This window comes from Hylobates moloch, unplaced genomic scaffold, assembly GCF_009828535.3.
Source record: "Hylobates moloch isolate HMO894 unplaced genomic scaffold, HMol_V3 SCAFFOLD_21, whole genome shotgun sequence".
NCBI classification, from domain to species: domain Eukaryota; kingdom Metazoa; phylum Chordata; class Mammalia; order Primates; family Hylobatidae; genus Hylobates; species Hylobates moloch.
Window position 1 is genome coordinate 29,457,458 of NW_026652296.1, and position 72,089 is coordinate 29,529,546.

Here is a 72,089-nt window from a genome sequence, read left to right on the forward strand (position 1 = left end):
TGGTCGTGAATGTGTGATAGTTTATCCTTTTCTTTAGGGACACAGCAAATATGTTTTTCCCCACATTTTTCTTTCTTCCTCTCAATTTCTTTGCATGATTTCCTGCATCTGCCAGTTCCATAATAGCACCTTCTGATACATCCATCTATCAAAATAAGCAAAGACATGAATATATAAATACATTTAAAAAGTAAACACAATTAAACGAAGGATGTTGGTAATAGTAATGGTTAGAGTGAAACATTGATTTTGACACTTAATGGCATTCATGGGAATGTTACAAATTTGTGCATGTTTAATGACTAGGAGTAGTTATCTTCCTTCCTCTAATCAGCTCTAATTGAATTTTATTCCTATGCTTATGATACTTTCATCTCTGTCATTTTTCACAGTCTCACTAAATCTGGTTCTACTTCCTCTCTAAATCTAGATGCTTGCCAGGAAGTGGGACTAAGCCTTCAATTATCTTTTTTTTTTTTCTCTCTCCATTCATTATTCATCTAACCACAATTTGTTGAGCATCTACTATGTGCCAGGCATTGTTTGTTCTAGGGGTGCTTGCCCCAGGGGTTGTTTAAAGCAAGACCCTGAACAATGGATGATCAATTTACATTTCTGAGCTGCAGGCTGAAGTTGTGTTTGTGTGTGTGTGTGTTGGGGGACGGGTGCAGGGAGGGTTTAACACTGTGCCCTTCTCTGACTTATTTTCTGTGACTCTAAGTCAACGCAGACTGCAAACCCAGCTTTCCCAGCACATTGGATTCAGTTGAGGGATCATTATATCTTAATCTAAACTACAGATTCTTTCTACTTGTCTTTTCCCCAAACTCTTCTTCTGGGAGATAATTCCTAATTCTCTGTCTTTTACCAGAATGTTCAGATTGAAAAAAATCAGTCACATTGACTCTCACTTTTCTTTTCCAGTATTTCATAAGTCAATATGTAGATTCTTTCTCCAAAATGTCTCTTGCATCTGCAACTCCCTCTATTCTACTTGCCTTCATGGAATATAAGGCATGCTCAAACCAACTCAAGGTTAGTCCAGAATCACCTTCTTTTGCTTCTAGAACAACTGAGTGACTGGCAAAGGCTTTCAGCTTGAATAGCTGCTCCAAGAGAGGATGTGACTTCCAACAGCAATGACCCAAAGGAAATCACAGCATTAAAAATCATCAACTTTAGAGCCCCTGGGAAGCCTAAGGGGAAAACATTTCCATTAGAAAGTTATTCACCACCTGGCCATGATGCCTGTTTATACTGTTCGAGAGCTTTGAGCATGTTCAACTTGAAAGCCAAAATCTTCTGCTCTAACCCCAGCTCCATACTGTGAGCCTGTTTTTATAAACCTGTAGATATCCAGCATCAACTTACAACTTTTTCACCATATATTCCAAGACAAGAGCAAGTTGCCTCTTCTGCCTGCTTTAAAGGAGCACTCAAAGCCCAACAACAGTGAAGTGAAGTAATGAGACTGATTATTACAAGAGGTAGTATCAACTGAAAGTGGGGTTGAAGTGAGAGACTCACAGGATGAGACTGTTGACATATGGGCCAGAGGCATTCAGGATACTAGAGATGTTGGGGTTGCTTCTGCATATGGAAGGGACTTCATATAAAACACCTTGGCCTCTGCAGATATTCTCCAGGTTCCCTAATGAGAAGCACCACCATGGTCAGGGCTGACAGGCTGCCCTTCTTATGGGAGCATATTCATTATAAGCCTTTCATCAGATCTCAGCCATCCCTGTGGGCTCTCCTCGCTTCCACGCATGTTCAATTTTCCGGTGATTCTGTGGTTAGGACCCCATCCTTACTCCCTTTTCCCTCCTCTCCATGGTTCTGTTTACCTGGGGCAGTCTGAGCCAGGACCACAAGGACAACTAAGGCCAGGACAGAGAGTTTAGTGTCTCCTGAGAGGGGTGACAAATGATCTGGCAGCATTCTGAATGTGCTGGGGAAGCTGGGTGTGCACTCAGCATTTTATTGACCTAGGTAAGGCTGAGTCACAGACAAAAAATTAGAGAAGGGCAGAATGTTACACCACCCAGAACATCAGCCTGCCACTCAGCAGTATAAACTGATTATCCAGTGTTCAGGGTCCTGCTCCAGATATCCTTGGGGATGGTGAAAGGCACTAACAGACGAGGTACAAGTCCTCTACAAGGCTGTTGCACTGGGCAGAGAACAGATCCCTTCTCCAAGAAGCCTTTCCTGTCCCTCTCCTTCATAATTTATCCCCCTCCCCTACATTCTCACAGCTGCTGTTTTCTTTTCCTCTGTGTGTTTATCATGACACACTGGAACTAAGTGTTTTTCTAGTTCCTCCTCCCTTTCAGAATGATACCCTAAGGGAAACTTTTAATAGACAGTGAGACCCCTGAGGTTAGGAACAGGCTGTCATTTTGGTACACCCAGAGCATGCAGTGAACATGTGTTGAAAAGCACCGAGTGAGTGAACGCACATATGGCATATAATTGTATCCCGGTAGCTCTTAGAATTGGCATTTCCCAGCTAAGAAAATGCAGGCTGAGAGTGGAAAAGAATTGTCTAGGGTCCTACCATGAGCAAGAAAGAAACAGACTGGGGTGGAAGCCCTCATAACCCAGCTCGTTGTCCAGCTCTTAACTCTGAATTTTTGTCCTGTTTTCCTACTCCAAATCCTTCATATCAACCATTTCTGGGTCTTTCTTGGACTCCAGCCTCAAACAACAAAGCAAAAAATATTTCTTGCAGTTTTTCCAACAAAAAGAAGAGGGCACTGCCCAGGCTCCATTAGGAGGGCTGCCTGTGGGCCCACTGGATCTTCCTTTTTGGGTTCCTGGTCCTTTTCCGCCTTTGGGTGAGTCCAGTGTGCCTCAGTTCTACTCTCCTCTTTCTACATGCAGGCAGCAGACCTGATGGGGTTCAGGAAATTTGTTTTGCTTTTAGGATTTGGATAGAACTTTCTTCAGGAAAGCAGTGAACATCAATGTCATCCACTGAACTTTCACTGTCATGCAGCAACTATGCTAAGCACTTTATATATATGACCCCCTGGAATCTTCACGGGAGCCCTGATAGGCAGGTGTGATGTGCTCAGGGTTACACAGTGACTATGAGTGAGGTCTGGATTCAGATCTGGGTTACCTGTCCCCAGATAACATATTCTTTCTGTCATCCCAGAGGATTATGCCTGAGCAATGATGGAAGGAGAGGTCTGTTTAACTTGAAAAGCAGTAAACAGCTGGAGAGAGTCATAACTGCCGTCTTCAAGTATCTGAAAGGCATGTTCTGTATAGGCCAACAGGGCAGAACTAATAGGCCTGAGTGGAAACTGCAAGGGCACAAGTTGAAACTCGTCAGAAAGACCTCTGAAGATGGGAACCATCTGGAAAATGGTTAGACTGCCTGGAGGAGCTGGTGGCTCCTCCTGTTCTAAAGCTGCAAACTGAGATGATATGACCACTCCCCTCAGATTCTGCAGGGAGGATGGCTGAATTGGCTGCGTGTGGGTCTGTGCACTGGCACAATTCTAGGCACTGAGCTTAAGAGAAGAAAGCAAAGTCCGGCCATTCTAATTAGGGAGAGGGACAACAAACATATAGTGTCAGTTGGTGATAAGTGCTATAAAGAAAAATAGGGAAAGGAGAATAGAGAATAATATACTTGTGTGTGTGTGTGTGTATGAGAATATGTGTGTGTGAGTGTGTGTAAGGCACACAGGATTGAGTGTAGAGTAAGGGGAATAGAGAATATTGATATACGTGTGTATGTGTGAGTGTGTGTGTAAGGCACATAGGATTGAGTGCAGTGTAAGGGGAATAGAAAATAATATGATATATGTGGGTGTGACACACAGGATTGAGTGCGGAGTAAGGGGAATAGAGAATAATACACATGTGTATGTGTGAGTGTAAGTGTGTGTGTGTGTGTGTGTAAGGCACACAGGATTGAGTGCACAGTAAGGGGAATAGAGAATAATATACATATGTATGTGTGAGTGTAAGTGTGTGTGTGTGTGTGTGTGGCACACAGGATTGAGTGCACAGTAAGGGGAATAGAGAATAATATGATATGTGTGTGTGTGTGTCAGGCACACAGGATTGAGTGCACAGTAAGGGGAATAGAGAATAATATGATATATGTGTATGTGTGAGTGTGTGTGTGTGACACACAGGATTGAGTGCACAGTAAGGGGAATAGAGAATAATATGATATATGTGTATGTGTGAGTGTGTGTGTGACACACAGGCTTGAGTGCAGAGTAAGGGGAATAGAGAATAATATACATATGTATGTGTGAGTGTAAGTGTGTGTGTGTGTGTGTGTGTGTTAGGCACACAGGATTGAGTGCACAGTAAGGGGAATAGAGAATAATATGATATATGTGTGTGTGGCTATTTTGAGCAGGAGCGTCAAGTAAGGACTCACTGAGGAAGTGGCATAGAGCAGAACCTGAATGTACTAGGAATTGAACCACACAGATATCTAGAATCTTCCAGGCAGAGAGAACAGCAAGAGCAAAGCCTCTGAGGCAAAAAAGTGTTCGGTATGCTAGGAAGAACAAGAGGTCAAGTGTGGTTGGAGTAGTGGGAGCCAGAGAACGGATAAAAGAAACAGAAATCATAGAGGCAGGCACAGCTACATCCTATCAGATCCAATAGGCCCTCGTTAAGGACTTTGGAATTTATTTAAAATGTGATGAGAAATTGTGGTTTACATTTAAAGTGATCTTTCAAATCTGAAAGTTTATTTCTGTCTATGAGACATCATGTTCTCTATCTACAAAGTAAAGTATTTGGACTAAACTAATGTTTCCTGAAATATGTGGTCCATACCATTGATAGTATGTGTGATCATTTAGGCAGCACAAAAAAGTATATGTTTTTAATAGTTATTTACTTTAATGCTCATTTGAGAAAAGTTCACTAGTCCTTGATGTCGTGGTTTTATATATAACATCACTCAGGATTTGGGCTTGGTATGGATTTGAGTAAATGGACTGTGTTGATCTCTATAAGGAATATATATATATACTATATACTATATATATTCCATATATATAATATATATTTTTATGAGACAGAGTCTTGCTCTGTTGCCCAGGCTGGAGTGTAGTGGGGCAATCTCGACTCACTGCAACCTCCGCCTCCCGGGTTCAAGCAATTCTCCTGCCTCAGCCTCCCATGTAGCTGGATTATAGTCATGTGCCACCACACCTGGCTAATTTTTCTATTTTTAGTAGAGATGGGGTTTCACCATGTTGGCTAGGCTGGTCTTGAACTCCTGACCTCATGTGATCCTCCCGTCTTGGCCTCCCAAAGTGCTATGATTACAGGCGTGAGTCATTGTGCCTGGCTTCTATAAGAAATATTAAGTACACAATATAACAGGCTATAGAGAATATGGCAAAAAATGTTTATAAGGCAGTATACAAATAGCTAATGTTTGTAGCTAGAAAATTGATAAGGACCATTCTATGAAATAGAAAACTGAAGCTCAGAAAGGTTAACTGACTTTCTTAAGGGCACACAGCTCGTAAGGCATGGGGAGCAGAAACTGGTCTTCGTTCATCTGACTCCAAATCTATTGCTCCTTGCATCAGGGAACACTGTCTCACCAAACACATAAGCCTCTGACTTTATGTCTTTCTTTGATTATTTATTAACTTTTCATTTTGAAATATAAATTAACAAGAAATTGCAGAGATAGTAAAGAAATCCTGTGTGCCTTTTACCCGGTTTCCCCAAAATGTTACATTTATGTATGTATCTCATGTGAATGAGATCATATGGTATTCATCTTTAGGGTCTGGCTTATTTCACTTAACATAATGTCCTCCAAGTTCATCCATGTTGCCACAAATGACGGGATTTCATTCATTTTTATGGCTGAATAGTATTTCATTATGTATATATACTAAATTTTCTCTATCCAGGCATCTGTTGATGGGCACTTTGGTTGATTCTATATCTTGGCTACTGAGAATACTGCTGCAATAAACATAGGAGTGCCGACATCTCCTTGACATACTGATTTCCTTTCCTTTGGATATATACCCAGTAACAGGGTTGCTGAATAATATGGTAGTTTTATTTTTAATTTTTTGAGAAACCTCCATACTGTTTTCCATAATGGCTGTACTAATTTAAATCTCCATCAACAGTGTGTAAAGGTTGTTTTTTCTCCACATTCTTGCCAGCATTTTTATCTTTTGTCTCTTTGACAGTAGCCATTCTAACTGGAATAAGGAAATATCTCATTTTGGTTTTGACTTGCTGTTCCCTGATTATTAGTGCTGCTGAGCATTTCTTCATATAACTGTTGGCTATTTGTCTTATTTTGAGGAGTGTCTCTTCAGATCATTTGCCAATTTTTAAATCAGGTTATTTGGTGGTCTTTTTATTTTTTCTCTTGAGTTGTTTCAGTTTCTTATATATTCTGGATATTAACCACTTGTCATATATATAGTTTGCAAGTATTTCTCCCATTCTGTAGGTGTCTGTTCACTCTGAATGTTTCCTTTGCTGTAGAGTTTTTAGTTTGATTTAATCCCATTTGTCTATTTTTACTTTTGTTGCCTATGCTTGTAGAGTCATAGCCAAAAAATCTTTCCTTGACGCCCATCCTCTTGTGAAAATACTACTTTCTTTTTAAAAATAAAAAAAGTAACAAAAAATCTTTGCCCCAGTCTAATGTCATGAAGTATTTCTCCAATGTTTTTCTCCCACTAGTTCCATAGTTTCAAGTCTCTTTCAATCATTTTTAGTTGATTTTTGAATATGGTGAAAGATAAGGGTCTAGTTTCCTTTTTGTGCATGTGGCTATCCAGTTCCCTAGTACCATTTATCGAAGAGACTGTCCTTTTCCCAATGTGTGTCCTTGGAAACTTTTTTTGAAAATCAGTTGGCTATAGATGTGCAGATTTGTTTCTGGGCTTTCTATTCTGTTCCATCGGTCTATGTTTCTGATTTTATGCCAATATCAACCTATTTTGGTCACTAGATCTTTGTAGTATATTTTAAAGTCAGGTAGTGTGAGACCTTTAGATTTGTTGTTTTTGCTCTAGATTGTTTTGGTTATTAAAGGTCTTTTGCGGTTCAATAGAAAAAACAATCCTTGTGAAGAATGTCATTAATATGTTGATGACATTCATGGTCCAGGACACAAAGCCCTCCTGTGCGAATGACTCATAATCTTCCTGAGCCCAGCTATCACCAGATCCTTGCGTTAGCTTACTGCAACTTTGGGGTTATGAGTACTGCTCGCAGAACTCTGCAGCCCAGGAACCATTCTCTTAAAATCTCCAGCAAGCTTTTGTTTCCTTTCAGTCAGCTCCTCTCTTGCTGATTCTGTTCATTGCTTCTTTGCGCCATATTTTCATACTTTCTCTAATAAATCTACCTTTCTTTACCTACACCTGTCGTAGTAAATTATTTTACCCCTGTGCCACTGGCCCAGATAGTTGTCACTCATCTGCAACGGTTTCCCAAAAACTTAACTACTAATAGCCTTGTGAAAGTTGTCAAAATCAAAATGGGTTTAGAAAATCCGGAGAAATAGAGCCAGGGAAGGTCATGAAGACAGGGTTCTCATATTTGTGTGCCTGATAACAAAAATGATCACAAAAGACTGCAAAAGCTACAACCTTACACAAAGGCCACTGCAACCTTATGCAAAAAAATACTTCTAAAAGGACATCTGCCTAGCAACTACCTGTCCGACCTCAGACTGGCATCACCCTTATTATTGATCTTTGTAATCAAGGATAATTATTTCAAAATAATTATGTCATCCTCTTCATTTCTTCCTTTAAAAGCCTTTGTCTTCCTTGACTTCCCTGAATATGCACATAGTTTACTGTGGCATGTGTATTTCCATTGTAATGCTTTATTCCCAAATATATATATATTTTAGAGAGCCTCTCTCTGTTATTTAAATTGACAGCCTACTATTGACTGGAAGCCTTATAAATACATAAACAGTCAATTAACACATATTTTATATCTTAAATGTATTACATACAGTATTCTTACAATGAAGTAAGCTAGACAAAATAAAATGTTATTAAGAAAATTATAAGGAAGAGAAGATATATATTTACCATTCATTAAATGGAAGTGGATCGTCATAAAGGCCTTCATCCTCATTGTCTTCACATTGACTAGGCTGAGGAGGAGAAAAAGGAGGGGTTAGTCTTCCTGTGGCAGGGTGGCAGAGGCAAAAGAAAATCCACATATAAGTGGAATTGTGCAGTTCAAACCCATGCTGTTCAAGAGTCAACGTATTTGAAAAGCAGCCATGTCTTCTGATCAGCAAAAATGCTCATGTATTTAACTTTAGACTTCTTGCCTATCATATGCATGCTGTAGAAATCGTTAGCAGAGAAATAACTTGAGATGATGGAGAGTTTTGTTCAATGTCTTACAGAAGTTTTATAAACAGTTCAAACATGATTGTCAAAAACAAGTAAATTAGGCATAAGTGTTTACAAATAAACTCCTCATAGTTTCAAAAATGTTTTTGGTAATTTGAAATCTTAAAGTTGAATTATGTAATATATGACAATTAAATGTCTTGGTCATTGCCAAATAAGTTAAAATACTAAAACATTAATTATTAAGCACAAGCTTAAAGTTTGTATACTTTGGCATTTTGTTTTTATATGATGTAGACTAAATATATTTGAATCTCTGTTAGTAAATTAAAAAAAACTTGTTTGAGGAACAAAAAACTTGTTTTTTCAAGAACAATTTTTTTCACAATGTCTAAAAGTTGTGAAATATATAGTCATAAAATGTTGGTATATCACAAGTAGCTCAGATAACCTCCTAGTTATTCACAAAAATTAAGATCATTGAGAATTTTAAAATTCTAATTAATATATGTAATCAAAACTATCAGAAAAAGAAAAAAATTCTATATGCAAAGTGTACAAGAAAAGTAAGATGTGTTTGTGGTGAGAAAAATTATAAGAAGACATGAGGATACATTTTGCATTAAGAAGAGCAATTTTATCTAATTTAAAGGTATTTAAAAGTCATTTTAAAATATGGATTTAGGAAGGAAATAGAAATGAGGCAGGAAGAAACCAGGAAGTAAGAAAGATGCAAAAAAAAAAAAAAAAGGTATGAGGGTGTATTTTGGGTAAAGAAAGTTAAAAGGAAAGAGGAGTTTTTTTCTTTTGCATAAGAGAGAACTTTGGTCAAAATGATAAGGAGAAAAAAAAGTAAATTTTTGTCCTAAGATAAAATGCCAGTATAAAAAAAAGAAAGTGTAGGACAAAACTGAAGTTTTAAATAGGCTGTAGAAGGTTTATAAAAGATAAATCTTGTGAAAGAAATTTTACGTGTGAGCAAGTTGGCTAAAATTAGAAGGGAATTGTTTATAAGTTTTTCTAAAAATAGAGCATTAATATCAAAAATATACTGATGCAAGGCTGGAGTTTGGGTCCCCATGTTGGAATAATAGGGTTTTCCCAAAGCACTGATCTTTTCTTTTGAGACCGAGTCTCGCTCTGTCGCCAGGCTGGAGTGCAGTGGTGCGATCTTGGCTCACTGCAACCTCCACCTCCTGGGTTCAAGTGATTCTCCTGCCTCAGCCTCCCAAGTAGCTGGGACTACAGGCACGGGCCACCATGCCCAGCTAATTTCTGTATTTTTAGTAGAGACGGGGTTTCACCATGTTGGCCAGGATGGTTTCGATCTCTTGACCTTGTGATCTGCCTGCCTAGGCTTCCCAAAGTGCTGGGATTACAGGTGTAAGCCACCGCGCTCAGCCTGATCTATTCTTAATAGAAAATTGTGAGAGTATTTCTTTACCTTTTTGGTAACTAGCTTAGGAAATAGAGGATCCATGGTTCAACAAGATAATTGCAGGTGCTTTTGTTCGGGATGGAAAGTATCCACATTATCTGTGACGAATCCGTACGGGTCTATAGCAACCTCAGTTCTTGCCGCCTCAGAAGAAAGAATACGACTGAGGGGCGGAAGGCAGAGAAAGAGACCAAGGCAAGTTTCAGAGCAGGAGTGAAAGCTTATTAAAAAGCTTTAGAGCAGTAATGAAAGGAAGGTACACTTGGAAGAGACCCAAGCGGGCGACTTGAAGGACAAGGATGGCATTTAACCTTGATCCTAGGACTTTATATGCTGGCCCACTTCCAGCTTCTTGCACCCCTTTCCCCTCATTCTTCCCCAATGGTGAATATGTAGTGCCCTCCTTACTCTTGGGAAGTGGGCATGTGCGCTATGTGTAGTGCACATTCCAACAAAACAGTGTTGGAACACAGGACAATGCCGCTGTGGGGCAATTCTTCGAGGTCAGTAGAAACTAAAAGTCTAGATTGAGCCTGGAGTGGCTGGGGAGGGGATAGGCAGAAAATCCCTGGAAATGAGCTTTACAGTTCAGATCTGAAGCGGAAATTTTAAGTATCCTCTACATGTGTAGTGGATACACATATAGGGAGCAAGCAATTTTAAGTATCCACTACATGTGTAGTGCCCTCCTTACTCTTGGGAAGTGGGCATGTGCAGTATGTTTAAGAAGCTGTAGGCATGCCCATCTAAGACTTTCTTTCCTTTTGTGGTAGAATGTCCCCGGGAGGTCATAATCCGCCACTTAGTCTCTGAGTGTGCATGCCTGAGCTCACTTGCCCAATTCCTGAGATTTTATTGGAAGCCTATTACCAATCTCAAGTGTTTTCATCTATTTGGAAAACTGCCTCTCTCTGGTGCCTGCGATCAATTAACACTTTAGTGGGGCAGCTGTAGACCATAAGGTAATTGTCTCTTCCTGGCGCTGGCTGCCAAATTATCATTTTTAGAGAGGTAGTGCGACAACTGCTGAACCATCATCTGATGGTCACCTGACACTCCTGGTTGGGGTAGGGGAGTTCTCTCCTGCCCTGCTCATGCCTGACTACCTGTCACACTTTGTGCCTTTGAAATGTTTCGTCACTTGATTTTATTTCATAGTGACCTATGATCCTATTTAATTTATTTTATTTTATTTACTTATTTATTTTTGAGACAGAGTCTCGCTCTGTCACCCAGGCTGCAGTACGGTGACATATCTCGGCCCATGGCAACCTCCGCCTCCTGGATTCAAGTGATCCTTCTGCCTCAGCCTCCCAAGTAGCTGGGATTGCAGGTGTGCGCCACCACACCCAGCTAATTTTTGTATTTTTAGTAGAGACAGGGTTTCCCCATGTTGGCCAGGCTGGTCTCGAACTCCTGACTTTAAGTGATTCACCCGCCTCGGCCTCCCAAAATGCTGGGATTACAGGTGTGAGCCACTGCACCCAACTTATGATCCTATTTAGATCAAATGTTTTAAACCCTTAATAATTGAAAAGCTTCTCAAAAATAAAAGTATTTTTGACCTCAAACTAACTTTGGGATGTTCCAGAGATCCATGGAACTTCTCAAATGATCTGAAAAAGTGAGATATTGGATTAATTAGGCTTATCTTATATATTAAGTTATACGAGAAGCATTGTCAAAATAAGATATGCTTAACCTTCTTTGAATTATGTTTATATGAATGTTATTAATGTGTGTTCCGAAATTATATAGGTTCCTAGGAATCTGGTATGTCCTGGTATAAATGCTATCAGTCACAATTTTGGTAATTTTAAATTGTTGTGTGATTCCTTGCCAATTGCATACTTCTCGTCAGATCTTTAACCATGGCCAGTTTAAGTCTTGTTATTCAGTTAATTGTTTCTCTCTTAATACTTTTTCTTCTGTTTCTCTCTAATACTGTTTCTTGTTATTCACAGTTGTTTCTAATACTTTTTCTTGTAATTGTTTCTAATACTGTTTCTTGTTATTCACAATTAATTGTTTCTAATACTTTTTCTGAAAGCTCATTGCAAGCAATTATAATCCTAAAGTGCTGTGTCTTCAAAAAGGTATATGGGAAGAATAAAAATAACTCTGAGAAGTACAAGTTTCTAATAGCTTTGAGTTCATATCTTGGACTGAACTTCCAGAACTCTCATGAAGAAACTGACGGGTTTGTGAAACTGCTAACCAAGATAAACAGAGAAAGAATTAATTACATGACAATGAATGAATTGATAAGGAAGAATTATGGGTTTTTAAGGCTTATTTGAAATGTTGCTGGTTCTTTACTGTTTTATTTTTCAGATTTAAGGAAAGTTTTTTCTTTTAAGCTCTTTATAGTTTATAGCAATTTGGTGAAATATACTTTTGTAAACAAAAATTGAGATATTTGATTTTTCTCCATGTATAATCCCTCCAGAATTTGGAAACTATTTGTGAGTACTCTTATTCTTGTGGCCTTATGGCTATTTGAATAAGTTCAGTAAGACTCAGTTCTCTTTATAACAGGATACAACTGAAAACACAAATTGTATTTCCAAGGCTTTGACTGGAATGTCATATTTACAAATGTGCATAGACTTCTTGGCTTCAAGGGTTCCCAACCTTATAATGAATGAGTAACAGTTTTCGCTTCCGGGTAGACCCAGGAACCTCAAGATATTAGATACAGGAGGTAAAATTCAATGACTGACTTGGTTTGGCTTCCTAGCATTGAGAGGTTTTTAAAAATCTAATCTGAGATTCCTTGTAAAAATTTCCAGCAAAACAACTTTAAAAGAAGGCTATGTAGTTATTCTTGCTTCATTATGTTAATAATCAGGCCAAGTTTGAGAATAAACGTACTTTGCAAACAAATTGGTCTTACCATGGTGGTTATTTTTGGTAGAAATGGAGAAGACTGTAGAAAGAAAAATTACATTTCAAAAGAAAACTATATTATACCTATTATTAGATTGTAGCCCTGTTCATTATTTTGAGTTGTGATTATTTACGTGTAGACTGGACTGGATTCTGATTTCTTCCAATTTTCTATAATACTTGGCCAGAATTCTGCAACAAAGAATGAGAACTGCTCAGTACCTGAAGCCTTATAGGCTAAAGCTGGACAATTCGATATAAATTTCAAGTAACACCTCTCATGCCTGATGCATGGGTCACAGATAATTCACCAGAATGCTGATGCTACAACCAGAGACATTCAAACTGCAAACCATGATTTGAAGTTGCCAACTTCATGGTGTGGACAGCTTTTCCCAAGACCATTGGAACAAAGCTGTCTACCATAATAAAGTGCTTACCTATCTTCATTTTTTCTTACTTATGCCTAGCTCTTTCACTTGGCAGGATAATGGTGTAGTTAAAATTTTACAATAAGTTTCTGTGGGTAACCTGCACTCCCTGATTTCATTTAATCCAATCATGGGATGTTAGATTACTTACTAACTCAATAGGGAGGAATCTGCAGTTGATGACATTTCTTGTTGCACATAGATAAATACATCAGATTTTGTAGAGCAGACACCTTGATTAAAATGAGTAGACTCCTAGTTTGTGTATTTGATGTTGGTTGGTTTAGGTCATGGGGACTCTGGCTAAGAAGCATACTCCAAACTCTTGTTACCCTCTTTTATTTATTATTATTATTATTATTATTATTATTATTATTATTATTGATATGGAGTCTCGCCCTATTGCCCAGGCTGGAGTGCAGTGGCATGATCTTGGCCCACTGTAGCCTCCATCTCCCGGGTTCAAGCGATTCTCCTGCCTCAGTCTCCAAAGTAGCTGGAACTACAGGTGCTGGCCACCACGCCCAGGTAAATTTTGTACTTTAAGTAGAGACGGGGTTTCACCATGTTGGCTGGGATGTCTCGATCTCCTGACCTCGAGATCCGCCCGCCTCAGCCCCCCAAAGTGCTGGGATTACAGGCGTGAGCCACGGCGCCCAGCCCAGTGTTATCCTCTTAATAGTCATAATATTTGTTCCCTGGTGCGTTTTATCCTCTTAAAGTTTTAAATTTTCCGTACAGCCATCTGTCAAATCTCAGATGATCTCTCTGTAGCTGGAACAACCAAATCTCAAAGAAAGGCATAATAAGGAGGACACTGATGGATGCAGGCGACAGATAAGGGAGAAGGTCCCCAGAGAATCTCCAACCGGAAGGTGCACTGGGAGGGCGGGGTGGCGCCTCGGAAGTTCACGCCATTTGCAGAGGGAAGGAGCCTGGCCTCTCCTGTTCCTGCGTGGTAACCTGGGATTCAGTAGGTGAGGTGGAGAGCCTGTTAGCAGGATTCTATCTCACTTTGCTGAGATGTTTTTCCTTTTTCCTTTTCACCCATTAAATTCTGTTCCCCGTCACCCTTTAAAGTGTCTGTGAGCATAATCTTTCCTGGTCATGTGACAAGAACCTGGATTTTCCTAGAACACCATAACCTATGGACACTGTAATCTATAAATGGCATGCTGAGGCTGGAAACCCAAAATAATGGTAACAGTATTGTGGATGCCCTAGATTTTGGTCACACTCTCACTTAGGTGAACATGACCAAAATGGGGCAATTGTTAAATAAAAATTATAAGAGGCTATTGTTTTATACCAAGTTTCTGTACTAGGCCCCAAGAGACCAGACTAAAAATCAAAATGGAGTCACCCATGCTAAAGTATCATGTCACCAAACCCAAACTAATCTGTTATTAGACCTTCCAAGAAATCAGAAGAAAGATGTAACAGCCAATTTCCCAAACACGCCAATTTAAATCTACAATCGGCATGATAATGAAGTTCCCTCTGCTTTATTTGTTATACAACAAAAGGTAGTCTGAAGTAACCTGATGTTAATTAATCAGTTATTCTTCTACAGTTCTGTCTGCCTGTCTGCATCCTACGAGAAATATAGCTTCGGAGCAACTCTGTTCTTTTCTTCTGTATTTTTTTTTTTTTTTTTTTTTTTGAGACGGAGTCTCGCTCTTGTTGCCCTGTCTGGAGTGCAATGGCCATGAACCTGGCTCACTGCAACCTCCACCTCCCGGGTTCAAGCAATTCTTCTGCCTCAGCCTCCTGAGTAGCTGGGATTACAGACATGCACCACCATGCCCTGCTAATTTTAGTATTTTTCGTAGAGACGGGGTTTCTCCATGTTGGCCAGGCTGGTCTCAAACTCCTAACCTCGGGTGATTTCGCCCGCCTCGGCCTCCCAAAGGGCTGGGATTACAGGCTTGAGCCACCATGCCTGGCCTTTGCTTCTGCTTTCTTCAGTCCTTCTCTCTCTATAAAGCCAACCATTTCTGTTCGGTTCATCAGAACACTTATTCTATTTCATGAAATGAAGTGTTATTTGATGCTAGAATTGCAATAAAGCCAATTTAGATCAGAAAATTTATTGAAATTTTGTCCCTTGACATTATTTTTGACCATTTTGACTTTTAATCTTCATACTAGTGTTATGTATGATTTACCCACCACTATTGCAGTATTGGAGTATTCTGGATTCGACTATGTATTTACCTCTACCAACCAGTGAGTTTTATACTTTCACATGTATTTATGATAGTCATTATTGTCCTTTTGTTTCCAGTTAAAGAACTCTCTTAAGTACTTCTTGTAAGACAGATCTAATGGTAATTGATTCCTTCAGCTTTTGCCTGTATAATGAAAGACTTTATTTATTTTTCATTTCTGAAGGCAGCTTTACTGGGTAGTATTCTTGGAGTGAAGTGGTGCCTTACCCCCAGGGACCCAGAGCTCAAGGAGCTAGCCCTAAGGTGAGGGTGCACCAGCGACTTGGATGTGGGGGATAAGTAGCTAACTGATAGCTTGGCCCTAGGGAGTAGGTCATAGCAGCAGCTCTTCTCGAGAATGGCACACTACCACGTGGGCATGGTGCAGTGGCGGCTGAACCTCAGGGATGGCGGGATGCAAATGCTACTCACTCCCACAGTAGGAAACACTCTAGCAGTGGTTCTAGTTTCAAGATGGCACAAGGAGGTAGCAGCACAAACCAGGAGTGAGTTGGGTGGAGCAGTGTGGGCTCCTTCTCTGGGGGTAGCTCAGCATATGGAGTCTAGGGACTTCCCTCAGTGGAACTCAGAGCCTTTGAGGACTGCAGAAGTGTTTGTAATAGTGATGAGGGTTGCTGGGGTCCCCTTGCTTAGCTTTTCCATCACAGCTCAGAGCTGATCCCAACTGGGGGAAGGGTGTGGTGGAGGCAAGGTGTTTCCTTACCTTTTGTTTGTGGCCCTCCTGGGTTGCTGTGGTCTACGGGATTTCTGCTGCTTCTTTGCTGTTCTCCTGTGCTCTACTTTAGTTAGCTAGCAGCTCCTGGTTGGCCATCTTGCTGATATTCTGAAAATCCTTAACGAGATTCTGGACGTCTCATATTTTGTTACTTATATCATTGTCAGATCTCTGTTTGTGTGAGGCAATGAGAGCTGAGACTCCCTATTCCACCATCTTGCTGATATCACTATATCAAATAAGTCACTTTCTGATTGTTAAATTTTGGAGTTCACCTGTCTATTTTAATTATTTGCTAAATCAAAAATAAAATTTGTTGGGTAGGTAACTGGGGCAAAAGTAGTGTTTGGAGCATTAGGCAGCTTGCATGAAAATATTTTAACTCTGAAAACTTTCTCACCAACACTAACAGCCATATTTTCTTAGTATGGCAGATTTTTTGAGAAGTTCCTGTGTATTTCAGAGGCTCCAGATTGATATCACCTGCCAAAATTCTGCAGCTGACTTAAATCAGCCCTAATGTCATTGATCACCTGATAACAAGCTCTTCTATTTGCCACATTTCTAAACTGTTGTTTTCAGTTTAGGACGTGGTAAGAACATGCAGTTTCTCTCTTGACCCCTAGTGCGATGTCACACAAAGCTTGGAATCTACCTGCAGGTATTAGCATAATCAGAGCTTGATGTTCCAAGAAAGGGATAATTAATTTGGCCCTGCAGGGTGTGCCACGTTCCTTGGACAACTCATTGTACAATTTGAGATTTACTGAGGCATGAATGGGCTCTTGGTATTTCCATTTATTTGCTCCTTATTACATTGTATTGTGTCAGAATGACAGTTTAGGTGAAGCAATATGTCCATGTAAAACCACTTTTCCAAACCTTGCAAATCCACAGTGGTGAAATGTGATGCAGTTATGGTCAATGATATTAAGCATAATATTTTTGGTGGGGCATCTGGTAAGAACCTTAAAAGAGAGGAAAAAAGTAGTTAAGAGGCATTATCCATTAGCCTTTGCCTTTCTGCTTTCTTCTGCATGAAGCATGGTCGTAATGTTGGAGTCAGTGCAGCCATCTTGCAAACACTGAGCAAAAGCACAGTCTAGGAATGTATTAAAAGAAGACTAGAAATTGCCTCATACTTGATATCATTGTGAAGCTATTATAGCATTCCTTGATTTTATGTTATATGAGAATAAACCCCTAATTTATAAAAGACAACATTTTTCATGTTTTATGTTATAGCCTGTTGTACTTGCTAATAGATTATGTGTTATAGATCAAATGTGATTTAGAAATATAGCCCTTTCTCCAATCTTATCATTGATGGGCATTTAGGTTGATTCTGTCTTTGCTATTGGGAATAGTGCTGCAATGAACATACGCGTGCATAGAGGATCAGGAAAAATAAACAATGTGTACTAGGCTTAATACCTGGGTGATAAGATAATCTGAACAAACCCCCATGACACAAGTTTAGCTATGTAACAAACCTGTACATGTACCCCTGAACTTAAAAGTTAAAAAAAGAAATATGGTATTTTCTTTAAGTTATAAAAGTGTTGTTTTCTTTCTTCGTTTTCATTTTCTTTAGTGTCTTCAGTTAAATATAAGGGGCTATCAATTATTTTAGGGCACCTTTATGTGAAAGGTTATGATATATTATTAAGTGAAGAAATGTAACTTAATAACTTTAGAAAGAGTATCATTTCAATTTTGAAAACAGACTAAAACCAAGAATTAGATATCCAGAGTCTATTCTGTGCATATTTCTTGAGGTAACAGATCTGATGTTTTATTTTCTTGTGTGTTAAACTTCATCAACTATTTCTGTTTTTATAACTACTTTGTCTCTAGCTCCTTGAACAGAATAGGTAGAAGTAGGTACTCAATAAATACTTGTTGAAAGAATAAAAACATGAATGCATCATTATTATCTACACACACACACACATACACACACACAATATATTAGGGTGTAAACAATACTTTGGGGGAAGTTACTCAATTTCTTTTAGCTTGCCTGTCTTTTCAGATTTTTTAAAATTGAATGACGTTTATTTCTGTCAGAATAAAATTAATAAAAGAAACTTCATCGTTAAAGTAATGATAAATTAGAAGAAACTGGAAAAATTAGGTGATTCTTTATTCCATGTATTATTGATCCTATAAGAGAAGACTATAATAGTCACCCACTTTCAGTTTCAGCACTTTAATTTCCTTCATCCTTTTACCAAAATTAATTTTAGATTGATTAAGAGTTAAATGTAAATAATAAAGCAGTTGAAGATCTAAAAGATAAATGAGAAGATTTTAGAATAAAATGATTTTGTAAGATTTCTGGGTGTAACATTAATATAAAAATTAAACACTTTCTTTAATAAAAATCTAGAAAAGGTGGCGGGTAATAGTGGACTGTACATGCACTGAAGTCTTATCTTTCACTCGAGTATTCTAGAAATGACAATGAAAACATAACAGGCTGGGCATAGTGGCTTATGCCTGTAATCCTAGCACTTTTGTTGGCCAAGGCAGGAGGGTTGCTTGAGGCCAAGAGTTCAAGATCCACCTGGCCAACATAGCAAGAACCTGTCTCTTTTTATAAAAAACAAACAGAAAAAACCATAAATACAAGTAAATTAATATAAAACCATGCTTAAACATATTTGATAGGAATATATCATTGAAGCAGAGAATGTTTTTGAAAACATAACATTGATGAGATCAGATTGAAAAGATATTCTGAAACCTAGGAGGATTATGACAGAGTGCAACTGTAGGAAGTGGAGAAGGTGCTCTATCCACAGAGATGACACATGTTTGGAGGAGGAGATGCTGTGGGACCGACAACAGGAAATTAAATGGAATACTGCAGTAGAATGCTGCAGTTTGAAATGAGCATATAAAGCCCTCTCCATGAGACACTGCAACAGAGAAAGGGAAAGTAGCGTCTGTCTCCAAAAAGAAGCAGTGGTGGAGCTTGGATGGCTGACATGCCCAGAACAGGTCCCAAGTAACATCACTAAGCAGCCTTTATCTCTAACTTCCTCTTACTAAAAATAGTGCAGAATATAAGAGAACAATAGCTCCCACTCTCTCCCTCATTAATTAAGCATGTAATTAATATATTCAAAAGAATAAGAGGATAGTACATCCATGAAATAAACCAGGTGCTCGTGAAAAGGACCAATATTGAGATATTAGTGATTAAAAACATAACTGTTAGAGTATAAACTTTAATATGTATGTTAATTTTGTAATAAAGCCAGCTAGAGAATAACTTATTAGTTAGGAAAAGCTGGATGGAAAAAATGCAGATAAAAAGGAGGAAATAGGGCCGGGCGCGGTGGCTCAAGCCTGTAATCCCAGCACTTTGGGAGGCCGAGGCGGGCGGATCACGAGGTCAGGAGATCGAGACCATCCTGGCTAACACGGTGAAACCCCGTCTCTACTAAAAATACAAAAAACTTTAGCCGGGCATGTTGGCGGGCGCCTGTAGTCCCAGCTACTCGGGAGGCTGAGGCAGGAGAATGGCGTTAACCCGGGAGGCGGAGCTTGCAGTGAGCCGAGATGCGCCACTGCACTCCAGCCTGGGGGACAGAGCAAGACTCCGTCTCAAAAAAAAAAAAAAAAAAAAAAAAAAAAAAAAGGAGGAAATAGAATAGAAAGTATGAAAAAATGTTAAGAAGTATGAGGAACAGATCAAGAACTTTCTAAATCAAATAGGAGAGTAAAGAGGAGAAAATGATAGAATGGAGTGGAAGAAATACTTAAACAAGAAAGAAAAATTTACAGAAATAAAAAAAAAAATGAGTTCTCAAATTGAACGTGTCCACTAAGGGTGTGATAGGAAAAAGAAAAACAAAAAGCAAATAAAATTGACTTCCAGATCCACTAAGATGAAATAAGGCATTTTTCCTAAGTCCTCCCTTTTACCTCTCAAAAATCCCGAACATAATACAATAAACAAGCATAGGAATACTCTGAAAGGTGGAAAGAATACAGTGGACTACTTATAGTCCTCAAGACTAAAGGAACTCCGTGGGTCTCAGTTCTCTGGGTTTCCTTATTGTCTTGCATATATCCAGGACAGGTGCTACAAATATTCCAATGCAGAACAGAAAAGAAGCATCCTTCTGTGTCTGTTACCCCATGCAACAATATCAAAAGTTGAAATTATCCCAGTCCAGGGGGAGGGGGTAGAGAGGGTTGGGCATAAAAAGCATTTGTAAAGAATGTCAGCTGAAGTAGTCCCAAATGTGGCAAAAGACAAAAACCTACAGATTCAAGAAGATGAGCAAATCCAAATAGGAAAATCCAAAGAAATGTATGCCAAGACACAGCCTAATAACTACTGAAACCTAAAGACAAAGAAAAAAATTTTAAAGCAAGCAGAGGGAAACAACACATTACTTATAGGGGGATGCCAATTTAAATGACAGTGGATTGCCTCTGAAACCATATAGACCAAAACTATTGTGGCATAACATTTATCAAGTTATTAGAGATATGACAAGCCCACAGCCAACATCATACTGAATGGGCAAAAGCTGAAGCATTCCCCTTGAAAACCAGCACAAGAAAAGGATACCCTCATTCACCACTTTTATTCAACATAGTATTGGAAGTTCTGGCCAGGGCAATCAGGCAAGAGAAAGAAATAAAACGCATCCAAATGAGAAGAGAGGAAGTCAAACTATCCCTGTTTGCAGATCACATGATCCTATATCTAGAAAGCCCCATAGTCTCAGTCCAAAAGCTTCTTAAGCTGATAAACAACTTCAGCAAAGTCTCAGGATACAAAATCAATGTGTGAAAATCACTAGCATTCCTATATACCAACAGTCAAGCCAAGAGCCAAATCAGGAATTCTCATTCACAAATGCCACAAAAAGAATAAAATACCTAGGCATACAGCTAACTAGGGAGGTGAAAGATCTCTACAGGGAGAACTACAAACCACTGCTCAAAAAAATCAGAGATGACAAAGACCAATGGAAAAACATTCCATGCTCATGAATTCTTTCTAGAATGGATTGATTCTTCCTAGAATCAATGTCATTAAAATGGCCATACTGCCCAAAGCAATTTATAGATTCAGTGCTATTCCTATTAAACTACCATTGACATTCTTCACAGAACTAGAAAAAAACTATTTTAAAATTCATATGGAACCAAAAAAGAGCCCAAATAGCCAAGGCAATCCTAAGCAGAAAGAACAAAGCTGGAGGCACTATGCTACCCAACTTCAAAGTATACTATAGAGCTACAGTAACCAAAACAGTATGGTAATGGTACAAAAACAGATGCATAGACCAGTGGAACAGAATAGAGAACCCAGAAATAAGACCACACACTTACAACTATCTAATCTTCAACGAAGGTGACAAAAAAGAAGCAATGGAGAAAAGATTCCCTATTCAATAAATGGTGCTGGGATAACTGGCCAGCCATATGCAGTATATTGAAACTGGATCCCTTCCTTACACCATATACAAATATTAACTCAAGATGGATTAAAGACTTAAATGTAAAACCCAAAAATATAAAAACCCTGGAAGACAACCTAGGCAATAGCATTGAGTACATAGGCATGGGCAAATAATTCATGATGAAAACACCAAAAGCAATTGCAACAAAAGCAAAAATGGACAAATGGGATCTAATTAAACTGAAAAGCTAAATTAAACTAATTAAGCTAAAGTAAAAAGCTTCTGCACAGCAAAGGAAACTATCAACAGAGTAAACTGACAACCTATAGAATGGGAGTAAACTTTTGCAAACTATGCACCCAACAAAGGTCTAATATTCAGCATCTATAAGGAACTTAAACTAATTTACAGGAAAAAACAAACCCCATAAAAAAGTGGGCAAAATACATGTTCACACACTTTTCAAAAAAAGACATACACGTGACCAACAATCATATGAAAAAACCTCAACATCACTGATCATTAGAGAAATGAAAATCAAAACCACAATGAGATACCACCTAACACCAATCAGAATGGTTATTATTAGTTGGTGGGAGTGTAAATTCCTTCAACCATTGTGGAAGACAGTGTGGTGATTCCTCAAAGACCTAAATACAGAAATACCATTTGACTCAGCAATCCTATCACTGGGTATATAACCAAAGGAATATAAATCATTCTATTGTAAAGATACATGCATGCATATGTTCATTGCAGCATTATTCACAATATCAAAGACATGGAATCAATCTAAATGCCCAACAATCATAGACTGGATAAAGAAAATGTGTTACATATACACCATGGAAAGCTATGCAGCCATTAAAAAGAACAAGATCATGTCCTTTGCAGGGACATGGATGGAGCTGGAAGCCATTATTCTTACCAAGCCAACACAGGAACAGAAAATCAAATACTGCATGTTCTCATAAGTGGCAGCTAAGTGATGAGAAAACTTGGACACATAGCAGGAAACAACAAACACTGGGGCCTTTCGGAGGGTGGAAGGTGGGAAAAGGGAGAGAAACAGGAAAAATAACTCATGGGTACTAGGCTTAGTACCTGAATGATGAAATAATCTGTACAACAAACCCCCATGACACAAGTTTACCTATGTAAGAAGCCTGCACTTGTACCACTGAACTTAAAATAAAAGTTTTTTTTTAAAAAAGGAAAGCTTAACTGTAAATTCTATATCTGATGACAGAATCTTTCAGGAATGAAGGAAAAATAAAGACATTCTTATACAAAGTAAAATGAAGAATTTGTTGCCAACAAATCTATCATTAAAGAATGGGTAAATAAAGTTCTCTAATAAGACAGGTAATAATAAAGACAAAGGTGTCTACACCTTCAGACAGAAGACCAGTATAGGGAAAAATAAAGTTACTACAATATACTATACTTCCTATGAGTTTCTTACATAACATTTGATGGTTGAGGCAAAAATTATAATACCAAGTAATGAGGTGTTCAGTGTGTGTACAGGAAATATTTAAAATAAATGTACCTTAAAGGTGGAGAGGTAAGAGACATAATTGTAGAAAAGTTTCTGCAGTTCACTTGAAGTGCTGAAATGTCTATGTCAGTAGATGATGGTAAGTACCAATACCTAGAGCTAACACTAAAAAAAAACTATACAAAGTGATATACCCAAAATCAATGGAAATAAATCTAGCCTAAGTCTAGACAAATAATAAATTGGCAGGTGGCCGGGCGCGGTGGCTCAAGCCTGTAATCCCAGCACTTTGGGAGGCCGAGTCGGGTGGATCACGAGGTCAGGAGATGGAGACCATCCTGGCTAACACGGTGAAACCCCGTCTCTACTAAAAACACACACAAAAAAAGCCGGGCATGTTGGCGGGTGCCTGTAGTTCCAGCTACTCGGGAGGCTGAGGCAGGAGAATGGCGTGAACCCGGGAGGCGGAGCTTGCAGTGAGCCGAGATCGCGCCACTGCACTCCAGCCTGGGGGACAGAGCAAGACTCCGTCTCAAAATAAAATAAAATAAAATAAATAAATAAATAAATAAATAGGCAGATTTAAGCCCTGAAAAAACAATAATTACCTCAGATGTGTATGACCAAAATTCACCAATTTTAAGATACTGAAATAAATGAAAAATACAAGCATGGTACAAAAACATATTATCTACAAAAACTCATTTCAAATACAATGAGTTAGGTAAATTAAAAGGATAAAAAAACATAAATAACAGGATGAAAAAAGATACATGTAAACTTTATACAAAAATCAGGAGTGGCTATAATAATACAAGATAAATAAATTTTGAAGCAAAGAACACGATTAGAGGCACAGAAGGACTCACATAATGATTTTAAAAAGTTAATCCACCAGGAAGACATAATAATCATAAATGAGTATTACCAAAAATTATATCCACAAAAAACACAGAAGAAAAATGTCCAGAAGTGAGTGGGAATGGTGGCTCATGCTTATAATCCCAGCACTTTGGGAAGCCGAGGCAGGTGGATCACCGGAGGTCAGGAGTTCGAGACCAGCCTGGCCAACATGGTAAAACCCCGTCTCAGCTAAAAATGCAAAAAAAGTAGCCAGGCGTGGTAGCATGTGCCTGTAGTCCCAGCTAACTCGGGAGGCTGAAGCAGGAGAATTGCTCGAACCCATGGGGCAGAGGTTGCAGTGAGCTGAGATCGGGCCACTGCACTACAACCTGAGTTACAAAGTGAGACTCCATCTCAAAACAAAAATCACAAGACAAAATTGTCCAGAATTGAAAGTAGAAATAGAAAAAATCCACAATTATACTTAGGATTTTAACATCCAACTCTCAACAGTTGATAGAAGTAGTACACAGCAAGAATACAGAAAAACTGAACAACACTATAAACAGGAATTGTCCAAACTCTTGGGAAATCATAAAACACACTTCTGTATAATCCATGGGACAAACAGGAGGTCTCAAAGAAAGTAAAAATACATTTGAACCAAATAAAAAATAAAATAGACTCTACCAAAGTATGTGGGCTACAGCTAAAGAGGTAATTAGAAGAAAATTTATAGCACTAAACACTTATAATAAAAAAGAAATATTCCAATAATCTAAGATCCTATCTCAAAACTAGAAAAAAGAGCAAAAATAACCCAAAGCAAGCAGAAGAAATAATAAAGATAAGAGCAGAAACAAATGAACAAGAAAACAAGAAAAACATAAAACAAAAAGCTGGTTCTTTAGAAATCAATGATATTGAAAAATTCTCATATCACCAATATCGGCAATGAAACTGTGGCTATCACTACAGACCCTGGAACCATGGTAACTCTACACATTCTCTGCTCCTATCCTCAGTTCCCTGGCTTCATTACAAACACTTGCACCTCACATATCATTACCAATGCAGCAGTCAGAATGCCAGCACCCCAGGCATCAGTGCTATTACTGCTCTGGAATCCAGAGCCTTATCCCTTCCATGTGTGTCCATGCTTCAAGCCTCAGCTCTGAAGTTACTCCACAAGCACCACTTATTAGACAATGATGTCACTGCTACCATGAGCTAGACCAATGCCATGAGAGAACCCCTCAGTGACAATTTCCTGGTGGGAGAGAAAGAGATCAGGAGCAGCCATTACCACTGAAGACTCAAACAGCCCTCGTTGCCACCACAGATATACACAGTATTGACTGCTGAGGGCACTTGCAATTATCATCAACACTGAACTCAGCTGACATAGTTGCACCATCACTGTTGTCAGAATCGTAGCACCTCACCCAGCAAGTAACCTCACACCCACAAAGGAAGGACTTTCCAAAGCAAATCCAGCCTATAAAATCTGCAAGGGGTGACTATTTCATTAAATGCTCAAATATCACATAAGGAAACAAGAAACATAAAAAAACAAGGAGACATATCACCATCAAAAGATTACAATAATTTACCAGTAGCTGACCACAAAGAAATGGAGATATATCAATGGCATGACAAAGAAACTGAGTGACTTCAAGAAAATACAAACAATGCAATAAAAATCAGGAAAATAATAATGAAATAAAATTAGAAATTCAACAGAGACATTGAAGTCATAAAAAGAAGAAATATTTGAGCTGAAGGGTACAATGAATGAAATGGAAAATGCAATACAGAGTATCAACAACAGACTTATTCAAACAGAAGAAAGAAACTGTGAACTTACAGTTTAATTAAAAATATACAGAGGGGAAAAATGAAAAGGAATGAAGAAAGCTTATGGAATTTGTGGGACAGCATCAAAAGAGCAAATACTCAAATTATAAGATTCAAGAAAGAGAAGACAGATAAAGGAGAAGAAAACTTATTTTAAAAAATAATAGCAGAAAACTTTCCAAATCTGGGGAAAGATATAAATATTCAGGTACAATAAGGTCCAAGGTCTCCATTCAGATTCAATCAAACTACGCTGACATAATCGAACTGTCAAAAATGAAAGGGGGAAGAGAAATCAAAGACAAAAGTTTCCTGAAACCAGCAAGAGGAAAGAAGCATATCAAATATCAAATATAAGGGGATTTAAATAAGGTTATTACTAGATTTCTCAGCAGAAACCTTGCAGACCAAGAAAAAGTAGCATTTTTTTTTAATTCAAAGTGCAGAAAGAAAAAAAAAACCTACCAATCAAGAATACATTGCCAGGCAAAGCTATACTTCAGAAATGAAGGAGAATAAGGATTTTCTCAGACAAAAAAAAAAGCAGAGGAAGTTCATCACCACTAGACCTGCCTTACAAGAAATGGTAAGCTGAAAAAATAGGATGCTAATTATTAACATGAAAACATATGAAAGTATAAAGCTCATTGGTAAGAGTAAGTACATAGCCAAATTCAAAATATTCTAATACTGAAATGGTGGTATGCAAATCACATATACTTAGTATGAAGGCTAAAAAATAAAACTATTAAAAATAATTATAGTTACAATAATTTGTTAAGGAATACACAATATAAACATGCAAATTGTGACATCAGAAACATAAAAAATGGGGGTGGAATAAGAGTATAGAGTCTTTAATGTGGTCAGAATTAAGTTGCTATCAGTTTAAAATAGCCTGTTATAAGTGTATTTTATAAAGCCTCATAGTAACCACAAGCAAAATCTATATTAAATACAGAAAAGATCTTTTTAAAAAAGGTTTTAGGCCAGCCATGGTGGCTCATGCCTGAAATCCCAGCACTTTGGGAGGCCAAGGCAGGTGGATCACCTGAGGTCAGGAGTTCAAGACCAGTCTGGCCAACATGGTGAAACCCCGTCTCTACCAAAAAATACAAAAATTAGCTGGGCACAGTGGCAGGTGCCTGTAATCCCAGCTATTCGAGAGGCTGAGGCAGGAGAATCACTTGAACCCAGGAGGTGGAGGTTGCAGTGAGCTGAGATCACGCCATTACACTCCAGCCTGGGTGACAAGAGTGAAACTGTATCTCAAAAAAAAAAAAAAAAGGCTTTAAATTATGCCACTATGGATATCATCAAACTACAAAGGAAGGTAGCAAAATAGCAAGAAAGGAACAAAAGATCTACAAAACAACTAGAAAACAATTAATAATGCAGCAGTAGTCCTTATCTATCAATAATTACATTGAATGTAAATGGATTAAATTCTCCAATAAAATCACATAGAGTGGCTAAATGAATTTTTTTTAAAGACCCAACTATATATCTCCTACAAGAGACTCACTTCACCTTGAAGGGCACACATAGGTTGAAAGTGAAGAGATGGAAAAATATTCCATGCAAATGGACATCAAAAGAGCATGAGTAGGTATACTTACATCAGATAAAATAGACATTAAGCCACAAATTATATAAAGATACAAAGAAGGTTATTATATAATGACAAGGGGTCAGTTTATCAAGAACACAAGCCAATTGAAAATATTTATGCATACAACATCAGAACAATTAAATACAGAAAGTAAACATCCATAGATCTGAAGGGAGAAATAGATGGCAATGCAATAATAGGGGACGTCAATATGCCATGTTCAACAATGAACAGATCATCCAGGCAGAAAATCAGAGAACAATGGAGTTAAACTACAGTTTAGGCCAAATGGACCTAACAGACATAGAACAGTAGATCCGAATGCAGCAGAATACATGTTTTTCTGAACTGCTCATGAATCATTATCCAGCATAAGTCATATGTTAGGCCACAAAACAAGTCTCAACAAATAAGAAGACTGAAATCATATCAAGTATTTTTTTCTGACCACATTGGTATGAAACTAGAAATTAATGATTGTAGAAATATTGTGAAAATTACATATATGTAGAAATTAAACAACATTCTCCTGAACAACAAATGCATCATAGAGTAAATTACAAAGAAAATTAAAAAGTATCCACAGACACACAAAAATAGAGACCCAACATACCAAAACTTATGGGGTGTAGCAAAAGCAGTTTTAAGAGGAAAGTTTATATCAACAAATTCCTTCATCAAAAAAAATAAATCTCAATAACAAACCTGCTTTACACATCAAGGAACTAAAAAAAGAACAAACTAAGCCCAAAGTTAGTAGAAGGAAGGAAATAACAAAGATCAGAACAGAAATAAATGAAATAAACACTAGAAGAACAATAGAAAAGATCAACAAATTAAGTATTAAGTTTTTAAAAAGGTAAGTAAAATTGACAAAGCTTTAGCCAGACTAAGATAACAGAGAAGACTCACATAAAATCAGAAATGAAATGGACACATACAACTATACCATGGAAATACAAAGATCTTAAGAGGCTACAATAAAAAATTGTACACCAACAAATTGGATAACCTAGAAGAAAAGAACGTCTAGAAACATACAACCATCAAGACAGAATCATAAAGAAACAGAAAATTTGAACAGATTGATAATAATTAAGGAGGTTGAATCAGTAATAAAAAGTTTACCATCAAAGAAAGGCCTAAGATCACATGGTTTCATGGCTGGATTCTCCCAGACCGTTAAGAAAGAACTAATATCAATCCTTCTTAAATTCTTACAGAAAATTGAAGAGGAGGGAATACTTCCAAACTCATTTTACAAAGCCAGCATTACCATGATATCAAAGCCAGATAAGGATACTACAAGAAAAGAAAATTACTGGCCAATATCTCTGATAAATATAAATGCAAAAATAAGAAAGTACCAGCATACTGAATTCAGCAGCATATTAAAAAGATTATTGATTATGGTCAAGTGGGACTTGTCCCTGGTATGCAAGGATGGTTCAACATATGCAAGTCAATAACTGTAATGCACCACATTAACAGAATGAAGGACAAAAACCATATGATCATTTCAATAGATGCAAAAAAGTCATTTAACGAAATTCAACATCTTTTCATGATAAAAATTCTCAACAAATAAATATAGAATGTACCTCAACACAATAAAGGCTTTATATGACAAGATCACAGATATACTCAATGGTGAAAAGTTGAAAGCTTTTCTTCCAAGATCAAGAATAATACAAGAATGCTCATTCTTACCACTTATTTTCAACATAGTTCTGAAAGTCCCAGCCAGAGCAATTTGACAAAAGAAAGAAATAAAGGTCATCCAAATCAGAAAGGAAGAAGTTAATGGTCTCTGCTTCAGAACACATGATCTTGTATAAAGAAAACACTAAAGACTCCACCAAATAAACCTGTTAGAACTAACAAACAAATTCAGTAACGTTGCAGGTTACAAAATCAATGTACAAAAATCAGCAGCATTTCAGTACAATAAAACAAATTATCTGAAAAAGAAATCAAGAGAAACAATTTATTTACAATCGGTACAAAAAAATAATTCTTAGAAATAATTTAACCAAGGATATAAAAGATCTGTTCACAGAAACTTATAAAACATTGAAGAAATTGGAGACACAAATAAATGTAAAAATATTTCACATTCATGAATTGGAAGAATTAATATTGTTAAAATGTCCAAAGTGGGGGATAAGACAGTCAACCAGACACAGCTGGGAGAAGTGCCTCTCCTACTGAGAGAAACCAAAATATTGAATAAACTATCCCACTTTGAACAGATTTCTTGAGAGAAAAAACTGAAAGTTAATAGAGAGGTGACTCAGATCCAGAGGAAGGAAGCTTGGAACCCTATAGAGTTGCCGAGTGCCAGGACCAGCTCCTGGCCCTAAACAGGTCGTAAGGAAGGAGAGAGTGAAGGAACTGCCAGGTGACACACTCCCACCATGGACCTCTGGGATCCTAGCTTTAAGAGATCCCCATCACCCACATAAACGGTTGAATTGACAGGAGAAGCTGCCTGGAGAGTAGGCAGATGCAGAGCTCAAGCCTATGCAGAGCCCAGGTTTTGTGAGTGAGACAGTTGCAGCAAAACACAACTATAGGTGCCCATCCACCAAGGCAGGCTCTCCATCTTGCTCCGAGTGGCTCTTGTGCTTGCTGACTGCTGGGCAGGGAGACAGCAGAGCTATCTTCCTCATGGGACCTGGGTGTGTCTGATCTGTGCACACCACTATCCTATCCTCCAACTGATCCCGAGGCTCCACCTTGGCCACTCGTGTGTGCACACAGCACAGTCTCTACTGCTACACCTGAGTACTTTGCCAGTGGCCTGGGAGCACTTTTTCCCCCCAGCACAGCTGGTGCTGGACCACGAGGGGCCAGAGAACAAAGCCATGGGCGCGGTCCCAACTCCCAAATGTTTGAACACACAAGTTGGAATATTGGGCTGAGATCTGTGGCCAGAGCCTGAGTAGGGGAGAAGCTCCCACTCTCAGAACACTGAGAAAAGTGAGGCATGGGTTTCAGCTGCTACAGGAGCTCGGTGTGCTTCTCTCTACAAGACTGGTGAGGGAAAGGTGTAACCTGTTTGTCAGCCACCACATCTTCCTGAGGTAGCCTTGTGTCCGGGAAAAACTGACAGACCAATGATCTGGGTGCAGAAGGCTTGAGACAAAACTAGCTGGTTGGGCCAGCTATGGGGCAGATGCTGGAAAGAAACCTGGTCAGGGAGCCTGAGCTGAGTGGTCCCCACAGTCATCTGCTTGGCAAGAAACCCTAGGTCACAGGTGCTAGACCAGCTGCACACCCACAGCAACACTGCCATGCCCAGGATCCTCTGCCCCGATCCTGAATCAACAGACCACCTGCAGATATACTTCACAACCCACTCTGACTCTGCCAGACACAGAGGACCAGTGGGCCCCAGGGGAGCTGCAGGTCTCCTGATGAACTAATCTTAAGCTAAGTGTGGTTAAGAGCCTATCTGCTGGCCTTTACTATTAAGCACCGCCCACCGGATTGCAGCCTGAATCACACCACCAAACAAATACTGTTTCAGCACACATTACCAGTGAAACCCAATGCAGGAACATAGTCAAAAATAAAGACCTGGCATAGAGGCTTGGCCCTCTGAAAACACCCAGAAAAAAGCCAGCTATATTCAACATACATCACGGTCAAAATATTAAGGAAAATAAAGAAGAATAAAACAAAAAGTCAAAACCAAATGATAGTAACTTCAAAAAGATAAAGGAACACCAGCTGTCTTAGATGAGAAAGAATCAGCACAAATTCTGGCAATTCAAAAAGTCAGAATGTCTCCTTACCTCCAAACAATCATACTAGCTCTCATCAGATTGAAATGGCTGAAATGACAGACATAGAATTCATGATATGGAAGGTAAGAAAGCTCAACGACATTCAGGAGAAAGTTGAAACCCGGTCCAAGGAAGCCAGTAAAGCAATCCAAGAGTACAGAGATAACATAGCCATTTTAAGGAAGAACCAAACGAAACTTCTGCAATTGACAAATTCATTATAGGAATTCTGTAATACATTCAGAAGCATTAACAACAGAATAGATCAAGTTGAGGAAAGAATCTCAGCTCAAAGATCAGTCCTTTGAATCAACACCGTCAGACAAAACTAAAGAAAAAAATTTAAAAATAAAACCTCTAAAATATATGGAATTATGTAAAGATACCAAACTTACAACTTATTGGCATTCCTGAAAGAGGAGAAAGAATAAGTAACTTGGAAAACGTATTTGAGGATAGTCCATGAAAAATTTCCCCAATCTCCCTAGAGAGGCTGACATGCAAATTCAAGAAATGCAAATAACCCCTGTGAGATAACTACAAGATGACTATCCCCAAGACACATAGTCATAAGATTCTCCAAGGTCAACGTGAAAGAAAAAATCTTCAAGGCAGCTAGAGAAAAGCATGAGGTCACTTATGAAGGGAACCTCATCAGACTAACAGCAGACTTCTCGGTAGAAACCTTACAAACCAGGCAAGATTAGGGGCCTATTTTTTAGCATCCTTAAAGAAAAGAAATTTCAATGAAGAATTCCATATTCTGCAAAACTAAGCTTCATAAAAGAAGGAGAAATAGGCTGGGCATGGTGGCTCACACCTGTAATACCAGCATTTTGGGAGGCTCAGGCAGGAGGATTGCTTGTGCTCAAGAGTTTGAGACCAGCCTGGGCAACATGGCAAAACCCTGTCTCTACTAAAAATACAAAAGTTACCTGGGCAAGACTCCATCACAAACAAACAAGCAAACAAACCAAAACTATCAGGTACTATGCTCACTACCTGGGTGACAAAATCATTTTTACACAAAACCCAGTGACAAGCAATTTACCCATGTAACAAACCTGCATGTGTATCCCCTGAACCTAAAATAAAAGTTAAAAAAAAAGAACTTTCATCAACATTTCTTGCAGTGAAGGTATGTTAGTGATGAACATTCTCTGCTTTTATTGCCTGAAAATATCTTTATTTCGTATTCATATTTGACATATATTCTCACTGGACATAAAAATTCTAAATTACAAGTTTTTCCCCTTTTTTGTATTAAAAATTTCATTCCAATGTCTTTCATATTGCCTTATTTGTGATGATGCCTTCTATCCTTCTTATCTTTGTTCCATTTATAGGAAGTGTTCCCCAACGCAGACTGATTAAAAACATTTTTTAAATTAAAAAAGCAAAAGAAAGAAACATTTTTATCTGAAGCTGTATCAGATTCAGAAACCACCGAATCTTCAGATTTCAAATAGCTTATACTCAAACATTCGGTAATATCAGCTCTTTAATGGTCTTCCTGGAGGGCAGATACATTCTAGAGATGAGAACATGATCATGATTATGAATGCTACCACCACTACGCACACACAAAAGTCACTGGTGTGATCCTTTCTCAGAACATTGTGGTAACTTCTGGACATTCTCTGCTGTTATCATTGCTTCTTCCTTCTGGGTTTTTTTTCCCCCTTATCTGGGCAGATAATTTTCTCCATTGGAATGAAAAAGTCTTGCTTCATGCTCTTTAACTGTGTGACCTTGGGCATATTACTTTACTTTGGGGCAAACCATTTTCCTTCTTGAGGACCAAATGTGCTCTTTTATAAAATGAGCAGTTAGAATTAGATTGTCTCTCTGGACACGGCTCATGTTGACAACCTGGATCACATTAGAGGATCATATTGAGACCTTTATGTCCACCTCAATTTCTCCATCTGTAAAGTAGAGTTTGGGCTTAGATTATAGATGATAAAGACACTAACTTTCCTGGAAAGGATTCTGAACTTAGGCTCAGCCTCAGTAAGAAGGAGTTCTGTGATTAAACAGGGATGCCCACATCAGCAACAGAAACGGGCAGGTCAACCATGTATTCTGTGCCTCGGTGAAGATTTTATGCTATGCTGTGCATTTGATATCCATTCTCTATATTTGATATCCAATCTAAGATTATCTAGAAGGTCCTTTCCAAGACACTGGTGAGATATATCTATATAAATATATAACTCAGGATAAAAGCAACTTTTAACATTTAGTGTGTGCCTCTGCCTCTGATCTGATTACAGCCCACAGAGAAATATAGACAATACAGGCTAATGAAGAAGGGTGATAAGATTTTTTTTTTTTTTTTTTTGAGACAGAGTTTCACTCTTGTCACCCAGGCTGGAGTGCAATGGTGCAATCTTGGCTCACTGCAACCTTCACCTCCTGGTTCAAGCGATTCTCCTGCCTCAGCCTTCTGAGTAGCTGGGATTGGAAGCGCCCACCACCATGCCTGGCTAATTTTTGTACTCTTTAGAAGAGACGGGGTTTCACCATGTTGTCCAGGCTGGTCTCAAACTCCTGACCTCAGGTGATCTGCCTGCCTCAGACTCCCAAAGTGCTAGGATTACAGGTGTTGAGCCACTGTGACTGGCCAAGGGTGATAAGATTTTAAAAATTCATTTAAAATACAGAAATTTCAAAAAGGGAGAAGTGCAGTGATAGCAAAATCAATGCAAATTGTGCAAGCATGCGATCTATTTTATAGCTGATTCTAATTTTCTTGGTGCTGAGATTCTATTTCCATTGGTTTTCAAATAGTTAATTCTATTGATTTTTCAGGAAGATTATTAAAATCACTAATAATTATTTTCTTAGTGACACAAAATCTAAAAAGCACCATATAGACCTTCTCTCTATCTCCCCTTATCCTTATGTCACCTTACCCTACCCCAATACTCCAATGGCAGAGTATCTACCCATGGCAGAGTAGAGAATATGTATGCTACCAAAACCAGATGCACAGAGGTGGGGTATCCATCTCTGACTTGGCTGAGCTAGTCTAAGGAAGGAAGGCTCTGTGGCCATTGTCCTTGGAAGTCATTCTCACAGGTCGGTGGTATTCTCAAGTAGGTGGTGCTTGAGTGGCCCAAGAGCACCCACACACTGCTATGCATTTTTCTGACAACCTCTTTATGATCTCTGACTTTGGCAGATCATCTTGCATCTCTCAATTGGAGAGTCACTTTTCTTATCTCCACAGAAAATTCTTAAATCAAGCTCCTGGTTTTCCCTTATAGCTTCTACTTTTTAAACTCACTTCTCCAACTTCACCACTACATCTCTGACAGATGAGAACATTAGAGATTCCTTGTTTTTCAAAAACAAAACTCAGCAAAACTGTACATATACTAAGGGGAAGTCTGTATTATCTCCTGCCAAGATATACCACCCTGCATTTTAAAAAATTTTTAACTTTGCCAGGCACGGTGGCTCACGCCTGTAATCTGAGCACTTTGGGAGGCCGAGGTGGGTGGATCACGAGGTCAGGAGGTCGAGACCATCTTGGCTAACACAGTGAAACCCCGTCTCTACTAAAAAAAAAAAAAAAAAAATACAAAAAATTAGCTGGGCGCGGTGGTGGGTGCCTGTAATCCCAGCTACTCAGGAGGCTGAGGCAGGAGAATGGCATGAACCCAGGAGGCGGAGCTGGCAGTGAGCCGAGATAGCGCCACTGCAGTCTGGCCTGGGCTAAAGAGCAAGATTCCGTCTCAAAAAAAAAAAAAAAAAAAAAAATGTTGTGGGTACATAGTAGGTGTATATATTTGTGGGGTACATGAGATGTTTTGACACAAGCATGCAATGCATAACCACATCATGGAAAATGGGGTATCCATCCCCTCAAGCATTTATCCTTTGTGTTACAAATAATCTAATTATACTTTATTACTTTAAAATGTACAATTATTTTTGACTATAGTCACCTCGTTATGCTATTAAATACCAGATCTTATTCATTCTTCCTATTTTTTGTACCCAGTAACCATCTTCACCTCCCCACAAATGCCCACTACCCTTCCCAGCCTCTGATAACCATCCTTCTACTCTCTATCTCCATTGAGTTCAATAGTTTTGATTTTTAGATTTCACAAATAAGTGAGAACATGCAATGTTTGTCTTCCTGTGCCTGGCTTATTTCACTTAGCATAATGGCCTCCAGTTCCATCCATGTTATTGCAAATGACAGCATCTCATTCTTTTTTATGGCTGAATAGTACTCCATTGAGTATAAGTTCCACATTTTCTTTATCCATTCATCTGTTGACGGACACTTAAGTTGCTTCTAAATCTTGGCTATTGCAAATAGTGTTGCAACAAGCACAGGTGTGCAGATATCTATTCAATATACTTATTTCCTTTTGCGGGGGGGGGGTATATACCCAGCAGTGGGATTGCTGGATTGTATGGTAACTCTATTTTTAGTTTTTTGAGGAACCTCCAAACTGTTCTCCATAGTGGTTGTACTAACTTACATTCCCACCAGTTGTGTAAGAGGGTTTTCTTTTCTTCACATCCTTGCCAGCATTTATTATTGCCTGTCTTTTGGATAAAAGCCATTTTAACTGGAGTGAGATGATATTTCACTGTAGTTTGATTTGCATTTCTCTGGTGATCAGTGATTTTGAGCACCTTTTTATCTACCTGTTTGCCATTTGTATGTCTTCTTTTGAGAATATCTATTCAGATATTTTGCCCATTTTTAAATTGGATCATTAGATTTTTTTCCTATAGAATTGTTTGAGCTCTTCATATTTCCTGTTATTAATCTCTTGTCAGATGGGTCATTTACAAATATTTTGTCCCATTCTGTGGGTTGTCTTTTCACTTTGTTGATTGTGTGCTTTGCTGTGCAGAAGCTTTTTAACTCGATGTGATCCCATTTGTCCATTTTTGCTTTGATTGCCTGTGTTTGTGGGTTATTACTCAATAAATTTTTGCCCAGACAAACATCCTGGAGAGTTTCCCCAGTTTTCTTATAGTAGTTTCATAGTTTAAGGTCTTAGATTTAATTCTTTAATCCATTTGATTTTTGATTTGATGTTTTGTATATGGTGAGAGACAGGGGTCTAGTTTCATTATTCTGCATGTGGATATCCAGTTTTCCTAGCACCGTTTATTAAAGAGACTGTTGTTCCCCCAGTGTATGCTCTTGGCAGCTTTGTCAAAAATGAGTTTACTGTAGATGTGTGGACTTGTTTCTGGGTTCTCTATTCTTTTCCATTGCTCTGTGTGTCTGTTTTTATGCTAGTACAATGCTGTTTTGGTTACTATAGCTCTGTAGTATAATTTAAAGTCGGGTAATGTGATTCCTCCAGTTTTGTTCTTTTTGCTTAGGATGGCTTTGGCCATCCTGCATTTTTAACCCTTTTCCCATTTTCACCCAGAATACTCGCTGGTGGCACTTGCAGCTCCAGGGTTTACCCTGAGATAACTTTGCCATGAAATATCTCGCCTTTATTATTATTTTCACGTCATTCTAATATATCGACTTTGAAAACACAAGTCATCATTCTATTTATAGCATCTTGTTGTTAGCAGTGGTATTTCCATTTACAAAATATAGAAATTCTTGATCGCTGAAAATGTCAAATTCTAGAAAGCGTAGCGTTCCTGTGTTAACATTGTTCTCAGTTTTTGGCCAAAGAGTCATTTAATGAATCCGTTTTTTTTCCAAAATAGATGATTCTGATGATTCAGATGATTCTGATGTTCTGTTTAAAAATAATTCCAAGAACCGTTTGTATATTTTATTTTCACACTAAAAATCAGTCAGCCTCCGGCTAAAAAATTTTCCTGATTTCCTTGGTATCCAGTGGTATTAAACATATGCGGGAGAAATACAGCTCAGCAAACTCTTCCATGAGATAAAGTGCTGATCACCCCTACTGGACAATTTCACAAATGTCTCCTATATTTTTCTCCTTTGGTAGTGGGGATGGGGGCATGATGTTACATTGGGCCTCTCTCCTCTCTCTCTTTCTCTCTCCCTCTCCTTTTAAAATGTTTCCTCTCTCTCAATATTTCATTTCTTATTTGTATTTCTGAATGAGGGAAAAGAGTTGATGGGACAGTGGAGTGGGAAAAAGAAAAGCACCAATAAAACCTGTTTTCCTGTTTTCATTCCAAATTCCTTCTATCTCATAATTGATGGAATCTTATGAACTTATTAGTTAAAAACTGTCTTTCTTGTTTCACAGGAATTCATATTGGGGTGATCACTCAGAAGAAAAGGTGAATACCGGATATTGTAAGCTACTGGACTGCCACAAGTGATATCTTTACACACCACTGTGCTGTCATTGGGTATGTATAAAGTGCTGCATACAGACAGAGGAGAAAGACAATTGACCCCATCTAAAGTTAACAAAAACTTCCTCTTGGGGCTGTTTCTTTCCATCAGACCTTACAGTTCTACGGGATAATAGCTTATCTCATAAGGCCTCAGCTTCCTTTAATAATTTCTAGAAGCAGACGTTATTGTGTGATGCACACTCAGTGTTGCAAATTTTAATGGTCTGGTGATCTGGGTGGCATGGCATTTTCCCCTTCTCTGGTTCATCACCCATGAGAGACCAGTAAAGGTGACCACTTAAATTCCTTGCTGTGCAGTGTTCTGTATTCCTCAGGACACAGAGCTTCCTCTCTCCCAGGAGCCATGAATCTCCTGATGCTGACCTTCATTATCTGTGGGTTGCTAACTCAGGTGACCAAAGGTAATGGAACCCTATAAAGCAGAGATGATGGAACTAGGATGAGTTGTTGCCCTTGGGCTCCCCTGGTATCATGATGGGAAGAGAGGGAATCTACAGGAAAAATCTGGGCCAATAAAGAGCAGCAGAAATGCTCTGATTTTGGCAGCTCCATGCCCCTAGTCTCTGAGAATCTTTCTGTTATGGGCATCTAGCAAGCTGGGATGTTCTCTGAGGCATTTCTCCAAAGACAAGAATTTCCTTAATGCTCTGAGCCACCCTATCTGTCTCTCTACATAACTATCCAATATTAGCTCAGCCTCACTTCACTTCTATTTTGATTATTCTGTTGTATCTATTTCATTGTTGTGTCCTATTAGTTCTCCTACCCTCTTGAATTCTTCTTTCCCCGGAGTACCTTCAGAGGGAGGCCCTCATTTTCTTGTTCTTAGATATGGTGAACAAGTCCCTTGACAGTTTGTAGATTCTGTAGCACTATCATATGGAAGAGACAATATATATGTTTGGGGTAGAAGTGAAAATAAGTGGAGTGAAGACAGGATAGAAAGACTAGTGACCAATGCGGAGCTTCTAATTTTAGATGAATAGGAACAGTCTGTTTCCACTATTTAATAATGCTACTTTTGAACATTGTTAACTTTTTATTAAAAAATAATACTTGCAATTGACTTATGTATCAAGCAATCGATAGATTTATAGGGTTTAAGGAAAAGTGTTTGTCTGTCCAAGAATACCAGTTCTTCAGTCTTCCCCTTCAGAATCAATCAATGTTACCAATTTCTTATATATCCTAGCAAATACAAATATATTTATTTGCATGTGTATACCTTTTAGATTTTTTAAAAATGCAATTGCAAATGCACCATGTGAATTGTTCTGCAATGTACTAGCAATATATTAGAGACATCCATACATAAACCTAGTTCGTTATTTTTAATCGATAAGTAAAACTTTGAGGAGGAGCAGATGAATTGCCTCACATTAATTACTCCGCTACTGATGAAAAATAGGTCTTTAATTATCAAAAACAATTCAGCAAGAAAAATTTGTAAACAAATGTCTTTCCATTTATGACTGGACACGTGGACACACACACACACACAGTCAAACCACCTACCAGAAAAGCCAAACTATTCTTCTCTCCTATCACCAGTTGCAAGAGTGTCAGCTTCCCATACCCTCATCAGTCCTTTTTGTTTTTTCTACTACATTCTTCCAAGTTTTACAGTCTAATATGTGAAAATGATGTCCTGATGTTTGAATTCATGACACTTTAGTTATAAATGAGTTTGAACATCCAGTCCATCAGATTTCTAAACTTTCTTAATTATCTTTATATACTAAGAAATTTGGCTTTTGTTAAATTTGGAGGTGTTATATGTTGCCTAGAAAGATGCTATTCATGTCTATTAAATGGTATAACTGTGCCTATGATCTGTTATGTCTTAATTCACATGCTGATGTAATGTGAGTTACAGAATTAATATCTACATTCATTTCTGATTATAAACTGCTGTATTTGTTGAGAATTTGGAAATTTTGAAATTGTAAAGAAGTAAAAAAATTGTAAAGAAGTTAAAAGAGACAAAATATTTTTGATCTATTGTTCTTCCTCAGTTTTCTTTTTTGAATAAAAATTTATAGCATACTTATAAATTTTCTATTATACTATTAGTATTTTCCCATTTACTAAATATTTTTCAAAAACTGTATTTCTAATGACTTTATAAATTTTATAGAATAGATACCGTTTAAATTACTTAGCCAAATTGTTTTTGCATAAATAAGTGCATTTACATTTTATAGACAAGGGTGGCTAGTATAACCTTTCTTATACATAAATCATTCAGCATAAAATTCGTGGAGATGTACTTTTTTCTGTCTGCTTCATGTATTATCAATTTTTGAATACTTGCCAAGTCCTAAAAATGAAATACTATATATAAATATTTAATTTTTATTTATGTCTGTGAGTAATGGGGAAGTCGAACTTCAAATACATGCTTAATGTATATTTAACTTTTCTACAAATTGTCTATGCCTCTCTTTCTCTTTTATTTTGGAGAGTTAGTTTTCATTTCTTTTGATTTAGAGATTTTCATTTTTGTGTACTCTTATAGGTTTTGTTTTGAAATTTAGCTATTTAGTCTCTCTGGGCTTTATATTATGTGTTTTCAAGTGAGATAGCACCTGATGGCTTGTGAAGCAACTTTTTACCAAGCCAAACTATCAGTGGACTGCTATCAATAGACATATTTTAAGTTGATGCTAGCTGATTGTATATCTGATATGTTTTAGAAAGAATTCCACACATGGGATAATGTTTTGGCTAGATGGCTCCCCTACTTAGAAACATACAATTGCTAGTCATATTTCTAATTTTAGGATTTTGAGATACTGGTGATGAAGATCACATGTCCTAACAACATAATAGTTCCAGACTGAAGTCCTTTGAAAAAAATGACTGTTGTCACTCCAGAAAAAAAATTATGAATTATTCCCAATTGCCATCATTCTACTGCTAAAACCAAATTCTTGGAATTATCTTTGATTTTTCTATATCCTATGACGCTCATATCTATCAGGAAGTCTATTACATCTGCCTGCAAATTAGATCCAGAATGCAATTATTCTCGTCACCTCCATTGCTACCACTCTGATTCTAGTCACCATCATCTCTCACCTGTGTTACTGCCATAGCTTCCTCATGATCTCTGTCCTTCTGCTCTTCCCTTCCACCATCTTGTGAAGACGCATAGTGCACGATCCGCTTACACTGGAAGTCAGATCATGTACTTTTGCTCAAAACTCTGCTATGGCCCCCTTTATACTCAGAGTGGTAACAAGAGTCCATACAGTGGCTCACCTGGCCCTGCAGGATCTGGCCCTTATGACCTCTCTCACCTCATCTCCTACTATTATAGTCCTTGTTCACTCCACTACAGCCACACAGGCCCCAGTGCTCCTCCCCAAACATATCAGACTTCCTCAACCCGTAGAGCTTTGTTTGTTTCCTCTGCCTAGAATGTACTTGCCTCAGATACTGGTGTGACTAATTCCTTTACCTCCTTCAAGCTGTTTAATCATCACCTTGTTACACAGGCTTGTGCAGCTCCTGTTTATGAATCTTCTATTACCCTTAAATCTATTCTCCCTTCTTTCTGCAAACCATTTATCACCTTTTCATCTACAAAATAATGTACTTTGTTTTTTATTAAGGTAAAATATACATTTAAAAATTACCATCCTTACCATGTTTTTACCATATTTTCATGTATACCTGTTGGCTGTTTTATGTCTTCTGTTGAGAACTGTCTATTCAAATCTTTTGCCTGTTTTAAAATCAGATTATTTGTTTTTGTTTTTGTTTGCTATGGAGTTTTTTGAGCTCCTTATATTAATATACTTTTGGTTGTTAATTCCTCGTCAGATGGATAGTTTGCAAATACTTTCTCCCAGTCTGTGGGCTATATCTTCACTTTGTTGATTATTTCCTTTGCTGTGCACAAGCTTTTTAGTTTGATGTAATCCTAATTGTCTATTTTTGCTTTGGTTGCCTGTGCTTTTGAGGTCTTACCCAAGAAATCTTTGCCAAGACCAGTGTCCTGAAGTGTTTCCCTAATGGTTTCTTCAGGTAGTTTCATAGTTTCAGGTCTTAGATTTAAGTCCGTAAACCATACAGTCTAGCAGGGAGTGCACTTACTTTTTATTGTCTGTCTCCCTCTGCTAGAAAGTCAGCTCCATGTGATTCTTGTCTGTTTAGTTCACAGATGTACCTCAGGGGCCCAGGATGGTGCTTGCACCATAGTAGGGGCCCAAAATTTTGATGACTGTGTGACTATAGCCTAATTTAAGAATAGAGGGGATAATTTAAAAGCAGTAGGAAGGAATGTAAGTGAGAAACAATTTTGAAGAATAATTGACAGAACAAGGCGATTCAAAGACAAACGAGAAGTAGAGAGCCAAGATGACATATTTCAAGTATGGATAATGCTGGAGGAAAAAAATTAAGATATAAATCTTTGTAGACGTGAGGAATGAAGAAGCAAGGTTAGAGTCCGACTTGCACAAAAGAAGTGGAAGGTCTAGACTTGAAACTTATAGAAAATTCCACACAGTACAAAGTAAAATGGAGCCAGTAAAATAACAAAGATAGAATAAATGACTCTAGAAGAGTGAAGGTAGAATAAATAATTGGTGAAGTTGGACTACAGCCAACACTTCCCAGAGGATAAAATATGAACCAAATTATTGTGAGCCTAATACATACATACATACATACATCTATATATGCTTTATATATATTATCACATTAAATTCAAACAAGGTTGTTTAGAAAATTACTTGCTCTTCTGCACATATGCCAGGCTTCCTCCTCCATAGAGCCTTATCTCTAGCTGCTTCCTCTGCCTAGAATACACTTATCTAGGTACTCCTTGGGCAATTGTCTTGAGAAAGATGATCATGCAGTTTACTGCTTGATAAATGAACATACAATGCAGCACACTAGTTTCCCTTTAGATTTATATCCTCATCCCTCAAAAGAGTACTAACACTGCTTGGAAATCCTACTGCATTTCTCTTGTAAATGAACCTTCCTTCTTTTTTTTTTTTTTTTTTTTGAGACAGAGGCTTGCTCTGTCACCAGGCTGGACTGCAGTGGCCCGATCTTGGCTCACTGCAACCTCTGACTCCCTGATTCAAGTGATTCTCCTGCCTCAGCCTCCCGAGTAGGTGGGATCACAGGCACGTGCCACCATATCCAGCTAATTTTTTGTTTTTTGTTTTGTTCTGTTTGTTTGTTTTGAGACGGAGTCTCGCTCTGTCCCCCAGGCTGGAGTGCAGTGGCGCGATCTCGGCTCACTGCAAGCTCCGCCTCCCGGGTTCACGCCATTCTCCTGCCTCAGCCTCTCCGAGTAGCTGGGACTACAGGCGCCCGCCACCACGCCCAGCTAATTTTTTTAAATATTTTTAGTAGAGACGGGGTTTCACCGTGGTCTCGATCTCCTGACCTCGTGATCCGCCCGCCTCGGCCTCCCAAAGTGCTGGGATTACAAGCGTGAGCCACCGCGCCCGGCAACATCCAGCTAATTTTTGTATTTTTAGTAGAGACAGGTTTTCACCAGGTTGGCCAGGATGGTCTTGATCTCTTGACCTCGTGATCCGCCCACCTTGGCCTCCCAAAGTGCTGGGATTACAGGCTTGTGCCACCATGCCCAGCCACCTTCCCTCTTTTTTAGACAACTATTTTGTCCTGACCTTTATTTGTCTTTATTTTCCTGTTCCTCTCCTCTACATGGCTCTCCCCCTCAGCTTATCCCATGCCACATTTATTTAAACAATTCAGATAGGAACTTTTCACTCATTTCCTCTGTCCCCTTTGCCATAAATGGAGAAACGTGTCTTCTCCATCTAAAGATCAGATCTGTCTGCCCTGTGTGAATCTGTGACTGTGCCCTTCTGTCATCTCATCACCCTATTCTATATTAAGCTCTCCTTTCTGCTTGTTTCTTTTTTTTTTTTTTTTTTCCTGAGGTGGAGCCTTGCTCTTATTGCCCAGGCTGGAGTGCTGCAGTGGCACGATCTTGGCTCACTGCAACCTTTGCCTCCTGGGTTCAAGTGATTCTCCTGCCTCAGCCTCCTGAGTAGCTGGGACTAAAGGCACCTGCCACCATGCCCAGCTAATTTTTGTATTTTTTAGTAGAGACAGGGTTTCACCATGGCCAGGCTGGTCTCGAACTCCTGAACTCAGGTGATCTGCCTGCCTCGGTCTCCCAAAGTGCTGGGATTACTTGTGTGAGCCACCGCGCCCGGCTTGCTTGTTTCTGTTCTCATTGCTTGCAGACACCATTTGGTATTTCTCGTTCTTCAAAACAAACCTGAAAGCCTTCCCTTAACCTTACATTGCCCTCTAACGAGTTATTTATTTCTCTGCTTTTCTTTGGAGCTAAACTTCTTAAGAGTTTCATCTACAGGTCCTGCATTCACTTCTCTCTCATTCACATTTTGACCAACTGCAATTTAGTTTCTTTTCTCATAGCACTTGGAAGCTGCTCTCCTCAGTATGAAGTGACCTTCAAACTACTAAAAGCATGGACATTTTCCTGCCTTCATCTTTTTTTTAATTTTAACCTCTCAGCAGTATTTGACCACAAAATGATCACTCTGTCCTTTAAGAAACAGTCTCCTCTCCTGCTTAGTGTAGTCACATATGATAGAACTTTCCCTGTAACCTTTATGCATTTTCTGTTTTCATGTATATCAGCCTGACCTGCAACTGTCAGTATCTCCAGTCTTTCAACAACTGCTTGTGAAATATCCATAGCTCACATCATACGATAGTACTAACTTGAGATAGCTTATAAACATAAAAGCTAAAACTATACAACTTTTAGAGAAAAATATAGAATATATTTGTGATTCTAGTGTAAGCACAACTTTCTTAGATAAAGCCTTTAAGAAAAATGAATAGCCAAACTAAACTGGGAGAAAATGTTATATATATGTATCTGACTTCTATTATATATAGTTATAGGTAAACAATTTTTATACTTCAATAAAAAAAAAAAGACTTTACAGTTAAAAAAAAAAAGAAATACTCCTGTACAGGGCAATCCAGAAATGCCAGAAAATTATCAGCTGTCTCTGGGATCATCTATCAACTATGGGGGAAGCTGGATAAATAGTCCAGGTCCTTTGAGCCCCACGTAGAATAACTTTGGGGCTTGGTAATATTTTTTTTTCCTGTGGTAATTCCCTTATTTGCAGTTCAAGGCTATTATGGGAAGAAAACATAAATGGATTTTAGTTCTTCAAGGTTTTTATTGTAACTGTGCACCCTTTCATTCTTCAAGGTTTTTCAGTAACACTGCACCTTCAGGACCTGATGCCCAATTAAACATTTTTTTAAGTTTTTTGGTCTTTTTTTTAATAAATAAAAAAACTAAATGCTATTTTTTCTTTTACTTTTAATTGACATGTAATAATTGTTCATATTTAGAAGATGCAGAGTGATATTTTGATACATGTATACAATGTGTAATGATCAAATCAGGGTAATTAGCATATCTATCACCTCAAACATTTGTCATTTTTTTTATGTTGGGAACATTCAGAATCCTCTCTTCTAGCTATTTGAAAATATACAATAAATGATTGTTAACTACCGTCACCCTACAGTGCTATAGAACAGTGAACCCCTTTTGGCACCAGGGACCAGTTTTGTGGAAGACAGCTTTTCCAACGAGGTGAAGGTGGTGGTGGGGATGGTTTCAGATGAAACTGTTCCACCTCAGGTCATCACGCATTAGAGTCTCACAAGGAACACACATCCTAGATCCCTCACATGCACTGTTCACAATAGGGTTCATGCTCCTATGAGAATCTAATGCCTTGGCTGATCTGACAAGAGGTGGAGCTCAGGTGGTGATGCTCATACACCTGCTGTTCACCTTTTGCTGTGTGGCCTGGTTCCTAACAGGCCATGGACCAGTACCCATTGGCTGCCCAGGGGTTGGGGACCCCTGCTATAGGACACTGGAACTTTTTCCTCCTATCTAGGTGTAATTTTCTATCTGTTAACCAACCTCTCTGTATCCTCCTTTCCCTTCCCAGCCTCTAGTAATCAGTATTCTACAGTCTACTTCTATGAACTCAACCTTTTTAGCTCCTGCTTATGAATGAGAACATGTGGTATTCATCTTTTTGTGTCTATTTCACTTAACGGAATGTAACATGTCCCCCAGGCTCATCCATGAGTCTGAGGCTTATTTGTAGCCTGGCTGCTGGGCTTCCCTGTGGGATTGTCCTCTGAGCAAACAGAACACAGCCGTGATGCTGGCCAGCAGTTGATAGATGATCTCATGATAATAACAGGTTATAACTCACCTTTTCTTGGATTTCTTGCTTTCCTGATTTCTACGTTTCTCCACTGATTTTTTTGAGGGAGGAATTGTCTCTTAACTAAACTATTACATTCAAATCTTTGCTGGCGCTCTGCTTTGCTGGGGGTCTGCTTTAAGACTCTAGTGTCTTGTTCTCCTGTTTTGATCTAACTTATCTTATTGGTCCTTTTAAGTAGTTTCCTCTTATCTGATCTCTTTATATTGAAACTCACTAGAATTTAATTCTAGTCCTCTTTTTTTCACATATTCCAACCCATCATGGTTTACCAATTTCTGTACTTTAAATGCTATCCATAAGCAATTACATTTATTGATTTGCATGTGTCAAACCAACCTTGCATCCCAAGGATAAAGGCTACTTTATCGTAGTAGATAAGCTTTTTGATGTGCTGCTGGATTCCGTTTGCTACTATTTTGTCTAGGATTTTTGCACTGATGTTTATCAAGGATACTGGCCTGAATTTTTTTTTCTTGTGTCTCTGCTAGATTTTGGTCTCAGGATGATGCTGGCCTCATAGAATAAGTTAAGGTGGAGTCCTGCCTTCTCAATTTTGGGTGAATAGTTTCAGCAGGAATGATACCAGCTCTTCTTTGTATACCTGGTAGAATTCAGCTGTGAATTCATCTGGTCCTGGGCTTTTCATTTTCATCCTTTCTATCCAGGTTTCATATCAGTCTAAGTATGCTCTCTCTCTCTCTCCATCCCTCTCTTTTTCTACCTTTCTCCTTTTCTCCACACAACTTCTTCGATGGCACATAGCACAATTTTAATATACATTTTTTGTTCTCCTGTTTGTCTCTTTCAATGGCTTTTTGTATTTGACATCATATCAGTCTAGATGTCAGTCAGTGTAAATTTTTAAATGAATGAAAAGTTGTTATGTTGATGCCAGAGTTAAAAATTTGACCTATATTTTATTCTCTACAGGTAGCTTTGAACCCCCAAAATGTTGGAAGAATAATATAGGACATTGCAGAAGACGATGTTTAGATACTGAAAGGTACATACTTGTTTGTAGGAACAAGCTATCATGCTGCATTTCTATAATAATATCACATGAATACACTCGACGACCAGCATTTCCTGTGATTCACCTAGAGGATATAACATTTGATTATAGTGATGTGGACTCTTTTACTGGTTCCCCAGTATCTATATTGAATGATCTGATAACATTTGACACAACTAAATTTGGAGAAACCATGACGCCCGAGACCAATACTCCGGAGACTACTATGCCACCATCCAAGACCACTACTTCCAAGACTACTATGCCACCACCTTCTCAGACAGCTCTTACTCATAATTAATTAACATTTACTTCTGGTATGGAGCAACTAGAAATATTGCTGGAAATAATATCCAAAGAGCTGATTCTACCAATCCAATTTCACCAGGAAAATTCCGTCAGGGATTGGATGACCATGGGGATAGAAATAATTGCTACTACCAACACAACAGCCAAGAGAGTTGCCTTACAATTAGAAATGTGTAGACAGAAATGTATAGAAGATACAAGGATTCTCTTAATTGGACTTAAATTCTTTATCTGTCTTCCTCTGATGTACTAAAATATATGAGCTAATTTTTGTCTTAAGTGAACATTTGTATGTCTATGTATTTTTCCATGCCAAAAACAAAAACGAAGACCATTGTTTGGAGCTGCCTATTATGACTAAGACAAGAATTTTTACTTTAACAGTGCCTGGCCCACTACTATCATATATAGGAGAACATATAAAAGCATATAGAAAGACAGTTCCAGACAAATGTTCCCTTCTCTACCCTCCACCTTTTATTGTAAGTTCTGACCCTAAATACTTTTCTGTGTCATGACGTCAAATTTTGTTTAAGGTTCTAGCTAGTAACTAACAGTTAGTTAGAGTCAGAAGCTAATTCTTTCATTCAGCACAAGCACTGATCTAACTGGATAGAGATAAAAGTGGGACTTGCCTTGAGAGAACATCATATTAAATTAAAAGCTGCATCTCAAATTCTACTTATCTTTCCAATCTTCTTTCCACTGAGAAGTCCAACTTCCAACTATGGCAGCTTCATAACATGCCTCTTCAGGTCTCTGTGTTGTCCATGAATGTTAGTTGTGTGCAGTGTTTCTATGCTTTGTATGGCTGTACGCATGTGACTGCTATTTGTATGGCAACAGATGGGTCAGTAAGTGTCTTCTATGATACTACAGAGAAGCAGTTATTAACTACAAAGTTGATTGGGTTTTTGTTTTTTTTTTTTGAGACAGAGTCTCGCTCTGTTGCCCAAGCTGGAGTGCAGTGGCACGATCTCGGCCCACTGCAAGCTCTGTCTCCTGGGTTCACACCATTCTCCTGCCTCAGCCTCCTGAGTAACTTGGACTACAGGCACCCGCCACCACACCCGGCTAATTTTTTGTATTTTTAGTAGAGACAGGGTTTCACCATGTTAGCCAGGATGGTCCCGATCTCCTGACCTCGTGATCCACCCGCCTCGGCCTCCCAAAATGCTGGGATTACAGGCGTGAGCTACCATGCCCGGCTGATTATTTTTTTTTTTAACTTTAAGTTCCAGGATAGAAGTGCAGAACATGTAGGTTTGTTACATAGGTATACATGTGCCATGGTGGTTTGCTGCACCTATCAACGCATCATCTAGGTTTTAAGTCCTGCATGCATTAGCTATTTGTCTTAATGCTCTCCTTCCCCTTCCCCACACACCCTGACTGGCCCCCATGTGTCATGTTCCCCTCCCTGTGTCCATGTGTTCTCATTGTTCAATTCCCACTTATGAGTGAGAACACGTGCTGTTTGGTTTTCTGTTCCTGTGTTAGTTTGCTGAAGATGATGGCTTCGAGCTTCATCCATGTCCCTGCAAAGAGCGTGATCTCATTCCTTTTTATGGCTGCATAGTATTCCATGGTGTATATATACCACATTTTCTTTATCCAGTCTATCATTGATGGGCATTTGGGTTGGTTCCATGTCTTTGCTATTGTAAATAGTGCTGCAGTAAACGTACATGTGCATGTGTCTTTATAATAGAATGATTTATATTCCTTTGGATATATACCCAGTAATGGGATTGCTGGGTCAAATGGTATTTCTGGTTCTACATCCTTGAGGAATTGCCACACTGTCTTCCACAATGGTTGAACTAATTTACATTCCTACCAACAGTGTAAAAGTATTCTTATTTCTCCACAGCCTTGCCAGCATCTATTGTGTCTTGACTTTTTAATAATTGCCATTCTGACTGGCATGAGATAGTATCTCATTGTGGTTTTGATTTGCATTTCTCTAATGATCAGTGATGTTGAGCTTTCTTTCATATGTTTGTTGACTGCATAAATGTCTTCTTTTGAGAAGTGTCTGTTCATATCCTTTGCCCACTTTTTGATGTTTTTTTTTTTTTGTAAATTTTTTTAAGTTCTTGTAGATTCTGGATATTAGACCTTTGTTAGCTGAGTAGATTTCAAAACATTCCTCCCATTCTGTAGGCTTCATGTCCACTCTGATGATAGTTTCTTTTGCTGTGCAGAAGCTCTTTCATTTAATTAGATCTCATTTGACAATGTTGGCTTTTGTTGCATTGCTTTTGGCATTTTCGTCATGAAGTCTTTGCCCATGCCTATGTCCTAAATGGTATTGCCTAGGTTTTCTTCTAGGGTTTTTATGGTTTTGGGTATTACATTTAAGTCTTTAATCCATCTTGAGTTAATTTTTGTATAAGGTGTAAAGAAGGGGTCCAGATTCAGTTTTCTGCATACGGCTAGCCAGTTTTCTCAGCACCATTTATTAAATATGGATCAAATTCACATATAACACTATTAACCTTAAATGTAAATGGGCTAAATGCCCCAATTAAAAGACACAGACTGGCAAATTGGATAGAGTCAAGACCCATCGGTGTGCTGTATTCAGGAGACCCATCGCACATGCAAAGACACACATAGTCTCAAAGGGATGGAGGAAAATTTACCAAGCAGATAGAACAAAATAGTAGGGGTTGCAATCCCAGTCTCTGACAAAACAGACTTTAAACCAACAAAGATCAAAAAAGACAAAGAAAGGCATTACATAATAGTAAAGTGATCAATTCAACAAGAGCTAACTATCCTAATAGATATGCACCCAATACAGGAGCACCCAGATTCATAAAACAAGTTCTTAGAGGCCTACAAAGAGACTTAGACTCCCACACAATAACAGTGGGAGACTTTAACACTCACTGTCAATATTAGACAGATCAATGAGACAAGGGTACTGAGGACTTGAACTCAGCTCTGGATCAAGTGGACCTAATAGACATCTACAGAACTTTCCAACCCAAATCAACAGGCTATACATTCTTCTCAGTGCCACATAACACTTATTCTAAAATCGACCACATAATTGGAAGTAAAACACTCCTCAGGAAATGCAAAAGAACTGATTAGTTATTAATAAATTGGGCTGAGGCTTGGGTGCTACTGAAAGCCACAATATCAGATGCCAGAATGTCTCAAAATCAAAAAGGTTTATTCCACTAATTATTTTTCATGTGATCCAAGCCAAGCTGCCAGTGGCTATGGCTGTAGTTTGGATGTTGACCATCAGACCACTGACCTTTCAGTAGACCTCATATTCTAATAGGTCTTAGACCACCAGTTAGGGTGTCCATCATTCAGATTTGATCGGGACTGTGGGGCTTCCCAGAACATGGGAATTAGAAAGCTAAAATCAAGAAAATCCAGAGTAAATTGGGACAAGTTAATCACTCTCACTTCACTGTACTTCTGTCTAACAAGCTCTTTTTCCATTTTTCATGGCTATACCTCATCACATAGGTCATACACTGGCTTTTCACTGAAACAGTCTAGGGTGCTCTTTTTCCATATTTTTGCCTCAACTGTCATTTCCTGAAACACACTCCTTGAGCATGCAGAGCACCTTCCACTCTACTTTGTATTATTTTCTTCCCATCATTTGAACTCTGAAATCATTTTGAGTATTCACTTTTTTCTTATTTTTTTTTTTTTTGAGACAGAGTCTCGCTCTGTCGCCCAGGCTGGAGTGCAGTGGCGCAATCTCGGCTCACTGCAAGCTCCGCCTCCCGGGTTCACGCCATTCTCCTGCCTCAGCCTCTCCGAGTAGCTGGGACTACAGGCGCCCGCCACCATGCCCGGCTAATTTTTTGTATTTTTAGTAGAGACGGGGTTTCACCGTGGTCTCGATCTCCTGACCTCGTGATCCGCCCGCCTCGGCCTCCCAAAGTGCTGGGATTACAAGCGTGAGCCACCGCGCCCGGCCTCACTTTTTTCTTATTTTTTTGCTAACTTACGGCCTAACGCCCCTGCTATAATGTACATATAGTCCTCATCTCTTGGTCCTGTTGACATCTGTGATCCAAACTGCAAGAACAGTGCGTCACACATGGGAAATGCTCAATAAAAATTTGAGAACAAATTATTCAGGCAGTTATCTTAATATATATGAGAAGGTTATATAATATAAAACAGTAGTCTTCAAACTGCAATACTGGTGTACAAAAAGATTTTTCAAGGTATACATATTGATAGTTTAAAGGAATAAAATTTCAGACCCTCAAGTTCCAAATTTCTTATGATAGTTTGGAGCATTCTTAACAGGCTCTTCTTTACTCCAATTTCTCAATTTTCCTTCTCCCACTCTGAAAAGAAAACTTACCTCTCACCCACTCTTTATCTGACAATCATGGATTGCCCTGAGTGAACAAACCTCCAGTGGACAATTGAAATACTGGTGCTAGTATTCAGAAAGTGAATAATCATAGACTTTGAATAACAAATCCTTTGGAAATAAAAGTGTTTTTAATTTTTTTGTTTACAAAAGCAATGATGGGTGTGTCAATCAAGTTGATGGTTAATATTAAATAGATCTTTGAAGATAAACTTTAATAATAGCCTACTATGACATTTTTAGCATATCACTTGGAAGAGGTTAAAAGAACTGTGTAAACATTAGTCTTATGTTCAAAGAGATTTCAAAATAATAAGCTACAATGTATGTCTGTGTTTTGTCATAGAGAAATGTGATACAAAGATTAATAAAAGACTTGCAAACACAAAAATATAGTACATTAGGATCAAATTTTGTAGAGAAGATTGAATAAAAACTAAAGGTTTAAAAAGAAAAAAAGGGGGTGGAGCCAAGATGGCCAAATAGGAACAGCTCCCGTCTACACCTCCCAGCCTGAGCGACACAGAAGGCGCACGATTTCTGCATTTCTGTTCAAGGTACCGGTTTCATCTCACTAGGGAGTGCCAAACAGTGGGTGCAGGACAGTTGGTGAAGCGCACTGTGCGCGAGCCGAAGCAGGGCGAGGCATTGCCTCACTCGGGAAGCGCAAGGGGTCAGGGAGTTCCCTTTCCTAGTCAAAGAAAGGGGAAACAGACGGCACCTGGAATATTGGGTCAGTCCCACCCTAATACTGTGCTTTTCCAACGGGCCTGGAAAACAGCACACTAGGAGATTGTGTCCCGCACCTGGCTCGGAGGGTCCTATGCCCACAGAGTCTCGCTGATTGCTAGCACAGCAGTCTGAGATCAAGCTGCAAGGCGGCGGCGAGGCTGGGGGAGGGGCGCCCGCCATTGCCCAGGCTTGCTTAGGTAAACAAAGCAGCCAGGAAGCTTGATCTGGGTGGAGCCCACCAAAGCTCAAGGAGGCCTGCCTGCCTCTGTAGGCTCCACCTCTGGGGGCAGGGCACAGACAAACAAAAAGTCAGCAGGAACCTCCACAGACTTAAATGTCCCTGTCTGACTGACAGCTTTGAAGAGAGTAGTGGTTCTCCCAGCACGCAGTTGGAGATCTGAGAACGGACAGACTGCCTCCTAAAGTGGGTCCCTCACCCTTGAGCAGCCTAACTGGGAGGCACCCCCCCAGTAGGGACAGACTGACACCTCACTCGGCCAGGTACTCCTCTGAGACAAAACTTCCAGAGGAACTATCAGACAGCTGAATTTGTGGTCTCACGAAAATCCACTGTTCTGCAGCCACCGCTGCTGACACCCAGCCAAACAGGGTCTGGAGTGGACCTCTAGTAAACTCCAACAGACCTGCAGCTGAGGGTCCTGTCTGGTAGAAGGAAAACTAACAAACAGAAAGGACATCCACACCAAAAACCCATCTGTACATCACCATCATCAAAGACCAAAAGTAGATAAAACCACAAAGATGGGGAAAAAACAGAACAGAAAAACTGGAAACTCTAAAAAGCAGAGCACCTCTCCTCCAAAGGAACGCAGTTCCTCACCAGCAACGGAACAAAGCTGGATGGAGGATGACTTTGACGAATTGAGAGAAGAAGGCTTCAGATGATCAAACTACTCTGAGCTACGGGAGGAAATTCAAAACAATAGCAAAGAAGTTAAAAACTTTGAAAAAAAAATTAGAAGAATGGATAACTAGAATAACCAATGGAGAGAAGGGCTTAAAGGAGCTGATGGAGCTGAAAGCCAAGTTTCAAGAACTACACGAAGATTGCAGAAGCCTCAGTAGCAGATGCGATCAACTGGAAGAAAGGGTATTGCTGAGGGAAGATGAAATGAATGAAATGAAGCAAGAAGGGAAGTTTAGAGAAAAAAGAATAAAAAGAAATGAACAAAGCCTCCAAGAAATTTGGGACTATGTGAAAAGACCAAACCTACGTCTGATTGGTGTACCTGAAAATGACGGGGAGAATGGAACCAAGTTGGAAAACACTCTGTAAGTTATTCTCCAGGAGAACTTCCCCAATCTAGCAAGGCAGGCCAACGTTCAGATTCAGGAAATACAGAGAACGCCACAAAGATACTCCTCGAGAAGAGCAACTCCAAGACACATAATTGTCAGATTCACCAAAGTTGAAATGAAGGAAAAAATGTTAAGGGCAGCCAGAGAGAAAGGTCGGGTTACCCACAAAGGGAAGCCCATCAGACTAACAGCTGATCTCTCGGCAGAAACTCTACAAGCCAGAAGAGAGTGGGGGCCGATATTCAACATTCTCAAAGAAAAGAATTTTCAACCCAGAATTTCATATCCAGCCAAACTAAGCTTCATAAGTGAAGGAGAAATAAAATACTTTACAGACAAGCAAACGCTGAGTGATTTTGTCACCACCAGGCCTGCCCTAAAAGAGCTCCTGAAGGAAGCACTAAACATGGAAATGAACAACCAGTACCAGCCACTGCAAAAATATGCCAAATTGTAAAGACCATTGAGGCTAGGAAGAAACTGCATCAACTAACGAGCAAAATAACCAGCTAACATCATAATGACAGGATCAGATTCACACATAACAATATTAACGTTAAATGTAAATGGGCTAAATGCTCCAATTAAAAGACACAGACTGGCAAACTGGATAAGGAGTCAGGACCCATCAGTGTGCTATATTCAGGAAACTCATCTCACGTGCAGAGACACACATAGACTCAAAATAAAGGGATGGAGGAAGATCTATCAAGCAAATGGAAAACAAAAAAAGGCAGGGGTTGCAATCCTAGTCTCTGATAAAATAGACTTTAAACCAACAAAGATCAAAAGAGACAAAGAAGGCCATTACATAATGGTAAAGGGATCAATTCAACAAGAAGAGCTAACTATCCTAAATATATATGCACCCAATACAGGAGCACCCAGATTCATAAAGCAAGTCCTGAGTGACCTACAAAGGGACTTAAACTCCCACACAATAATAATGGGAGATTTTAACACCCCACTGTCAACATTAGACAGATCAACGAGACAGAAAGTTAACAAGGATATCCAGGAATTGAACTCAGCTCTGCACAAAGTGGACCTAATAGACATCTACAGAACTCTCCACCCCAAATCAACAGAATATACATTTTTTTCAGCACCACACCACACCTATTCCAAAATTGACCACATAGTTGGAAGTAAAGCTCTCCTCAGCAAATGTAAAAGAACAGAAATTATAACAAACTGTCTCTCAGACCACAGTGCAATCAAACTAGAACTCAGGATTAAGAAACTCACTCAAAACCGCTCAACTACGTGGAAACTGAACAACCTGCTTCTGAATGACTATTGGGTACATAATGAAATGAAGGCAGAAATAAAAATGTTCTTTGAAACCAACGAGAACAAAGACACAACATACCAGAATCTCTGGGACACCTTCAAAGCAGTGTGTAGAGGGAAATTTATAGCACTAAATGCCCACAAGAGAAAGCAGGAAAGATCCAAAATTGACACCCTAAGATCACAATTAAAAGAACTAGAAAAGCAAGAGCAAACACATTCAAAAGCTAGCAGAAGGCTAGAAATAACTAAAATCAGAGCAGAACTGAAGGAAATAGAGACACAAAAAACCCTTCAAAAAATTAATGAATCCAGGAGCTGGTTTTTTGAAAAGATCAACAAAATTGATGGACCGCTAGCAAGACTAATAAAGAAGAAAAGAGAGAAGAATCAAATAGATGCAATAAAAAACGAAAAAGGGGATATCACCACCGATCCCACAGAAATACAATCTACCATCAGAGAATACTACAAACACCTCTATGCAAATAAACTAGAAAATCTAGAAGAAATGGATAAATTCCTTGACAAATACACCCTCCCAAGACTAAACCAGGAAGAAGTTGAATCTCTGAATAGACCAATAACAGGTTCTGAAATTGTGGCAATAATCAATAGCTTACCAACCAAAAAGAGTCCAGGACCTGATGGATTCACAGCTGAATTCTACCAGAGGTACAAGGAGGAACTGGTACCATTCCTTCTGAAACTATTCCAATCGATAGAAAAAGAGGGAATCCTCCCTAACACATTTTATGAAGCCAGCACCATCCTGATACTAAAGCCTGGCAGAGACATAACCAAAAAAGAGAATTTCAGACCAATATCCTTGATGAACATTGATGCAAAAATCCTCAATAAAATACTGGCAAACCGAATCCAGCAGCACATCAAAAAGCTTATCCACCATAATCAAGTGGGCTTCATCGCTGGGATGCAAGGCTGGTTCAACATACGCAAATCAATAAATGTAATCCACCATATAAACAGAACCAAAGACAAAAACCACATGATTATCTCAATAGATGCAGAAAAGGCCTTTGACAAAATTCAACAACGCTTCATGCTAAAAACTCTCAATAAATTAGGTATTGATGGGATGGATCTCAAAATAATAAGAGCTATCTATGACAAACCCACAGCCAATATCATACTGAATGGGCAAAAACTGGAAGCATTCCCTCTGAAAACTGGCACAAGACAGGGATGCCCTCTCTCACCGCTCCTATTCAACATAGTGCTAGAAGTTCTGGCCAGAGCAATCAGGCAGGAGAAGGAAATAAAGGGTATTCAATTAGGAAAAGAGGAAGTCAAAGTGTCCCTGTTTGCAGATGACATGATTGTATATCTAGAAAACCCCATTGTCTCAGCCCAAAATCTCCTTAAGCTGATTAGCAACTTCAGCAGTCTCAGGATACAAAATCAATGTACAAAAATCACAAGCATTCTTGTACACCAATCACAGACAAACAGAGAGCCAAATCATGAGTGAACTCCCATTCACAATTGCTTCAAAGAGAATAAAATACCTAGGAATCCAACTTACAAGGGATGTGAAGGACCTCTTCAAGGAGAACTACAAACCACTGCTCAATGAAATAAAAGAGGATACAAACAAATGGAAGAACATTCCATGCTCATGGGTTGGAAGAATCAATATCGTGAAAATGGCCATACTGCCCAAGGTCATTTATAGATTCAATGCCATCCCCATCAAGCTACCAATGACTTTCTTCACAGAATTGGAAAAAACTACTTTAAAGTTCATATGGAACCAAAATAGAGCCCGCATTGCCAAGTCAATCCTAAGCCAAAAGAACAAAGCTGGAGGCATCACGCTACCTGATTTCAAACTATACTACAAGTCTACAGTAACCAAAACAGCATGGTACTGGTTCCACAACAGAGACATAGATCAATGGAACAGAACAGAGCCCTCAGAAATGATGCCGCATATCTACAACTATCTGATCTTTGACAAACCTGACAAAAACAAGAAATGGGGAAATAATTCCCTATTTAATCAATGGTGCTGGGAAAACTGGCTAGCCATATGTAGAAAGCTGAAACTGGATCCCTTCCTTACACCTTATACAAAAATTAATTCAAGATGGATTAAAGACTTAAATGTTAGACCTAAAACCATTAAAATCCTACAAGAAAACCTAGGCAATACCATTCAGGACATAGGCATGGGCAAGGACTTCATGTCTAAAACACCAAAAGCAATGGCAACAAAAGCCAAAATTGACAAATGGGATCTCATTAAACTAAAGAGCTTCTGCACAGCAAAAGAAACTACCATCAGAGTGAACAGGCAACCTACAGAATGGGAGAAAATTTTTGCAACCTACTCATCTGACAAAGGGCTAATATCCAGAATCTGCAATGAACTCAGACAAATTTACAAGAAAAAAAACAAACAACCCCATCAAAAAGTGGGCAAAGGACATGAACAGACACTTCTCAAAAGAAGACATTTATGCAGCCAAAAAACACATGAAGAAATGCTCATCATCACTGGCCATCAGAGAAATGCAAATCAAAACCGCAGTGAGATACCATCTCACACCAGTTAGAATGGCCATCATTAAAAATCAGGAAACAACAGGTGCTGGAGAGGATGTGGAGAAATAGGAACACTTTTACACTGTTGGTAGGACTGTAAACTAGTTCAACCATTGTGGAAGTCAGTGTGGCGATTCCTCAGGGATCTAGAACTGGAAATACCATTTGACCCAGCCATCCCATTACTGGGTATATACCCAAAGGACTATAAATCATGCTGCTATAAAGACACATGCACACGTATGTTTATTGTGGCACTATCCACAATAGCAAAGAGTTGGAACCAACCCAAATGTCCAACAACGATAGACTGGATTAAGAAAATGTGGCACATATACACCATGGAATACTATGCAGCCATAAAAAATGATGAGTTCATGTCCTTTGTAGGGACATGGATGAAATTGGAAAACATCATTCTCAGTAAACTATCGCAAGGACAAAAAACCAAACACCGCATGTTCTCACTCATAGGTGGGAATTGAACAATGAGAACTCATGGACACAGGAAGGGGAACATCACACTCTGGGGACTGCTGTGGGGTTGGGGGAGGGGGGAGGGACAGCATTAGGAGATATACCTAATGCTAAATGACAAGTTAATGGGTGCAGGAAATCAACATGGCACATGGATACATATGTAACAAACCTGCACATTGTGCACATGTACCCTAAAACCTAAAGTATAATAATAAAAATAAAAAAAGAAAAAAAAAGAAAAAAAGATACAATGTTCCCAGTTGCTAAAAAAGAGCTTCTTTGCATATTTATTAAATGAATTATTGTGATTAGCAAATTGTCATGCATTCATATTCCATTGGATGTATTTAGTATTTAGTTGTTACATGTCAATATTTGTAATATGCTAGTCATTATGTTTTTATGATGAAAATTTAAGATGAAATAGTTTATTTCCCAATTTTAAATTGTATTGGGAAAATATACACTTTATTTTATTTTTATACCTAGCATAGACTTTTTGTTCCTTCTAATTGGAAAAAAGCTTTGCAATTTGCAATTGGTATATGTGTGACTTCTAGGAATGTGGTTTTTCTTTTCTTTTTTTTTTTTTTTTGAGACGGAGTCTCACTCTGTCGCCCAGGCTGGAGTGCAGTGGCGCCACCTCGGCTCACTGCAAGCTCTGCCTCCCGGGTTCACGCCATTCTCCTGCCTCAGCCTCCCCAGCAATTGGGACTACAGGCGCACGCCGCCACGCCCGGCTAATTTTTGTATTTTTAGTAGAGACGGGGTTTCACCGTGTTAGCCAGGATGGTCTAGATCTCCTGACCTCGTGATCCGCCCGCCTTGGCCTCCCAAAGTGCTGGGATTACAGGTGTGAGCCACCGCACCCGGCCCAGAAATGCCCTTAACCACTTCATCAAGCATCAAGGTTGGCACTGTCTAGATGTTGGTTTTGATTGCCAACCTACAAAAGAAAAGGGAAATTATAAAAGAGAAAATTAACAAGTGAGTACAGTTTCAAAATCTGTCCTGCAAATGTGTTTTAAACCAAAGAAATCATCTTTGGCATGAGCTATTCGCTTTTTAGTCATTCAGAATTGCTTGGTCTCTGTCTCCTGAAGACTGTGGTTAGGATTATTCCTAATGAGAAAGTTACCATAAATCAAAAATAAAATGAATAACTTAACAGTTGACTCTCAGAAAAGGGTATCTTCTCTCACTTTGCACTGGTTTTATATATATATATATATATATATATATATATACATATATATATATATATATATACATATATATACATATATATATACATATATATATACATATATATATACATATATATACACACACACACACACACATAATTGTATAATATGTATAATTTTATAGATTGATTTAGAAGGTACAAGTGTTGTTTTCTTATATGCATACATTACATAGTGGTGAAGTCTGGGCTTTTAGTTTAGCCATCACCCAAATAGTGTACATTGTATCCATTAAGTAATTTCTCATTTCTTAGCCCCTTTCTACTCTTCCAAGTTTCCAGTGTCTACTACCCACTGCTTATGTCCATGTGTATACTTAGTTTCCACTTGTGAGAACATGCAGTATTTGACTTTCTGTTTCTGAGTTATTTCACTTCAGATAATGAAAACTTCCACTTCAGATAATGAAAACACACTTTTCAAAATTCAAAGAGGTTTGAGAAACTCATGACCTAATACCCCCACTATAAATTTTATTTTTAAACTATTCATACTCCTAGAATGAACAGAGGCTTCAAACACTATCTGGTATAAACTGATGATAATTCTTCTACTACTGTGATCATTCCATTTTTCTATGATTCCTGGATTTTCCTTTTCCATGAATGTGGGCTTTGTAGCATAACTTCTACCTTGTTTATATCATTGCCCTTTAGGATCTCCTGTAGGCTCAGTGATCTATCACTTCCCTATATGGGACTGACCTCCAAATTACTGACTTTATATGTTCTCTCTCTCTCTGTGTGTGTGTGTGTGTGTTACTATTTGCATTTTGCCACATTCTTATAAAGTTTCCAGCTCAAGTCTGAAATTCTCTACCTCTTTATCTATGCTGTCCATATTAGGTATATGATTTGATAAGTTAGACATGTGACATATATTTCCCCCATTCTCTGGGTGGTTTTTTCATTTTATCAATGGTGTCTTTTGAAGTAGAGCAGTTTTTAATTTTGAGGAAGTTCTCTTTTTTAAAAACACTTTTCTTTTTGGTGTCATATCTAAGAAATCATTCCCTAATTTAAGGTCATAAAGATTTATTCTTGGTTTTCTTCTAAGGGTTTTAGCTCTCACATTTAGCTGTACGATCCTTTTTAATTTAATTTTTTTTGTATGTTGTAAGGTAGGGGTCCAAATTCATTCTTTTGCATGTGGCTCTCCAGTTTCTCCAACACTGTTTGATAAAAAGACTATTCTTTACCCACTGAATTGTCTGGACACCCTTATAGAAAATCAATTAATAATAAATGTGATAATTTGGGCAGATTTCTCTCTTTGGAGAGAAAGCACCAAGAGTGGATGGAGAGGCAACACTGACACCAAAGCTGAAGAGAGAGGAAGCTGAAATCTCTGCACAAGGTGCCTGAACATTAGGGCTAGTTCCTGACCCTGAGTGGCTCCTGGGGAAGGGGTAAGTAAGGGGACTAAGGAACATCCCGCTTTTGCCATGGACCTCTGGGATCATAGCTACAGGGGACCCATGTCCCTCATGGATTTGTAGGCTAGCAGGGAGCAGGCACAGACAGGGCTTCAGCCAGTGTGAAGCCCAGATTTTGTGCATGGGGCAGCTCTGGCAGAGCATGACCACAGGTGCCCATCCCCAAGGGCTCCCCATCTTCTTCTGAGAGGCTGTAGCCCCAGCTGACTGCTGGACCTGGAGAGAGTGGCACCAGCTTTGCCATGGGACTGTGGTGCATCTGTTCTGCAGGCTCTCCTGCCTGCCAGCCCCTCCATGGCCCCTGCCTAGCCACCCTGCAGGAACATGTGCACAGTGCAGCCTCCACCACTAAGCCTGAGTGCTTTGCTCCACCTGAGTACATTCCCAGTGACCTGGGAGCACTTTAGATCCCTCAGTGCAGCTGGAGCTTGACCCCAAGCCACAGATCATCCCAGTGCCCCAGGGCTGCAGCACACAGCTTGGGAGCATGCAGCTGAGATCTGTGGCTGACAGGCAAGTAGAGGAGAAGCCCGCAATCTCAGAGCATAAAGGGGGCAAGATGTGTGGGTTCATGGGCCAGCTTGGGAGCAAGGTGTGCCTCCCTCTGCAGGGTTGGTCTGGAAAGGGTGTGACCCATCTCCCTGCCATGGCCTCTGCCCAAGGAAGCCCCACAGCCTGGAACACCTAACAAAAGAAACACAGAAATGATGCCAGTGATCAGGGTGGGGTCCCTAAAGGCCCAAGAGCAGACCTGGTGAGGAGTTATCTCTCCCGCTCCACTCACCATAGAACATGCCTGTGAATGGAAGGACATGCAAAAGAGCTGAGTAAGAGCCTATGTACCAGTCACTACTTAAGCATCAATGACTAGACCTCAGCCCCAACTACAACACCAAAAATGATTCTGCTAATATACACCCCTGTGAAACCAAGTGCAAGAATTTGCCCATACATAAAGATCCTGTACAGAGCCACGGCCCTCTGAAAACATCCAGAAATGAACTCAACTGACTATATTCAACTTACACCACATTTAAAAGAAAACCAGCCCCCCTCCCACCAGAAGAGAAAGAATCATGCAAGAACTCCAGCAGTTCAAAAAGCCAGAGTGTCCCCTTACCTCAAAATGAGCCCACTATCTCCCCAGCAGTGGTCCTTAACCAGACTGAAATGACAGACATAGAATTCAGAATCCAAATGGCAAGAAGCTCATTGAGATTCAGGAGAAAGTTAAAATCCAATCCAAGGAATCCAGTAAAATGATTCAAGATCTGAAAGATGAAATAGCCATTTTAAGAAGGAAACTAAACATCTAGAACTGAAAAATTTACTACAATAATTTCATAATATGACAGTTTAACAGTATTAACAGAATAGACCAAGCCAAGGAGAGAATCTTAGATCTCAAAGTCTGGTCCTTCAAATGAACAAAGTCAGAAAGAAAAAATCTTTAACACTGAACAAAACTACCAAGAAATATGAGATTATGTACAGAAACAAAACTTCTGACACACTGGCATTCCTGAGAGGAGGGAAAGAGAGTGAACAACTTGGAAAATATATTTGAGGATATACACCATGAAAATTTCCCTAATCTCACTAGAGAGGTTGACATGCAAATTCAAGAAATACAGAGAATGCCAGCTAGATAAAATACAACATGACCATCCCAAGAAACATAGTCATCAGATTTGCCAAGGTCAGCATGAAGGAAAAAAAAATCTTAAAGGCAGCTAGAAAGAAGGGTCATGTCATATATAAAGAGAACCCCATCAGGCTAACACCAGACCTCTCAGCAGAAACCTGACAAACCAGAAGAGATTAGAGGCCTTTTTCAGAATCCTTAAAGAAAAGAAATTCTAACTAAGAATTTCAAATCCCATCAAACGAAGCTCAATAAACAGAGAGGAAATAAAATATTTCTCAGACAAGCAAATGCTGAGGAAATTCATCACAACTAGACATGCCTCCTTACAAGAGATTCTTAAGGGAGCTCTAAACCTACAATCAACAACACCTGCTACAAAAAAAACATGCACATAACTCAAAGACACTATAAAGCAACTACACTATCAAGTCTACATAATAACCAGCTAACAACACAATGACAGGATAAAAATCTCACATATCAATACTAACCATGAATGTAAATGGACTAAACACCCCACTTAAAGGACATAGTGTAGCAAGATTGATAAAAAGACAAGACCCAACTATCTGCTGCCTTTAAGAGACCCGCCTCACATGTAACTACACCCACAGGCTCAGAGTAAAGGGATAAAGAAAGATCTATCATACAAATGGAAAACAAAAAAGAGCATGAGTTGTGATTCTTGTATCAGATAAAACAGACTTTAAATCAACAACTATGAAGAGGGACAAAGAAGGGTATTACATAATAATAAAGGATACAATTCAGTGAGAAGACTTAACTGCTGGGCCTGGAGAGAGTGGGGCCACTTTTGCCATGGGACTGGGGTGCATCTGTTTTGCAGGCCCTCCTACCTCTAGCCCCTCCGAGGGGCCCTGCCTAGCCACCCTGCAGAAGCATGTGCACAGTGCAGCCTCCACTGCCAAGCCTGAGTGCTTTGCTCCACCTGAATATGTTTATATTCTAAATATATATGTCCCCAACATTGGGGCACCCAGATTCATAAAACAAGTTCTTTTTAACCTATAAAAAGATGTAGATAGCCATGCAATAACAGTGGGAGACTTCAACACCCCACTGAGAGTGTTAGACAAATCATTGAGCCAGAAAATTAACCAAAAAATCCTGGACTTCAACTCAACATTTGACCAACTAGATCTAACAGATACCTACAAAATATTCCACCCAACAACAACAGAATATAACTTCATTCTTCTCTTTGGCACATGGAACATATTCCAAGATTGACCACATGCTCAGTCATAAAGCAAGTCTCAATAAATTTAAAAAAGTCATGCTAAGCACATTCTCAGGCCACAGTTGAATAAAAATAGAAATGATTATCAAGAAGATCTCTTAAAATTACACAAATACATGGAAATGCTCCTGATACCTGGGTAAACATCAAATTAAAGCAGAAATTTAAAAAATTATCTGAAATTTTTTATAAAAATAGGGACACAATTTACCAAAATATCTGTGATACAGCCAAAGCAGTGTTGAGGGAAATTTATAGTGCTAAACGTCATCATCAAGAAGTTAGAAGGATCTCAGATTAGCCACCAAAGTTTGCACCTAGAAGAACTAGAAAGAAAAAGAACAAACCAACCCCAAAGCTAGCAGGAGAAAAAAAATTACTAAAATTAGAAAAGAACTGAAAACAATTGAGATGCGAAATTCCATAGAAAGGACCAATAAAACCAAAAGGTAGTTTTTCGAAAGAATAAAAAAGGTTGACAGACTGCTACCTACATAACCATGAAGAAAAAAGAAGATCCAAATAAATACAATAAAAAATGAAGAAGATGACATTACAATGAATCCCACAGAAATACAAAAGATACTCAGAGATTATTTTGAACAACTCTATGCACACAAATTAGAAAATCTAGAGGAAATGGATAAATTCCTGGAAACAGAAAACTTCCCAATATTAAAGCCAAAGGAACATGAAAACCTGAACACATCAATAGCAAGTTCCTAAACTGAATCAATAATAAAAACCTACCAGCCCAAAAAAACCCTGGAACAGATGGATTCACAGCCTAATTCTACCAGACATAAAAAGAACTGGTATCAACTCTACTGAAACTATTCCAAAAAAATCTAGGAGGAGAAGCTCTTCCCTAACTCAGTCTATGAAGCCAGCATCAGCCAGATACCAAAATCTGTCAGAGACACAAAAAAAGAAAACTTCAGACCAATATCCCTGATTAACATAGATGCAAAAATTTTCAACAAAATACTAGGAAACCAATCCCAGCAACATATCAAAAAATTAATACATCAGAATCAAGTAGGCTTTATTCCTGGGATGCAAGGCTGGCTCAATATATGCAAATCAATAAATGTGATTCGCCACATAATCAGAATTAAAAGCAAAAAAATATGACCATCTCAATAGATGCAGAAAAGGATTTGAAAACAATCCAACATACCTTAATGATAAAAACCCACAATAGACTAGGCACTGAAGGAACATACTGTAAAATAATGAGCCATCTATGACAAACCCATAGCCATGATCATTCTGAACTGGTAAAAGCCAGAACCATTGCCTTTCAGAACTGCAACAAGACAAGGATGCCCATTCTCACCATGACTATTCAATATAGTACTGGAAGTGCTACTAGAGCAATCGGGCAAGAGAAAGAAATAAAAGGCATCCAAATAGGAAAAGAAGAAGTCAAACTATCCCTCACTGCTGACGATATGATTCTACACCTGAAAAACCCTAAATACTCTGGGAAGGGGCTGATAATACTGATAAACAACTTCTGTAAAGTCTCAGGATACAATATCAATGTCAATGTACATTTCTATACACCAATAACCTTCAACCTGAGAGTCCAATCAAGAACACAATCCCATTTATAATAGCCATAAAAAATGAAAATCCCTAGGAATACAGCTAACCAAGGAAGTGAAAGGTCTCCCCAAGGAGAACTACAAAATACTTCTGCAAGAAATCAGAGACGACACAGAAAAATATAAACAATTCCATACTCATATATCAAAAAGATCAATGTCATTTAAATGGCTATACCGTCCAAAGCAATCTACAGATTCAATGCTATTTCTATCAAACTACAAAAACTATTTTTCACGGAATTATAAGAAAACTATTCTACAATTCATATGGAATCCAAAAAGTACCCAAATCACCAAAGCAATCCTAAGCAAAAGGAACAAAGTCAGAGGCATCACATTACCCGACTTCAAACTATATTATAAACCCACAGTAACCAGAACAGCTGATACTGGTACAAAAATAAACATATCACTAATGGAACAGAATAGACAACCCGGGAATGAAGCCACACACCTACAGACATCTGATCTTTGATAAAGACAACAAAAATAAGCACAGGGAAAAGACCTCCTATTCAATAAACGGTGCTTGGGTAGCTGGCTAACCGTATGCAGAAGAATGAAAGTGGACCCCTGCCCTTCACCATATATAAAAATTAACTCCACAAGGATTAAATATTTAAATGTAAGATCTTAAACTATAAGAATCCTGGAAGAAAACCTGGAAATACCCTTCTTGACATCCACGTTGGTAAAGAATTATTGGCTAAGTCTCCAAAAGCAATTGCAACAAAAACAAAAATTGGCAAGTGGGACCTAATTAAACTAAAGAGCTTCTGCACAGCGAAAGAAACTCTCAAAAGAGTAAACAGACAACCTACAGAATGGGAGAAAATATTCACAAACTATACATCCAATAAAGGTCTAATATCCAGAATCTATAAGGAAATTAATTCAATAAGCAAAAAACAATATTCCATTAAAAATGAGCAAAGGTTATAAACAGACACTTCTCAAAAGACATACAAGTGGCCAAAAAACATGAAGAATTCTCATCATCACTAATCATCAAAGAAAGGCAAATCAAAGCAATTAGATACCATCTCATACCAGTCAGAATGGCCATTATTCAAAAGTCAAATAATAGCAGAAGCTAGTGAGGCTGTAGAGAAAAGGAAACACATACACTCTTGGTGGGAACAAAAATTAGTTCTGCCAGTTTGGAAAGCAGTTTGGAGACTTCTTAAGGAACTTAAAAATAGAGCTACCATTTGACCTAGCAATCTCATTAGTGGGTATCTATGCAAAAGAAAACAAATCATTCTACCAAAAGGACACATGCAGCCCTATGTTCATCACAGCACTATTCCCAATAGTAAAGACGTGAAATCAACCTATGTGCTCGTCAATCATCAACGGTGGATTGGATAAAGACAATGTGTTATACATACAACATGAAATACTATGCATCCATAAAAAAGAATGAAATCATGTTTTCTGCAGCAACATGGATGCAGCTGGAGACCATAATTCTATGAAATTAATGCAGGAACAGAAAACCAAATACTGTATGTTCTCACTTATAAGTAGGAGCAAAACATTGTGTAGTCATGGACATGAACATGGAAACAATAGACAATATGGATTACTAGAGGGAGGATGGAGGAAGGGGGGCATGGGTTGATAAACTATTGGGTGCTATGCTCACTACCCAAGTGAAAGGAAACATAACCCAAACGACAGCATCACACAATATACCCATGTAACAAACCTGTACTTGTATCCCATGTATCTAAAATAAAATTAGAAGTTATAAAGAAAAATAAGTGTTAGAGTTTATTTCTTGGCTCACAATTCTACTCCGTTGTTATATATGTTTAGCTGTACTGAGGGGTCTCCAAGATCACCCTCAGGTTTGATGACTCACTAGAAAAACTCACCAGACCTATAAAAACGATTATACTCGTGGTTACGGCTTAATACAGTTAGGAGATACAGATTAAAGTCAGCAAAGGTAAAAGGTGCACAGGGTGATGTCTAGGAAAAAACAGGCATGAGCTTTCAGTTGTACTCTCCCTCCAGAATCACACGAATAGAACTCAATTCTTCCAACCATAAGGTATGACAATAAGTGCAAAATGGTGCCAGCCATTTTCAGTGGGAGTCAATCACATAAGCATGAAGCATCCCTAAGACTGAATTTAGCTACTCAATCTTCAGCCCCTGACCTTAGGAGTCAAGCTAATACAGCTTGGCCTGAAGCCCCAGTCATAGAAAAAAATATATGACTTATTCACCATAAATCACATTGTTAGCATAAACTATTTGGCATGGGCCAAGTCTCAGGTATACAAAGACACTTTATCAGGCAGGATAATTAAAGGGCTCAGAGATTATCTGCCAGGACCTTTGAAATATGCAGGGTTAGGACAACCCCAAATCTTCTGAGTTAACCCTTTATTACACAGTCCACCCCATACCCCTTAGCCTACGCTGTCTTTCAGCAAAACAATTCTATATTTCTGAGCATCTACATTTAGTATAGCATTTATATAACAGATCTAGAAATAGTATCAGTATGAAGAAAGATCTCTAGTTACAGGAGATAAAATATAGCAGTGGAAGGCCCAACATACTATGGTTGTGCTATGCTCAAACACATTTGGAGGAGCTAGTGTGGGGTAGGGATAAAGATTTTAAAAACAACTAATCTATCTCATAAAGCCATTACACACATTTTCATATTTTTTACTGATTTGTTACTTGTTTCTCCCCTTGATCTACCACTTTAATCTTACAGCTGCAGAATTATTTGGCCTAGAAATTAGTTTATGGTTAACTAAATCCAGTTCTTCCTTAGGCTAGTCATTTTCCATTGGTACTACATCCTGAGGAGGCTTAACTCAATCTCTCAATACATTTGATCATCAGTATCAGTACCATCCTATGACTTATTTAATAAGGTGGTTGAATCTTACCAACATTAATAGTGTCACACTGTATAGCAATATAGTCATGGAACAATTTAGTTTCATTCATAGAACAAATTAGTAAGACTTACATAAGTTTTGCTATGCCTTCCCAACAGAAACAGTCCTTGCTTATATACAAGATATACTTATGGACAAGTATTGTTATAATTGTTAGAATGATTTGATTATTTCTGGCTTCCATGTCAATGGAGGACAAAGACAGCCACCCTGTTTTAGTTTTCAAGCTTGGACAGAGACTGGTTTCCATTGTGTGATTTTATATAGCAAGACCTCCCCACTCTCCTATGGGAGGTCACAGGTGATATTCAGATAGCTTCAGTCCCTGCTAACTGTACTGCAGAATATGTCTTATTCCAAAGCTCTAATGGGGCAAGAATAATTCATAGTGCATCAACGCACATTTACAAATGCCCTGAGAGATCTTTCATAAGTTTGAAGGCCCATGAGATTCCCTAAGTGTGTCCCTTTTTCCTCAGCAACTAGGGTGTAGTGCTATTTCCCCATGGTTACTTTGACCTTCATCTATAATTAAAATAGTCAAAAGGCACTGTTGGGTCAGGGTACAAGCCCTTTCCCAACATTGGATCTTAGCATTATCTAGTATTATTTTTGAGTCTACTTGTTTCATTTTAATAAAGCCTCATCACTTTCTCAGGATGACCCTCATCTTTTGCCTTCCTCCTAGAAAAGAATTCTCTCCAATCTGCTCATTTTAGTTCATTAATATTTCCCCTAGACGTCACTAAAAAGGAATTCAGCTTGTCCCATGATGCCTGAACTGACACCTAATGCCCCTAAAAAGTCTGTTTTATGCACCAGTGTAGTTTAATTCACCATGTATGTTGTTGGCATTGTATACCTATGGCCCGAGTGCAGTTAGCATATGTGGGTTTTACCCCAAAATGTGGGTTCTTCACATATAGGTTAGATGAATTGTAGTCAAAGTAGATCTAATTTAGTTTTTAGTATGTTTTAATGCCTTTCATAATCTTTTTTGTCTCAGGGTGGGGCCATTACCCCAGGGAAATTCAAGTCACTGTGTAATGGCTACTGCTTTAATCCCATCATGTATTAATTGCCTTTCTCTCTTTTTTCAGCTTTCATTTTAGATTCAGGGGATACATGTGCAAGTTTGTTACTTGTGTATATTCCATGATGCTGAGGTTTGGGATATGAATGATTTTGTCACACAGGTCTGAGCATAGTACCCAGTGGTTAGTTTATCAAACCTTGTCCACCGCCCACCCAGTAGTACCAAGTGTCTATTGTTTTCATCTTTATGTCCATCAGTACTCAATGTTCAGCCTCCACTTATAAGAGAATATATGGTGTTTGGTTTTCTGTTCCTGTGTTAATTCACTTAGTATTATGACATCCAGCTGCATCCATGTTGCTGCAAAGAGCATAATTTCATTCTTTATTATGGCTGCATAGTATTTGATGGTGTATACATAACACATTGTCTTTATCCAATCCACCATAGATGGGCATATAGGTTGATTTCATGTCTTTGCTATTGTGAATAGTGCTGTGATGAGCATATAACTGCATCTATCTTTTTGATGGAATGATTTGTTTTCTTTTGCATAGATAGCCAGTAATGAGATTGCTGGGTTGAATGGTAGCTCTATTATTAAGTTCTTACGAAATCTCCAGACTGCTTTCAAACTGGCTGAACTAATTTACATTCCCACCAAGAGTGTATAAATGTTCACTTTTCTCTGCAACCTCACCAACATCTGTTTTTTGTTTGTTTGTTTTTCATGTTTGAGTAATAGTCATTTTGACTGTTGTGAAATGGTATCCAGTCATGGTTTTGATTTGCATTGCTCTGATGATTAGTGATGATGAGCATTTTTTTTCATGTTTGTTGAGCGCTTATATGTCTTCCTTTGAGAAGTGTCTGTTTATGTCCTTTGCCCATTTTTTCATGAGTTTTTTTTCTTATTGAATTGTTTAATTGCCTTATAGATTCTGGATATTAGATCTTTGTTGGATGCACAGTTTGTAAATATTTTCTCCCATTCTATAGGTTATCTGTTTACTCTGTTGAGAGTTTTGCTGTGCAGAAGTTTAATTAAGTCCCACTTTCCAATTTTTGGTTTTTGTTTTTTTCAATTGCTTTTGAGAACTTAGCCATAAATTATTTTCCAAGGTGATGTTGAGGATGGTGTTTTCTAGGTTTTCTTCCAGGATTTTTTTCTTTTCTTTTCTTTTTTTTTTTTTTTTTTTTTTTTGAGACGGGTCTCACTCTGTCGCCCAGGCTGGAGTGCAGTGGCGCAATCTTAGATCACTGCAATCTCCGCCTCCTGGGTTCAAGCTGTTCTCCTGCCTCAACCTCCTGAGTAGCTGGGATTACAGGCGCTTGTCACCACACCCGGCTAATTTTTGTATTTTTAATAGAGACGGGGTTTCAACCACGTTGGTCAGGCTGGTCTCAAACTCCCGACCTCATGATCTGCCCGCCTCGGCCTCCCAAAGTGCTGGGATTATAGGTGTGAGCCACCATGCCCAGCTCTTCTAGGATTCTCAAAGTTTTGGATCTTACATTTAAATCTCTAATCCAACTTGAGTCAATTTTTATATATGGTGAAGGGCAGGGGTCCATTTCATTCTTCTGTATATGGCTAGCCAGCTATCCAAGCACCATTATTGAATTATTGAATAGGGAGTCCTTTCCCTATGATAATTTTTGTTGTCTTTGTTGAAGATCAAATGGCTGCAGGTTTGTGGCTTTGTTTCCGGGTTCTCCATTCTGTTCCATTGGTTTATGAGTCTATTTTTGTACCAGTATCATGCTGTTTTGGTTACTGTTGGCTTATAGTTTGAAGTTAGGTCATGTGATGCCTCCAGCTTTGTTCCTTTTGCTTAAGTTTGCTTTGACTATTGGGGCTCTTTTTTGGTTTCTTATGAATTGTAGAATAGATTTTCTAATTCTGTGAAAAATGATAATGAATAGAAATAGTGTTGAATCTATAGAATGCATTGGGCAGTTTGGCCATTTAAATGATATTGATTCTTCCAATCCATGAGCATAGGATATTTTTTCATTTGCTTATATTATTTATTATTTCTCTTAGCAGTGTTTTGTAGTTCTCCTGGTAGAGATCTTTCACCTCCTTGGTTAAATATATTGCAAAGTATTTTATTTTTCATGTGGCTATCATAAATGGGATTGTGTTTTGAGACTTTGCTGAAGTTGTTTATTAAATCTGGAAGTCTTTTGGTGGAATCATTAGGGTTTTCTAGGCATAGAATCACATTGTCAGCTTAGAGAGCTAATTTGACTTTCTCTTTTCCTATTTAGACACCTTTTATTTCCTTGTCTTGCCTGATTGCTTGGGCTAGGATCTCCAATTCTAACAGTTTTTGGTGGAGTCTAGGTTTTTCTAAATATAAGATTATGTTGTCTGTAAACAGGGATAATTTTTTTTCTTTTATTGTTAATTTTCAGAGTTTTATATTTTATTTATTAGATGTGTAGTCTGCAAATACATTCTGTAAGGTTATTGCTTGTCTTTTTATTTTCTTAACAGGGTCTTTTGCAGAGCAAATTTTAAGACTTTGATGAAGTTAAATTTGTCAATTTTTTTTTATGGATTGGGCTTTTTTGTGTCACGTCTAAAACCATATAACCAAGCATTAAGCTCCATAGATTTTCTCCTATGTTTTCTTTTAAAAGCTTTATGGTTTTACATCTTACATGTGATTCTATGACCAATTTTAAGGGCTTTTTTTCATGTATGTGGGGTGTTTAGGTAAGTGAATATTTTTTTAATCTGTGGATATGCAACTGTTCCATCACCTATATTTAAAAAGATTATTCTTCCTTCATTTAATTGGTTTTATACCTTTGTAAAAGAAATAAATTGGCTATACTAGTATGGTTCTACTTCTGGATTCTGTATTCTTTTCCATTCATATATGTGTCCATTCCTCTGCTAATACAAATCTTGGTTACTGAAGCTACAATAACTTTCATAATTGGGTAGAATTAATTTCTCCCACTTTATTCTTTTTTTTTCAAGATTGACTCACCCATTCTAGCTATTTTGCCTTTCCATATAAATTATAGAATATTCTATGTATATTTAAAAATATCTTGATGGCAGTTTCAAGATGGCTGACTA

General features: G+C 38.5%; 2 protein-coding genes across 2 annotated transcripts in view; one reads left to right on the forward strand and one right to left on the reverse strand.

The window, feature by feature from the left end:
- Positions 1-1,941, reverse strand: part of DEFB115 (defensin beta 115) — a 1,969-nt gene extending 28 nt beyond the window's left edge. The window contains exons 1-2 of the mRNA XM_032142122.1: positions 1,848-1,941; positions 1-145 (exon numbers count right to left, since the gene is read on the reverse strand). The exon at positions 1-145 is cut by the window's left edge and continues 28 nt beyond it. Of these exons, the coding sequence (XP_031998013.1) occupies positions 1-145; positions 1,848-1,941 (239 nt within the window). The remainder of the gene's footprint in view (positions 146-1,847) is intronic.
- A 29,200-nt stretch (positions 1,942-31,141) lies between these two features.
- Positions 31,142-47,055, forward strand: DEFB125 (defensin beta 125). The gene is made up of 3 exons (XM_058432863.1): positions 31,142-31,235; positions 37,383-37,433; positions 46,673-47,055. The coding sequence occupies exons 1-3, from the start codon at positions 31,142-31,144 to the stop codon at positions 47,053-47,055; spliced, it is 528 nt and encodes a 175-aa protein (XP_058288846.1).
- The last annotated feature ends 25,034 nt before the right edge of the window (positions 47,056-72,089 follow it).

Excerpts from the sequence above, each read along its gene's own strand:
- DEFB125 (XM_058432863.1), top strand. The coding sequence starts at position 31,142 with ATGGCTGAAATGACAGACATAGAATTCATGATATGGAAGGTAAGAAAG. Across the intron at positions 31,236-37,382 it reads AACCCGGTCCAAGGAAGCCA|CTACTGGACTGCCACAAGTG; the intron begins GTAAAGCAATCC and ends GGATATTGTAAG. Across the intron at positions 37,434-46,672 it reads CACCACTGTGCTGTCATTGG|GTAGCTTTGAACCCCCAAAA; the intron begins GTATGTATAAAG and ends TATTCTCTACAG.